This window comes from Vitis riparia, chromosome 12 (assembly GCF_004353265.1).
Source record: "Vitis riparia cultivar Riparia Gloire de Montpellier isolate 1030 chromosome 12, EGFV_Vit.rip_1.0, whole genome shotgun sequence".
NCBI lineage: Eukaryota > Viridiplantae > Streptophyta > Magnoliopsida > Vitales > Vitaceae > Vitis > Vitis riparia.
The window spans coordinates 4,986,422-5,047,369 of NC_048442.1; the positions used below are offsets into that span (position 1 = coordinate 4,986,422).

A 60,948-nucleotide genomic window follows, 5' to 3' on the forward strand; every position below is an offset into this window, starting at 1 on the left:
CGATTGTACCACATGCGTCCAGATTGCTTGTATCCATACAAGGATCGTTGTAACTTGATTAAATACATGCTATGAGGCTTTGTACTATTTGCTTCAGGTAATTTAAATCCTTTAGGGATTTTCATGTAGATATCATTATCTATAGATCTATATAAATATATTGTAATAACATTCATAAGATGCATATCTAGTCCTTTTAGGACTACCAAATTAATGAATAAACGAAATGTGATTGCGTCCATAACAGGAGAGAATGTTTCCTCGTAGTCAATACCAGGTTTCTATGAGAAACCTTGTGCTACTAATCACACTTTATATCTTATGATCTCATTATTCTCATTGTGTTTTCGTACAAATACCCATTTGTACTCAATAGGCTTTACATATTTAGGTGTTTAGACTATAGGTCCAAAAACTTCTCATTTTGTTAATGAGTTTAACTTTGCCTGTATAACTTCTTTCCATTTTGGCCAATCATTTATATGTCGGCATTCTTCCACATTTCGTGGTTCATGATCTTCATCATTTCTTATGGAGGTCACTTGGGAAATGAAAATAATATTATTTTGATCCCATTTTTCTCCCGTGTATACATAACTTATTGAGATCTCACAATTTTTAGGTACCTATGCCCCTTCAGGGGCTTTTTATTTATTATGTGCCTCTTTAGGGGCTTCTTGTTTAATATTTGCCTCTTCAGGGGCTATAGATTTATCAATTTTAAACTGATTAGTTATTTTTTATGGCCTTTTTTAGAATGCAAAGTTTTTCTTAGGTACTCTTCTTTTGGAGAGTTACATCATTTGAACTGACTGGTTTACCATGCTTCAGGCGTATCTTAGATTAATTTGTTAACTGTCCTATAGGGACATCAACCCGTGCTGGAGTATTTGTAGCTGAGATATATGACTTTGTCACTTTCTTTGTATCAATGAATGCATTTTGTAATTGATTTGCAAGATTTTGCAAATGAGTGATCCTTTGAACTTCTAGTTCCCATTGATTTGTTTGGGGATCAAGATGAGTCAAAGTCAATGCATTCCAAATAATTTCACGTCGTTCTTCTGGAACTGGCTCTTCTCCTCCTAACGGTGAGATAATTGTCTCATTAAAATGATAATTTGCACAACAAGTCATTCTAACTTTTAAGTGTATAGGTAGACTAGTCACTAAATAAAAACTTCTGGTTTTATAATGTACATCCATATGATCTTTTACCCCTGGGGGCCAAGCAAGTCTTACAAGATTCTTTTGGATCTATCATCATATAAAGTGTCATTCACATATAATCAAATACTACTAGTGACATAATATAAGCTCTTCTGGAGCCTTTAATCAGGTTTCTATCACCTGATATAGTATTAACATTGTTTGTCATCAATGTTGTGCAATGAATGAGACAAGAGTTTTATCAAAGTAACAAGTCATAAAACATTGTTATAGAGTTGAAGAAATATTATCATAGAGAAAGAGTTAAAATCAATGGAAAAATATTAGTCATTGATGATGACATAATAAGTTATGTAAAAGCAATGAGAGCATATATAGCACAATAAAACAAATATGAAAAGATAATTTGAAGTTATATATTTTTTAAGTAATCTCACACATTTGATTTTGTAAGTGTGGAATATTTATACATGAAATAATGAGGAAATATTTCAATAATCAAACTAGTTGTAGTGATAGATCAATAATTTTATTCAAAATATTATTATGATCTAAATCAATGTGCAAAAATTAATTCATAAATCAAAATTTCAAGAGAACATATCATGATTTAAAGCATCTTGTTGTCTTAAAACTTTAATTGAAATACTACAAATCCATCTGAACATATATGTAAAGATATAACATAATATATTGAGAACAATAGTTGAACCTATTGTAATTTCAAAATTATTTTGGATAATGAAATTATTGCATTAATAAAAATACCATATATGGCAACATGCAATAATATATGTAAATTTTTCTACTAATGACATTATAACTTCTAATAATAGAAATTTATAAAAACTATCAAACACTTACCTATTTTTATAACTTGATATACAAAAATAGTAATCCTTTGATACTATGTAAATATTATCCATATGCTTGTTATCATAGCTTCAGACAATAATATATTTCATTATAACTTTTGGTTATATAAATTTCATAAATTGTACAAAATTGTTAGTTAACAATTTCGTTCTCTATAGCTTCTAGCTATAAAAAAGTACATATTAACAACTTTGGCATAACCTTTTATTAGCACAAAGAATATTAATTTTCTTATTTTCATAACTTTGGGTTATGAATAATAATATTTATATAACTTCTGGTTGTATAACAAAATTAAAAAAATTATGTATCTTCTAGGTACATAGTTATTCATTTCAACTTCCTTTTCTTTTATTGATGTTTGGTAAAGGTCGACCAAATGTTTGGGTGTACAACAGGTATGCGACCAATGCCCCTTCATACCACATTTATAACACTTATTCTCATGGTTCTTAGGAGGTTTGTCTTGTAAACACTTCCCATTTTCTTGTTTTACCTCAATATTATTCCACTTCTGGTGGTTCAATAAAGCTTTCATTTTCTGAGAATTTGGTAAATTATTTATATAAGAACCATGGTATTGGGGATTTCTTCCACAACCATGACCATGTCCTCGTCATCGTCTATGAGTTTGGGACAATATTACATCACTTCAGGGAATGATTCAGATCTAGTTGGACAAGACTGGTGATTTCTTATCAAAAGCTCATTTTTTGTTAAACCTTCATGGAGATGATGATGAAGGAAAATTTGTGTTTTTGCGCGATCCTACAGGGATGCTTGATTCCTTCTTTGATCATAACTCCAAGATTCATGGACAATTTTGTTTTGAATAACTTCTAGTTATACAAAAGAATTATAAATTGTATGCATAGCTTCTAGCTATGAAATTATTGTTAATAAAAATTGTTTTCCATAATTTCTATTGTGAAAAACAAATGAGTACAAAATAAAAATTAAAAGTCAATATTTTTCATAACTTTGAATTATGATCATTTTGTCGAAACAAGAAAATACGCAAATTTGTACATAGCTTCAAGCTATGAACTATTTATGTATAACTTCTAGTTACACAATATAATTAAAAGAAATTAAAGAAATTAAAAGTTAATGTCTTTCATAGCTTTAGGCCATGATTATTTTGTCAGAACAAAAAAATATTTAAATTTGTACATAACTTCAGGCTATGAACTGTTTTTTTATATAAATTTGTGTATAGTTTCAGGGTATGAACTATTCATTGGGTAGATTTGTACATAACTTCAAGTTATGAACATTTATTTATTTCATAGCTTTTGGCTATAATATTGTTTAGTATAACTTCCAGTTATACCGTATAATTAAAAATAAATAATTGGGGATCATATACATAACATCTGGTCATGTATTTGTAATTCTGTAATTTTTCCCCATAACTTCTGGTTATAGGAATTGCACATATTTTTTCATAACTTTTGGTTATGAATTTATCTCATAATTTATAATTTATCCTATAACTTCTGGTTATATGGATTGTACATATTTTTCATAACTTCTGATTATAGGGATTGCACATATTTTTTATAACTTCTAGTTATGAATTTACCCTATAATTTATAATTTATCCCATAACTTCTGGTTATAGGGATTGTACATATTTATGCACTCAAATAAAAATAAGTGAAAATAGAGAGTCAAAGGGTAATAAAATAGAAAATCATGATATAAGTTTATCACATACTTTTTTGTGAGAAAGAAGAAATAAAATCTTTCTATTTTTCTAAATAGAGAAAAATCTTTCTATTTCTTTTGTAGAGACTAGTCGTGCTGATAACGTGTTGTAAAATTATAAAGTGAAAGGAGAAGAAAACAAGAAAAAGAAATTAGAACGTAGGAAGAGAATATAATGCATAGGAAAACTCTATTATTTCATTAAGGGTCTCTCCCTTTTATAGGGAGTTACAAAAGATATTTATGGATAATCATCCATAAGTTACCATAGTAGTACAAAATCTCATATTTTATAACAAAAATATATTTTTTTTGATTTTTTTGTTTTGTTTTGGAAAACATAATAATATTCTTAAAAATAGTTGTCAATCAAACCCCTAATGTTTTATAAAATAACCATGCTTGACAAATTTTTAAAAATGAAAAATGAAAAACTTGTTTGAATAAGTTATTTTTAAAAATATGTTTTTTCTTTTGGTTTTGTAAAAACATTGCAAATTCAATTTATATAATATAGATTAAATTTAATTTAATTCAAATCTTAAAATGAAAATAGTTTTGTAATTACAAATAAATTATAATAAAATCATAAATTATATTTTTATAAAAAAAATATTATTTTAGTCTATGTTAGAAATATAAGAATATTAACATCTTCTTAATTTTCTTGCTTAAAAATAAATAATAATAATTTTTAATAATATTTTATTTAGAATGAATAATGAATAAAGTTCAACTTTTTTAACATGTAAATAAGTAAAGTTTTTCATTTGCTATATGCATTTAGTACTGAATTACTAATATAATATTCTAAAATATTTTGATTTAATAAACAATTAATTATACCAATTTTTTGAATTCAAAACTATAATTAATTTTTTTAAATCATTAAAGATTTTAAATTATTAATTATATCTTTTTTAATTTATAATTTATTTACCTAAATTTAAAAAATATATTTTTATAAAAATTTTGAATTTTTTTTTTCTAATAGTTGAATGTATCAAAATTCTTAAAATCTAGAGAATCTCAAAAGAGTCGTTGGTTGGATTCAGAAATAATTAAGAAAATCTTTTTTACCATTATAAAAATGAATTATAAAATTTCTTTCTAATAAAAGAAGTTATTATTTTATCTTTTTTTACAAATAACTAATTTTCCAAGGCATAGGATGATAGAAAAAAATTTATTATGATCCCTATTTAATAAAAAATTATTTCTTATGAATTAAGGAAGTTGGTTTTATTTTGAATTCTAAATTTATTATATTAAATAAATAAAATTTAAGAAACGTCAATTTCAATATCCATCAATTAAAAATGCATTTTGATTTAATGTAATTCTCATAAATAAATTGAAGTAGATTTTTTTATTTAAAATATTTGTTTACTACATGAAATAAATAAGGATAAAAAATTTAATTTAAAGAGATAAATTTCACTATAAAATTATTTAAATTTAATTTAAAAGATAAATTTTGCAATAAAATTATTTAACAACAAGAATCTTTATTTTATAAATTGGTTAAATATGAAATAAAAAAGTTCTAAAATTTTTAAAAAACAGGGGAGCTAAATAAAGAGAGAGAAAGAGAGTGAGAAAGAATGAGAGAGAGGTGAGAGTAGCAAGTTAATTTTTTAATTTGACAATCAAGGGTATTTTTGAAACGTACCATCCTTCTCCTCAATTTCTATTCCATCATTAGGTTTTGAGTTCAAATATGGGTGATACGAGGATTTTGGGTCAATTACCAGTCTCAACTCACCTTAAAACACAATTCTAAAATTTTAAAAAAATAGGGGAGCTAAATAGAGAGAGAGAAAGAATGAGAGAGAGGTGAGAGTAGCAAGTTAATTTTTTTATTTGACAATCAAGGGTATTTTTGAAACGTAACATCCTTCTCCTCAATTTCTATTCCATCATTATGTTTTGAGTTCAAATATGGGTGATACGAGGATCTTCGGTCAATTACCAGTCTCAACTCACCTCAAAACACAATTCTCCCTTATTATTATATATTTTTAAATAATATTGATATAAAAATAAAAAAGAAGATAAAATTAGATAATACATTATTTTTATTTATTATAAATTGTATATTTTAATAATATAAAATCCCATTACTTAATTATTACTAAATTTGTATCCTCTAAAATTCGATCCTCCAATAACAAACCAAGAAAAAGTGTTTTCCAATTCAAATCAATGGTCATGATTAAATACGTAAATCCAATGGTCAAAAATCTAATTTTGGTACAGCAGACCACAAATTTTTCCTACAATCACTTTCCATTTTATATGTTAACCAAGATGACTCCTTTAACGGGTATTTTGGTCTCTCCATATTTTACATCCTTCTTATCAATTATATAAGTTATTAAGGACTTTTAACCCATTATCAACAAATAGACTCCTAAAGCATAATTCTCCCTCCCTTTCCTTCTGGATGCAGCCAAAAAGGAACTTTGAATTCCAAATTTTCATGGTAGACCCTGTACATCACCATTGTTTACCAGGCCACATGCTCTTAATCTTAATCTTAATCTTATGGGGTAAGAATATGAAAGTAAAGGCATATAAATGGAAAGTGGGGGTGGTGGATGAAGGTAGGTCGGCCTATAATAATTGTTAAGGGAAGGCAAGTTGCTTATCTTCAGCAGACCTGGGAATTAAGTCGTCTCTAATTTAATGTGCATGCAAGTGGAGAAAAGCATTGGCTGCAAGAGATGAACTAGTCCAAGTTGCTTATCTTTAACAATGTATGAGAGAAGTTGATTTTGAAAACTATAAGGAGATAGGCATTGGCTGCAAGAGATGAACTAGTCCAAGTCAATGAAAGGTCATGAAAAAAAAGTGGAGTAATAAAAATGTTCCATGAAGTAGATTAGCCTAAGTATATGTCTTTGCTGCTGTCTTCCAGGGACAGAGAGCTAGCCTTCACAATTTGATCACCTTAATTAACCTCTCCAAAACCTTTTGATTATAACTTATTTGACATCAATTAACCTCTCCAAAACCTTTTGATTATAACTTTGTTGGCATAGAAACCAAGTTCCATTTCTTTGGTCCCTTTAGATCCCCATTCCTAAAATTTTCTTTGCAGATCCAAACTTTTCAAACTTAATTTTTAATCTCTTGAAGAAACACCTTTAGTATAAATCTAATTTTCTTTATTGTGTGACTGGTATGAAAATCATGGAAGATGTCTTTTCAAAAGACATCTTAATTATAAATTCAGTTTTGTCGAATTGTGGAATGTGTCACCTAAAAAGTCATTTAGTATAAATTCATTTTCTTCATTGTGTGACTAATATGAAAATTTTGGAGAGATATTTTTAGTATAAATTCGATTTTGTGGAATTATGGGAGTAAAAATTCAATTTATGAAATTGTGGAAGATGTCTCTTCAAAATACACTTTTAATAAATATTCAATTTTTTTAATGTATATGACTGATTAAAAAAAATTGTAAAAAGGTGTCTCTTAAATATAAATTTAATTTTATAAAATTATGGAAAATGTCTCTTGAAGAGACATCTTCAATGTAAATTTAATTTTTTTTTTATTGTGTATTATTCATATGAAAATTATGGAAGATGTCTTTTGGAGAGACACCTTCGATATGACAAAAAGTGTCGTCGATTTGTCATTAGTTTTGTAACTACCATCTTTTAATTTTTTTTTTTCTCAAAGTAGCTTTAGAAGTTAAAAAAAAACCCGAATTTTCATTTGGATATAGGGGCTTGGCCCCCATGGACACACAATATAAAGTGCATAAAGTTTGAATCCTTTTTTTTAACATGAGAATTACAATTTTATGCGTAAGCACTCCAACACGCACATGTACTTTTTCAACACATTATATTGTTAACTTCTTAGATTTGAAGTATGGTATGTATCTATTTAGTACTTTGGTTTTTTCCCTTATAATTTACATAAATTAAGAAGTTGAGAGTAATTCAAATTAAAGTATTTTGGTTCGTACCACTTTTATTAATAGTGCTTAGGTTAAAAATATTCTTTAAGAAAAAATTTTGCTTTTAAAAATAGAAACAAGTAATAAATTCTATATAAAAACTACAACCTCTTGTATGGAAAATATAGATTTATATTATGTATCTAAATAATTTTTTATAAACAGTATTTAGAATCACAAATAAATTAAAAAATAAATTATGTTTTAGTAAAATATGAATGCTAGTATTATAATAAAACCATAAACTATAAGTCTTTTTATACAAAAAATATGCTATGTTAATACGTACTATAAAAATATAGATATTAATATCTTCATAAAAGCATAATGTTGACTCTCCATGAACCTAATATTGATTATCATCCATCAGTCGCCGAGTGTTTTGGAGTGCACCTTGATTCATAATCTTACTTATCCACTATGATGCACTTCAATCCTAGTTTCCTTTGTATTTATTTCAGTCAAAATTGTACACAAAGATTAATCTTCTTTCAATTGTAGATCTTATGAGGATTAACTAGCGTGGGATCACTTAGACAGCTCAAGAGCAAGGTATCGCTTGAAAGGGTACTTTGGAATCATAATTCAAAGGAAAAAGTTTGGAGAATTTGTCTTTAAAAGTTTTGTTATAACACGGTATCTTATATAATTCACCTTGGATCATCTACCAATGGCTCAATCAATTACTTCTTTGAAATGCTAAAAAAAAAAATTACTTGGTTTTCTTTTATATATGCCTATACTGTTTTTCCTTCATTGATTTGATTCTTTCGATGGATACCAGGATTCATATTTGAAATAATCAGAAATCTAGGAATTAGACCCATAAGAGTAAGAGTTCACTTTCGATTATTTCAAATTGATAGTAATCAATACAAATCAAAGTAAAGAAATAGAATTGGGGTGCTATGTACATATATGTAATTGATATCTACATATATGAAAATACATATCGTGGATTGATCTATATTAAGATGTTATACAGTACAACTTTAAATAACATTAATATAATAGTAAATATAATAGAATAATAGATAGACTGGTAGAAAGATTTATATATAAATCTTTCTACCAGTCTATCTATCTATTAGAATACTATTAGAATACTAATACTGCTGATCCTAGTCCGCTCATTTCATTTAAGACACTAAATTGGAATGGAATCCTTTTCATTTTATTTCTTCAATTATTGATAAGGACTAAGAAGTTCAGTTTCATTCAAATTAATTATTTTGACTAACTGTTTTTACGTAAATGATAAGTAAAAAAGCAGTAGGAACTAGAATGAACAGTGCAGTAGCAATAAATGCGAGAATATTTACTTCCATAATATCATCGTTTCATTTTTTTTTTTCGCAATAACTCGGGATTTAATCCCATAGAGATGATAAATCTTTCGCCTGTAATGTAAATTCAATGGGATGAATTACATCTCGATGATATTGAATCGGATCAATATCATGAATAACAATATCTGAGCTATCAAATTGATTCATCGTCGAGAATTGAATAGTATAACATAGGAAGATCTTTTATCCATACCGACTCAAAAATTTTATTCCTGATCCACTCAAGAATTCCTTTATTTATCCACTCTTTTTTTCTATAACCTATTGCCTTCCTTGTACAATTATCAGATAAAGTATCATCTGACCGCTTTTCCACTTCCATTGATTACAAACCCAAACAAACAATAGAAGTGAAATGGAAAAAAGGAATAGGGGTTATAAACTACGTTTTTTAATGATCTAATTTTATTGGAAGACAAAGAAGGGTGATAAAGATGAGTCCTGGTATAAAAGATCTAATATTCCATAAAATTCACTATTTTAGAGTTTGTTCTTTCTTCGATGGGACCCCTAAAAAAGATTATTCATTACCTTGGTAAGAGTGGTGGGATCCTTGTTTGATCTTTTTTTTTTTTTTAATATCCTCTTTCCTTGGATTAGTACTCGGACTCATATATCAAAAGTTCAGTATGAAATTTGAAGGAAATCGATTCTTTCAAATTAAAATTAGTAATTGAAGTTATATAAAATCGGAGCCAGAAAAGGAGATAGGTTCAATTTGAAAAGTATTCTATTAGGGTAACTATGTTAAATTCATTTTGTTTTTGTATCGTACAAAAAACGAATTCTATTTGTGTATGTGCTCCCGGGAACGATATGGTACTCTATTCCATTACACGGATCAGGAGTAATCGAAAAAGCCAGACCCAGACCCAGCACGGTTGGATACCCGAATATAATGCTACCAATAATTGTACTAATGCACATATGTCTCTCTCCCATCAATCGGTACTAGTTAAAGTAATGGAAATTCCCATATTTGTTTGATGAGAAATTCGAAAGAAAATATATATATAATATAAATAAAATAGAAATATAAATTAAGAATAAGCATCCCCCTATAGATAAATAAATCTATTTTATTTTTTTTTATTGGATCCGTCGGGACTGACGGGGCTCGAACCCGCAGCTTCCGCCTTGACAGGGCGGTGCTCTGACCAATTGAACTACAATCCCAGGGAAATAAGGTGTATAGCCATAGCCCACATATTCTTATGATTTAATTCAACCCATTTCTATTTAGAAGGGCCATCTTATATTATAAGAGAGACGCGAGTGATATATTGATTATACACTTGATTATACACACGGATATGCACTTTAGTGATTACTAGTAATCTTTTCGTTATTGACAAATCGATTGATAATCCATTTTTCAATGAAAAAAGTATTTTTTTTCTTTACTCTTTTCCTTTCCTTAGACTTTATACTTACAGATCCTGATATGAATCTAGATCATTAGCAAGATCAGAATTTGTAGGAACAAAACAAATAAGTAAAGCAAATACAAATAAATGGGGGTAGGTATATATCAGAAAATCTGACTTTCGTTATTCTTCTGTATCCGACATTTCTAACGAACAAATGGGTTATAGTATTTCATGTTGGATCAGCGAATTATTGGGCCGAGCTGGATTTGAACCAGCGTAGACATATTGCCAACGAATTTACAGTCCGTCCCCATTAGCCGCTCGGGCATCGACCCAAGAAGAATCAATTCTAGGATTATTGATAATCCATAATCAACTTCCTTTCTTCCTACCCCCAGGGGAAGTCGAATCCCCGCTGCCTCCTTGAAAGAGAGATGTCCTGAACCACTAGACGATGGGGGCATACTTCCCCGATCGCCATCATACTAAGATGATAGTATCAATAGTTTTTTGAAATTGTCAATATAATGTAATGGTATGACTAGATCCGAAGGATCTTTCCTTCTTTCATGATTCCATAGAATTTTTTGATTCGTCATTTAGATTCATGAATCAGTCATTCTAATCGACATTCTATATATAAATCGATTATATAAATCGATATTACTTACTTTACTATAAGTATATATAAAATAATTAATATTAAAAAAAAAAAAATTAAAATAATAAAGTTTAAATAATAAATAATGATAAAGACAAATAAAAATATAAAATATATAAAAAAATATAAATTAATAATTCGAAAATACGAAAGATAGTCTCTTTTCAGGTAGTCATTTGTCCGCCAAAACAAAACAGGTTAAACACCATTTCTTCCACTGTCATTCATTGATTCACTCATTGTTAAGATGAGATATGCCTATCTCTATCTCACACTAAACTAAGCCAGGAAATTAACAAACGATAAATCGGGGAAGAGGGATCAATAAGTTATCGAAAATTCTTTTTTCTCTAAGAATTTGGTTCAGGGAGGGGACAAGTCGAGTCTCTTCATCACATGATTCAATGAAATATCTTGGATCTATGTCGAATTAGTAGGTACATGTATCAATCAAGTTAATTTTGTTCTGATGGGGATCAATTCAAAAAGCAATTGGGGTTGGTCTTGAAACAGTTCATTGCATTGATATTTATCAAATCCAATATCAATAAATCATTTTACCCGATACTTGCTAGGTAAATAAAATTTCTCGTTCCTGAATGAGCCACTAGGCATTATGAGTTTACTGCATGTACTTATGTATCTTATGTATAATATATACACATAGATATATATACACATAGATATATCTTATCTGCATAGTGACCAATTCAGGAATTGAATCAAATGGGCCCTTTTAACTCAGTGGTAGAGTAACGCCATGGTAAGGCGTAAGTCATCGGTTCAAATCCGATAAGGGGCTTTGCTTTTACTTTTTTCAGAAAACTCCAGTCGTAGTATTCATATTTGAGCGGAGAATGTAGATATTGTTGATATTTGTAATAAAAAAAAAATAACCAACTGTATAGTATAATTATAAGAAGTTATCATTATAATGAGTTATAGTATAATAATTATAGTTATAAAGTTGAAGAGTTGTTTAAAATTTATAATGAATAATGATAAGTCGTCTCTTGAATCGCCAAATATTCTTATTTTCCATTATTCCAATCAAATCCATTATAGATTAGAAATCAACAAAATAAAAAGTAAGTGGACCTGACCCATTGAATCATGACTATATCCACTATTCTGATATTCAAATTCGATAGAGATGAAATTGGAACAGTTGATCTTTTTTTTTTTCATTTCTTTGAACTCCGCAAGAATTTGTCGATATTTCCAATTAAATCTTCTTGTTCCTAGGTGTTCCATAGGAATAAATTGCTATTCCTTTCCTCCACAGAGAAAGGAGTATTCCAAGTCACAGCATAAGAGCCATTTTCAACATCTTTCTTTGATTCCCGAACAAGATCAATTTATATCTATATAAGATTTATATATATCTATGAGATCGTGATTTCGTGTATCAAATATTTCCCTATATATCGATACATCCGATATTTTTGTTCCGATAAAAGTAAATAGAAAAATATTCAAAGTGTCTTTCTTACTTCGACCTGTGAAAATATATACTCTGGAGTTTTAGATTCATCTATAGGAAAAGGAAATATAACAAAGCCGACACGACAATAAAATAAAATGAAAGAAAGAGTAAAGTATAAAGTAAGAAAATATATGATACTGTATTAGTTTAATATACATAGAAATTAGAAGAATCCATAAAGATATTTATTTTTCTCAATCTCACGAACAAGATACGAGAATAAGATTAGTTGATGGAACGAGGAGGGTAAGTCTGGAGATCAACTGGTAGCAAGAGAAGGGATCACTTGTTCTTTGAACAGTTCAGTTCTTTCAAAAAATGAATCTATCTGATTGATGAGTCATAAGACAATTCACGGTTCAGGTGCTTATTAAGAATAGGAATAATCCAATTGAGTTCATGGATTTACCTAGGTCAATTTATGGATCAATAAAGGATTTTAATTTTCGAAACCCAATAGCATTAGAAGGGGTAATGTACGAGAAATCAAATCATACATAAATGATCGAATCCTCAGATGCCCTGAAAACGCTATGAGGTGTTCGAAAATGGTTGAAGTAGTTGAATAGGAGGATCACTATGACTATAGCCCTTGGTATATTTCCCATTTAAAAATTGACTGGTACGATGCTTGCTAATGCAGGAGTCGCCAGGCACTGGGTGAGCAATCTATCATTCACCCTGATTGGTTTGTCCCCTTTTTTAAAAATAAAGAAAAAAAATGAAGAATTGGATTAAGGCTTGGGACCGGTACGTTTTGGAGGTCAAAGGAGATGATAATTTAATCCGATGAAAGTGGTTTACAAGTCTCTCAACTTATATTTTATGTAACTTTAACATTTTTCTCTCTCTCCTAGAAACATTGTTTAAAGTTTATCAAAGAAAAAAAAAACAAAAGGAAAATTCATAAATATTTCAAAAAATAAAAATAAATTAAGAATGTTTAATTTATTTGGTAGATAACTAGAAAAATGTATATTGTATATGGTATAATTATTTTATAAAGGTCTTTTAATTTATTTCTCAAGTTTAAATAATTATTTTTTTTATAAAATTCAAGGTTCATTTTCCATCAACTTGTGTGATCCAAGTTATGATAAGGGAAGAGTTTCTACTTTGATCCTATGGAAAAAGAAAATTTGTTTGAAAGATTTTTAGATTTACCATTTATCAATTACTTCATCAACTTTTTTGTTTGCGAAACATATATTTGTTTTAACATGTTGTCTTAAATTGGTTTCTAAAAATTATTTTGAAGATAAAGAAAAAAACATTGTTTTTTAAATCATATTTAGTAATTTTTTAAAATAGTTTTGAAAAATAATTTTTAAGAACAGTTTTTGCATATTGTTCTATAATGTTTTGTAGAACAAAATTCTTTTTAGGAACTTGACATGTTTTAAAAATCATTTTTATATTTAGTGCTTTATTTTTAATCATGCGACATATTTTATAAAACAAGTGAAAACAACTAAAAGACATTCTCTAAAAACAAAAATAGTTTTTTGGTAGTCAAAATATATTTTTTTGATTTTTTTGTTTTGTTTTGGAAAACAGAATACTATTCTTAAAAACAGTTGTCAATCAAACCCCTAATGTTTTATAAAATAACTATGCTTGACAAGTTTTTTAAAAATGAAAAATGAAAAACTTGTTTGAATAAGTTATTTTTAAAAATATATTTTTTGTTTTGGTTTTGTAAAAACATTGCAAATTCAATTTATATAATATAGATTTAATTTATTTTAATTCAAATCTTAAAATGAAAATAGTTTTATAATTACAAATAAATTATAATAAAATCATAAATTATATTTTTTATAAAAAAAAAATTATTGTTTTAGTCTATGTTAGAAATATAAGAATATTAACATCTTCTTAATTGTCTTGCTTAAAAATAAATAAAAATAATTTTTAATAATATTTTATTTAAAATGAATAATGAATAAAATTCAACTTTTTTAACATGTAAATAAGTAAAGTTTTTCATTTGCTATATGCATTTAGTACTGAATTACTAATATAATATTCTAAAATATTTTGATTTAATAAACAATTAATTATATCAATTTTTTGAATTCAAAACTATTATTAATATTTTTTTAAATCACTAAAGAATTTAAATTATTAATTATATCTTTCTTAATTTATAATTTATTTACCTAAATTTAAAAAATTATTTTTATAAAAAATTTGAAATTATTTTTCTAATAGTTGAATATATCAAAATTCTTAAAATCTAGAGAATCTCAAAAGAGTCGTTGGTTGGATTCATAAATAATTAAGAAAATCTTTTTTACCATTATAAAAATGAATTATAAAATTTCTTTCTAATAAAATAAGTTATTATTTTATCTTTTTTTACAAATAACTAATTTTCCAAGGCAAAGGATGATAGAAACGAATGGTTATAAAAATATATAATAATAGTTTTTAATTTTTTATCAACCATTTAATAAAAAATTATTTCTTATGAATTAAGGAAGTTGGTTTTACTTTGAATTCTAAATTTATTATATTAAATAATAAAATTTAAGAAAAGTCAATTTCAATATCCATAAATTAAAAATGCATTTTGATTTAATGTAATTCTCATAAATAAATTGAAGTAGATTTTTTATTTAAAATATTTTTTTACTACATGAAATAAATAAGGATAAAAAAATTTAATTTAAAAAGATAAATTTCACTATAAAATTATTTAAATTTAATTTTAAAAGATAAATTTTGCAATAAAATTATTTAGCAACAAGAATCTTTATTTTATAAATTGGTTAAATATGAAATAAAAAAGTTCTAAAATTTTTTTAAAATAGGGGAGCTAAATAAAGAGAGAGAAAGAGATTGAGAGAGAATGAGAGAGAGGTGAAAGTAGCAAGTTAATTTTTTAATTTGACAATCAAGGGTATTTTTGAAAAGTAATATCCTTCTCCTCAATTTCTATTCCCTCATTAGGTTTTGAGTTCAAATATGGGTGATACAAGGATCTTGGATCAATTATCAGTCTCAACTCACCTCAAAACACAATTCTCCCCTTATTATTATATATTTTTAAATAATATTGATATAAAAATAAAAAGGAAGATAAAATTAGATAATACATTATTTTTTTATTATAAATTATATATTTTAATAATATAAAATCCTATTACTTAATTATTACTAAATTTGTATCCTCTAAAATTTGATCCTCTAATAAGAAACCATTAACAAGTGTTTTCCAATTCAAATCAATGGTCATTATTAAATATGTAAATCCAATGGTCAAAAATCTAATTTTGGTACAGCAGACCACAAATTTTTCCTTCAATCACTTTCCATTTTATATGTTAACCAAGATGACTACTTTAATGGGTATTTTGGTCTCTCCATATTTTACATTCTTCTTATCAATTATACAAGTTATTAAGGACTTTTAACCCATTATCAACAAATAGACTCCTAAAGCATAATTCTCCCTCACTTTCCTTCCGGATGTAGCCAAAAAGTAGATTAGCCTAAGTATATGTCTTTGCCACGCTATCTTCCGCCCGTTAAGGCAACCCTCCACTGTTCATATAAAGTGCTTCCCAACGATGTGTGTATATATGTATATATGTATATATGTATGTATATATGTGGATGGAGATTGAGCTAACATGAGCTTAAAATTTGATATCAAAGGTGTATAACTTATTTGACATCAATTAACCTCTCCAAAACCTTTTGATTATAACTTTGTTGGCATAGAAACCAAGTTCCATTTCTTTGGTCCCTAGCCTTTAGATCCCCATTCCTAAAATTTTCTTTGTAGATCCAAAATTTTTAAACTTAATTTTTAATCTCTTGAAGAAACACCTTTAGTATAAATCCAATTTTCTTTATTATGTGACTGGTATGAAAATCATGGAAGATGTCTTTTCAAAAGACATCTTAATTATAAATTCAGTTTTGTCGAATTGTGGAATGTGTCACCTAAAAAGTCATTTAGTATAAATTCATTTTCTTCACTATGTGACTAATATGAAAATTTTGGAAGAGACACCTTTAGTATAAATTCAATTTTGTGAAATTATGGGAGTAAAAATTCAATTTTTTTTTTAAATATGTATGATTGATAAACAAACAAAAAAAAAAAATTGTGAAAAAGTGTTTCTTGAAAAGACATTTTTAGTATGAATTCGATTTTATGAATTTGTGGAAGATGTCTCTTCAAAATACACTTTTAATATATATTCAATTTTTTTAATGTATATGACTATTTAAAAAAAATGCAAAAATGTGTCTCTTAAATATAAATTTAATTTTATAAAATTATGGAAATTGTCTCTTGAAGATGTCTCTTCAATGTAAATTTAATTTTTTTTTATCATGTGTGATTCATATGAAAATTATGGAAGATGTCTTTTGGAGAGACACCTGCGATATGATAAAAAGTGTCACTATATACCCCTTTTAAAAACCAATGGCTTTCCTTTTGTTTGGGACCACTCGGGAAAGAGCTAAAAATCTCATTTTTGAAGTATGGGGGACCTCATGCTGGAAGGGGCAAGCAGCGTAGGACACGTGGGAGAGGATGTGACCATTGCCATGGCGGTGGTTGGAGCTTCAGAAGGTGATGGCAGGAACAGGGAGTTGATGGAGGGACGTCTCTGACAAAAAGCAGAGGATTGGTAGCAGTGGGATGGGGGGAAGCCTTAGAGTGAGGAAGGGAGAAATAGAGCATAGGGGAGGTGAAGAGTTTTTTTTTTTTTTCTAGGGGGGAAGATTTCCGTTTTCAGAGGGGGGCAGGAGATATTCAGAGTTAGAGAGGAACAGAAGAGAAAAATAGAGAGAAGAAGGGGGAGGCAAATTGGAAGATAGAAGAGGGGGGATTCTTTTCTGAAGCAAGAAGAAGGAGGAGCAGAGGAAGGTCGCGCTGTGGACTTTCAAGTAAGCTTACCTTGAGCTTGGTATGTTTCCATCTTTTAATGTCCTGCATCATTCTCTGTGTTATATTTATATAAATATATATATTGTTGGTTAAAAATAAAGTGTAAGAAGAGTTACACTTTTGAAAAATAACTTTTGAAAATAAAGTGTAAGAAGGGTTACACTTTTAATGTGTGAATTAAACACATGATTAAGTTGTGGAATGTTACAAAACTTAAGAGGTATTTACACATATGATTAAGTTTTGAAATGTTACAAAACTTAGGAAGACAACGAGTTTTCTCATCTTTATAACTTTATAAAACTTAAGAGGTTAAGTGTAAGAGAGTTACACATTTGAGATTAAATCATGTTTAATGTGTGAATTAAACATATGATTTAATTTTTGAATGTTACAAAGATGAAGTGATTGAGGAAGACAATGGGTTTTTTCTCATCCTTGTAACCATTTTCAACCCTAAGAGTGCTTTATATGCCTTTTCTTCTTTTAGAAATCTTATGCAGAAAAGTGAAAAGGCTTGATCAATCCCAAGACTATTTCCATTAGTTCCCTAAAGATTTCTAGAAATGGGAGGAAATAGAGTCTTTGGACAAAGTTCCAAGAACTTGTTTGAGCCTTTCTTGTGTTCTTCTTCTTGTTCTTATTTTGTAACTTTGAGAGTTTTATTGTATCAAAGTGAGTGTTTGAGAGTGTTTCTTTTCTCCATTGTATCCAAATTTTTCCAACACTCTGTTGATTCATGAATATTATTTTATGGTTTGCTGTGGACATCCATGGCCATAGAGTTGTTTTAGTTGAATACGATTGCCACATGTGCTTGCTCTGTTTTGTTTTCTTTAATTTTATTGATCTTTTCTCCCTGTAAACGGTTGGATTCCCATTTTGGTTTGATGTTTGATTATTGTATTGAGAGTTTCCAGTTCTTCTCACATTTTCATGGCCATGCATGGCCACATTGAACCCATCCCATGCTCACCACCTCATCTATCCTAGCTTCCATCCAACCCATTGCTCTATACCCCTCACACCCACCGAGTTCCTCATACCCGTTTCTCTTACTATCCACAACTGCACTCAATACCCATAATACCCATTTCTCTCATTGTCTCACCACCTTCCCATCCTACCTTCATGCTTCATCAAAACCCACCACCCCTTTCTATTTATATCCTCCAGTACCCCTTAAACCGATGCCCCACACGTTTGCATGGCCACACGACTCTTGCAAACGTTCTAATAATGCATATCTCATCACCACTTTCCATCACCCGTCCCATGCATCCCCTATTCGTTCATTTCCATCATCCCACGCGTGCATGGGAGCCATGCGAACACGGCCACCCTTCATACCCATTTTTATCTCACTAACCCACTCATTTCATACCCCCCATGCACACGACCACCTCCATCCTTCCATTCTCCTCATCCTAACGGACCCATCACCCTTCAACTCTCCATTCTCTATCACTCACACCCATCCCCCTCATTGCCCATAGTTGCATTTGACACCCAAACCAACAAACCCATTTATCTCTCTACACCACGTACCCTTCATGCACACCTGAACCATGCGTTCCTCACCATACCCGTATCCTCAATGCCTTCATTCCCTCTACATCATCATACCCATCACTCTCTAATCATTTCATGCCCATAAACCTACACTACCCATTTCCTATCCACATGCATGGAACCATGCATACACGGTCATCCTTCCATCTTCCATACCCGTCACCACCCCCCTTTCTCCCTACATTCACATACCCACTCACTATCTCCCATCCTCCATTCCATAATAACCAACTAGAGAAGGAGCAGGATGCGCCGCGCTCAATGCCGCTGTTCACGCTGCCACTATTTCATGTGTTTTGATTTTTCATGCTCATGAAGGCAGCCTCATTGGCGGAGACCTTGGTTCTGATGGAGAGGTTTGATTTCGAGAATATGTTGAAGGTTGTAGAGAGGTGCCGAAACACGTATATGTTGGTGTTGCCGCCTCTTGGGGTGGCGCTTGCGAAGTCGGAGCTTGTAAATGGTACCGGGATATGGCTTGATTGAAAGCCGAAAAGGGTCCCTGCTACAAGAGGAAGCTGACGTGTCCGGCCAAGTGCTTCATCTCTTACAGTCAATCCGACAAGAACTACGGTGCCGGCAGGGATGGGAGTGGGTACACCATCGACTGCAGGAAGAAGTGCACTGCTTACTGTTAGAGCGTGGGTTATGGTTTGGCTATGGCCAGTAATAGTTTCTATTATTAGTATGTGATGTAGTCTTTTAGGAAGTTGTTATGCAGATTTGAGTTATGGGCCTAAATTGGTTCAGGTGGGCCTTAAGCCTTTTTTTTAGTTTGGGCCTGATTAGTTCATATTGGGCCCGGTATGATTGGGTTTCACTGCAAGCTACTTGGCATATTTTTGTTTTTTTTTATGGCTTTGAGCCCTTATTCGTTTGGTGTAAACCCCAATGGGCCAAGCATTTGGGCCTCTCGAGTCTTCATTTTTTTTTTTTTTTTATGATACAAATATTACTTTTTATAAAAACTCTGTCCTTAAATAACCTTTCAAAATTCACTTTCTTTTTATATATTCTGATTTTCAAATCCTTTTCTGCAATTCCAATTTTCAAAGTTTAGTTTACAAAACTTTAATTCTTAAAATTCAATTTTCCAAAACTCCATTTTTAAGTTTATATGTACAAAATACCATTTTCTAAATAATTTCCTAAAATTTGATTTGAAATTTAGTTTAAAACTTTGATTCCCGAAAATTCAATTTACCTATACTTCGTTTTCTTTCAAAATTCAAATTTCCACTCTTGAAGTGATTTTCTAATGTTCTAATTTTAGGTCTAATTCTCCAAGATTCAAATTTTAAAATTTAAATTCTCCAATAAAATTCCACTATTCACGTTCATTCATTTAAGTATTATTTTCGTTATTATTATTATTATTATTCCATTTATTTATTTATTTTAAAATTTTCATCTTTAAACAATTTTTCAGAATTCCGTCTTCCAAATTTAATTTCCGATTTCAAAAACTCCACTATTCACGTTCATTCATTTAAGTATTATTTTCGTTATTATTATTATTATTCTATTTATTTATTTATTTTAAAAAATTCTATCTTTAAATAATTTTTCAAAATTCCATCTTCCAAACCTAATTTCCGATTTCAAAAGTTCCACTATTCATGTTCATTCATTTAAGTATTATTTTCGTTATTATTATTATTATTCCATTTATTTATTTATTTGAAAATTTCATCTTTAAACAATTCTTCAAAATTCCAACTTCCAAATTTAATTTCCAATCTAAAAAATTCCACTATTCACATTCATTCGTTTAAGTATTATTTTTGTTATTTTTGTTATTATTCTATTCTATTTATTTATTTATTTATTATTCCACCTTCGATTAATTTTCAAAATTCCAATTCTTAAATTTAATTCTCGAGACTCCAATTTTCAAATAATTTTCGAGACTTCAATTTTCAAATAAATTTCAAAAATCCAGTTTTCTCTCGAACAACCTCAATTCCACTCTGGTTTTCAAATAACCTTCTATTTCTCTTTATTTTACATAAGTAAGAATGAATTTTTCATAATTCCGAAATAATGAAATTTGTTAGACCAATTCATGCAAGATAAATTAGGCTTTAGTGAGAGGCCCAACATCAAAGAAGTTTTTACTTAAAATAAAGATGAACTTGAGTGAAATGTCATGTGTGCCATAGGTGATTTCATATTCTATTTGGTGATGCATGTGATATATTTTACGTTCATTCTTGTGCACTAACCCCATTTCTTGATAGCGCATTATAGCTCGTTGCCAAGGTACGCACCTGCTCTCACTCTGGTCATTCTTTATTGAGTGTTTTGATTCTCACATGTGCATGATCACTCTGGGTATCCGTTGATTTCCTTACCAATTGCCATGATAGCTTCATTTTATTAGTAGAGATTCAAATTTAGGGACTTAGAGGGGTGCTACGGTCTTTACCGTACCTTCCCGATAAGTAACCTGACCCCCGAGCTCGATCCGGTTTTTCACAGGTCACCTTTTTCAAATAAGGAGTCATACTTAGGGTTTTCTTTCTTATTTTGTTTACCCTTTAAAAATAAAATGAAAATAAGTGGTGACTCTAAGTCATTTTCTAAAAAATAAATCATTTTCAAAATAAAATCGAGCTCGCCATCGAGTGGAAGCGCATGAGTCGAAATGCGGGGTCCACAGTCACCGATTTGTCATTAGTTTTGTATCTACCATCTTTTAAATTTTTTTTTTCTCAAAGTAGCTTTAGAAGTTAAAAAAACCCAAATTTTCATTTGGATATAAGGGCTTGGGCCCCATGGACACATAATATAAACTGCATAAAGTTTGAATCCTTTTTTTAACATGAGACTTACAATTTTATGCATAAGTACTTCAACACGCACATGCACTTTTTCAACACATTTTATTGTTAACTTCTTAGATTGGAAGTATGGTATTTATCTATTTAGTACTTTGGTTTTTTCCCTTATAATTTACATAAATTAAGAAGTTGAGAGTAATTCAAATTAAAGTATTTTGGTTCATACCACTTTTATTAATAGTGCTTAGGTTAAAAATATTCTTTAAGAAAAATTTTTGCTTTTAAAAATAGAAACAAGTAATAAATTCTATATAAAAGCTAGAACCTCTTGTATGGAAAATATAGATTTATATTATGTATCTAAATATCACTTTTAAACATTGAAAAACTTGAAATAGTAAAAATTTGTTGACACTTGAATTTTTATAAACAGTATTTAGAATCACAAATAAATTAAAAAATAAATCATATTTTAGTAAAATATGAATGCTAGTATTATAATAAAACCATAAACTATAAGTCTTTTTATACAAAAAATATGCTATGTTAATACATACTATAAAAATATAGATATTAATATCTTCATAAAAGCATAATGTTAACTCTCCATGAACCTAATATTGATTATCATCCATCAGTCGCCGAGTGTTTTGGAGTGCACCTTGATTCATAATCTTACTTATCCACTATGATGCACTTCAATCCTAGTTTCCTTTGTATTTATTTCAGTCAAAATTGTACACAAAGATTAATCTTCTTTCAATTGTAGATCTTATGAGGATTAACTAGCGTGGGATCACTTAGACAGCTCAAGAGCAAGGTATCGCTTGAAAGGGTACTTTGGAATCATAATTCAAAGGAAAAAGTTTGGAGAATTTGTCTTTAAAAGTTTTGTTATAGCACGGTATCTTAGAACCATAATCCAAGTATAAAGAGTTTAAAGACTTGAGCTTTAAAAAGTGTTAGATTAATGGAACATTTATCGTGATTAAAAATTGAGGAGAGTGGATATGAGTTGGATTACACCAAACCACTATAAAAATCTTAAGTTTAAATTCTTTTTTTCCCTTATCTATTTATTTTAATAAATTGTTTCTTTTATTGTTATTTATTATATTATTGCTTAAATTATCTCTTGTATTCATTTTTGTATAGTGTGTAAAAAGAGATTAACACTATATTCACCTCTCTTAGATGACTATTGTAGGTTGATTAATGCATAATTTTAACCATTTCTATAAGAAATTTTGGTATTCAAATACTTTGTTGAGAGTGATAAAGTTTTTTATTAAAAATTATCTCTTATGTAAGTTCAACCATGAAGAACTATTGGGTCATGTTGAGAAAAATGATTTTCTCATTTTAATTTCACCATAGAAAATATGAAAGAAAATAAAACATAATTAAATTTACTTTGAAATTTATACATTTTTTAATTATTTAATCTTTATATAATAAAGAAAAATAAGTTAAATGAATTTGAAAAAATAATTTATTGACTTTAAATCATATATTTAGTTTTCTTCACTTTTTCTTTCCTACGCATTTTACTTCAAATTTTTCGAGAAATAAATATAGCTTAAAAGAAAAATCTAACAAAAGGATATTTCAACCTTTATAATAATAAGAAAGTCTATTCCATGAATATGTCCTAATGCAAAAACATCAATGACCTATAAATTGACCCAAAAAAGAATTTGAGACACTTTCCAATAATTATCCTTATAACTTAATTTTTTTCAATTATTTGCTTCATACATTCTAAATCCTTTGAATATTTAATATATACATCGAACTACTTAGGTAGATACACATATACTAGGCTACATTATAAAAGATATATCGAATACTCTTTTAGGCTATCATGTCAATTCATAAACATGATCAAGCATACTGCAGACATTATATTTTGACCTAAACAACAGAAGGTGCTATATTCCTATCTCCTTGCCTATTGAAAATGGCCTAATGGTTGATGTGGGGATCAATAAGGTGACCGAGTAGCGCTAGCATCGTTAATGCAAGTAAAAACTTGAGCAGACTGTGAGCATACATAGAAGAGAAGAAAAGCTTGAATGAGGGAGTTATGGTCTACCACCCTCTTCAAATGGTACCAACACCATAATGGCAAATAGAATTACAAAAGCCCTCAAAATCGAATTACAACATTCTTCATGGGAATCTCAAATGTATAGGCCTTCACCTGAACTTTAGTATTTTTCTTTTCAAACAAACATCCGACTCTCCTAAGATAAACAATGAGAGCCTGAATGGGCCTCTTGGTCCTGAAAAGTGGCATGTGGTACATAATGTACATGGAAATTTCTGATCATAGCCAAGACCTAAGAAACGCCAAACAAGAACCATATGAGATCAAAATTAGGTGATAAAAAAAAAAAAAAGAAATAAGTCCTGCTAAGTACGTAACAAAGAAGATGCATTCCCATATCCTTGCCTTCTGACAGTGGCTAATTGGTGGTGTGGTATCAACTATCATTCAGGTGATCTCTCCCTGCTTGCAAGTAGAACCATAGTGAATATTGTCTCCAGTAGGTGCAGACTGCCCAACCAAAACAGAGCAATCTCAGTAAAATTTGAGCAGGCAGTACCATTAAGGTACTCTGCGTTCAATAAGAACAATGAATGAGGCACTAAAACAATGGCATCTTCCTCACTCCACATTCCATCTGGAAGATCCCTTATAACAATTTTATTGTAAATTGACATAGAGCATGATATACATCACTGCACAAATGCTTTAACTATTGGAATGAGAACCTACAAAATGATACAGTCATGATTAAGAAAAACTTGTGAGGTCTCCACTGTTGGACAATCGGGAAGTAGAAAATGAAGTCTCTACAAGTACAAATCCATAATAGATCATGACAAAGGATCAAAGCAATTAAAATATTTCACTAACCATAAATCATGACTGAGGTTCAAGAAGACCAAGTCACTTAGTACCTGAGAGCTGCTTGGCACCATGCCTTTATGACCATAGCCAAATCAACCAAACCTTATAGAGAGCAAGGAAGCACAATAGAGATGATAAGAAATTTTGAAGCATAAACTTAATAATTGCCACATCATTTTTTATTTTGAAGGAAGTTATTTTGAGTATGGAACTACCTGATTGACATTGATATATTTCCATCTTCATCAGTATAACACATTGTTGATGATTATGTGTGGAATGTGAGCTACATACTGCCAATCTTGGCCTTTCCCAAATTGGCAGCGACCTTCCAGCAAAGAGCATTTGTCAACAGCCAGAGAAGAGAGGGAGTTTGGCAGTCTCTCTTTTGTCAGGTATTGGAGCTTCGGGCAGTTGGAGATCCGCAAATTTTCAAGTGAGCTAAGGTGTGGAAGACCTGCTTCTGTTAAAGATTTGAGCTCAGGGCAGCAGCTAATGGATAATGTTTTGAGGGAGGTGAGATGTTGAAGCCCCTCTTCTCCAAAGGATTGGAGCTCAGAACAATTGCTAATGGATAATGTTATGAGGGAGGTGAGATGTTGAAGCCCCTCTTTTCCAAAGGATTGGAACTCAGGGCAGTCGCCAATGTATAAGTTTGAGAGAGAGGTAAGTTGTTGAAGCCCCTTACTGTCCAGAGACTTGAGGTTTGGAAGTCGTTCAATTCTGAGAGTGGTAATTGTGGAGGGCAGTAGGCACTCCCAGGGAAGAGAATGAACCTCTTGGCATCCACCCCTGATATTGAATGTTGTAAGAGAGGCCAGTCTTTGCAAACCCCAGTCCACCTGAGATGTGAGTTGGTCGCAGGATGAAATTTCAAGTTCATGTAGGTTGCAGGGCAAGCCATCCCTCTGAAACCACAATTCTGGACAATGAATTAACCTCAAACGCCGCAAAGTTGAGAGGGTGTGCTTCAATAACTTGAGCTTCAAGCATCCGGAGATCTCATAACTTGCTAGGTCGAGAGCCGGCAATTCAATATATACAACATCAGGGCACCGTGAGATACCCAAATAATTAAGAGATGTGGGATCCCCCTCTGAAATGGAGATATAGAGGAATTCAAGCCCCTGAAGCTTACTGATTTCAAAACAACGCAATCTTGGGAAGATGCTTAAGGAGAAGGATAATGAAAGAGAATCACAGGTGTTATCTCTGATGTATATATTTTTGAGGAAAGGGTGGTGGCATCTCAACAACACAGGTAGGAGAAACTCTATCTTGGAACAGTGAGAGATTTCTAGTGATTCCAATGCATTAGTGGGTAAACAAACTCTGCGCAAGGATCTAGACAAACAACAATATGCGATTTCCAATTTTTTGAGAAGACCAGTTTTGCTCTGGAGCAGTTCCTCTTCTATTAGAGTCTCCACAGAATCACATGCTGTAATTGAGAGGCTATGCACTCCCACTGGTAGTTGCTTCCACTGAGAGATGTTAAAAATTTTAACGTGTGAGTTTTGAAGAGCAGTGAAGCCACTAGCTGGCCTTTTCAACTGCAATTTACCACAATCGATCATCGTCAATTCACTGATTGCAGGAACTCTGAGTGAAGCCACAAGCAGCTGCGGACATCCAACAATTTCAAGTTTCTTCAAGGATCGAAGCTGTTTTGGTAATTTCCCAGTGAGTTTGGGACAGTTCCACATATAAAGCTCCTGGAGACGAGGGAATTCTCCACGTCTGCATCCACAACATAACCATTTCTTCCAATTGTCCATCCGCCCAAATCTTAGAGTTTGTAAGGATGGGAAGGAAGGCTTAACTGCAATGGAGGGAGAAGCATTCCCATAATGATAAAACTCACTGCCCACCCTCTCTATTCCATTCATTTCTGAGATCTGTAAGTGTTCAAGAGAGGGTAGCTGCCCAAGTGGTGGCAATGACAAGCAATTTTTACATTTCCAAAGCTTTAAGGTCTGGAGATTAGAGAATAAAGGATTTGCTACCCATGTCGGAAATCTCGAACCACCAAAAAGTAATACAGAGAGTCTCTTTAGGTTTGTATGTGGTCGAAGATTATCAATTATGTCTCCATCTTGTATAATATCACCTGCTTCCCAATCCCAATCCAACACTAACTCCTCCATGTACATCTTGTCCTTCAAATTGGCTTCTCTTGCATCCCTGCCACATTTCACATTCTGCAACTTTGAAAGTCTAAGTGTTCCCTTTATATCTGAAAGTTCCTTCAATTCTCCAATACCCAACCCGCTCTTTTGCCCCACAATGAAATTACTCAAGTTTTGCAAACATTTTAAATGGCCAATATGACTTGGCATCTCTCTTAGTGGGGTACCATCAATGTCAAGATAACGCAAATTAATCAAATTTTCGATTCTTGAAGGCAATTCATACAGATTCGAACACCTTGACAATATCAATGTTTGTAAATTGTACAAAGTACATATTGATGTAGGCAATTTTTTAATCAAAGTCTTAGAGAGATCCAAGTAGCGCAAATGTTGTAACTTGCCAATTGAATGGGGCAGATTAACAATCCTATAGTTACGCAAACACAACACCCGCAAGCATCTAATTTCCGATAATAGATTGTGTAGAACTCTATTACTTAAGTAGTCCAACCTGTAGCTAAACCCAGGAACCCTCAATGATAAAAATGTTCGCAAACACTTAAATTTAGAAAGTGTTCCATAGCTATCAAAGGTATTATATATTTTAGGAAAATATGATAAATGACGAGTCTTTTCTGAGATTTGGCATACCCGACCATCCTCCAAACTAATAGAAAATTCTCCAGACGCCAGTTGAGCCAAGTCATGAATAAGGTCATGCATTATAAAGTGTGTCTCCTTTTTCCAAACTGAATTTTGAAAAAACGACTTCGATAAAAGCTCGTGAAAGTACAAATCACCTACCTCTTCCATTCTTCTCTTGCCTTTTGATTCTTGTAAAAGACCTTCAGCCATCCATAACAAAATTAGCTTCTCTTTCTCCAATTCGTAGTCCTTGGGAAAAATTGAGCAATAGGCAAAACATTGCTTTAGATGTGAAGGCAGATAATTGTAACTCAATCTCAATGCAGGAAGAACTGTATCAGTGGACAAATCCCATATTTGGCTGTTTCGTATATCATCCCATTTCTTCACTTCAACCTCAGAATGTAAAAGGCCCCCCACTGCTTTTACAGCTAGTGGCAAACCTTGGCACTTGTCCACAATCTTCTTACCAATTGCTTCTAGTTGGGGATATGCACTCGAGTCTCCATTTTCAAATGCGAGTTTTCTAAACAGAGACCAGGAATCTTCAGACGATAGTTCACGAAGAGAATGAGAATAAACAGCGCGCATAACTCCTGCAACATTGGTGCTGCGGGTCGTTACAACAATCTTGCTTCCCTTTGCCCCGCCTTTGAGTGGAGTTTGTAGCATAGCCCAGTTACTAGAGTCCTCGTTCCAAACATCATCCAAGACAAGTAGAAATTTCTTCGTATTAATTCTCTCTTTCAGTTTAACTTGAAGCTGATTTAGGTTATTTGTGTCGGAAGTGGATGAAGTAATCTCCTCCAGAATTGTTTTTGTAACTCTAATAGGATCAAATTCTTCGGAAACACAAACCCATGCCTTCAAATCGAAGTGTTCCATCACCCTTGGGTCATTATATAGAAGCTGAGCAAGTGTGGTCTTGCCAAGGCCGCCCATGCCCACTATGGAAATCACACCTATCTCATCGCTCCTTGCATTATCAGACAACACCTGTTCAATCATCTTCTGTTTTTCATCATACCTGCCATAGACAAGAGATTCATCCACCAAAGAAGTAGAAGGCCACCTTTGTGGCAGTTTCTCGCCAACACCTTCTTTCAACCCAAGGACGTCTCTGTCTCGTGCCATATCTTCAAGTCTATCAATGATCTCCTCCACCCTCGACTCTATGCTCTGACTGTCAAATGGGGCATGAACCCAGGTAGACATGTCCATGATGTTAACCTCCTGACTCGTGCTGGTTTGGGACTCCGCAGCTTCCGTCTTGTGTCGCAAAGCCTCTGTAGCGATCCCATCCAGTATGTCCTCCGCATCATACACAACCTCTTTAAGCAAGACCAGCCACTTCTTCACATATGGATCTGTAAATTGTTTGACCTCAGCATCGTTGAGCACTGCATGGACTACCAGCAACTTCCTTTCCAACTTCCTCAGGAGCGCATCGCTGAGCTTCTGCCCCTGGATGAAGCTCACAACCTCGCGAGAAGCCAACCTGTCAAATAGAACTTGAAGAGAAGCCGAGAGGAAAGCTCCTCCAACTAAAGCCCCAGCCATATCTGTTCGTTTCTAGAGAAAAGTGAGTGATGAATCAAGGAAAAACGGAGGCAAGCGATCCAAAATCAAACCACCAAAGTGGAAAAGATTGGTTTGTATTGAGAAAATGCAATGTTTCTTGGTAGCGAAGTTGGGTCAGACCTGGTTAAATTATTCGAGACGATGGAAGGCCTCAGGTCTGACATCGTTCACAAATGACAAACCACACAAAACAAAGGAGGCCGGCTTGAAAAGGAGTAGAAAATGTGACATCCATGGACATGGCCGGCCACAAGAAGGGCCAAAAAACTTATTTAATTAAGCTTACAATTTACTTCCGTTTAGAAGACTTAATGGCCATTGGCACCTAATTAAATGATCTTTTAAATTTAGAAAAGTTTTTTTATTTCATTTCCAAATATCTTGAGTAGGTGAAATTTTGTTGTGAGGATTTTCAAATTCAATATTACTGATCATTGTCATATTTCAACACTTTCATAAACTCTTTTTTGTGGGAGAAATATTTTATAAAAAATTTTAAAATTTTTAATAATTAAATATGTAAAAGGCACAAAAAAATAAATAAATAAATAAATAAATAAATAAAGGATTCAATAATAGTTGAGGGATGTTTTTTTCCTACGAATTTTGATATTTCATTTTAATGAATTGAGTTATCATTTTATTTATTTTCACACTCAATCAATTTTTGATAAAATGTTGCAATATAAATAAATACTTACATGGTAATATGAAGGTTATGTATGCTTATTATACAGTTTTGTCAGCCATAAAGCTACATAAAATTAGTTGAGATTATGAGATCATTTACTAATTTTGACAAGATTTTCACCATAATTAATTAGTACAATTATTTGAAAATTACCTATCAAGGAATATTTTTCTAGGTTTTTAAAAATGATTTTAATTATTAGAAGTACCTTTAATTATTATAAAAATGATTTTAATTTTGTCAGCCATATGCTAAAACTCAAGTGTATTTTCCCTCTCCAAGAAACAAGAGAAAGTGCAATTGTAGAAGGAGATTATCTATAACAAGAAGACTTCCTTTGAGTTAATCAAGAAGAAAATATCATTAAGATTAAAGTGGATCAAAATGGGTTTAAAAAGAAAAAGTCTATGAAATTCGGGTTTAAGATATTACATTTTAAGATTATTGGTGCACTAAATTATGATTGTGTGCATATTTTTATTAAAGTAGCTATCACCAAATTTCATCCAATTAAAATCAAATTGTAATAAATCTTTTTAGAAGTTGGATGAAGTATTTTCTCTTTGGAAACCACATTTGATTTGTTTATTTCAAGCTTAAAAGAGTTCTAAAAAGGTATGAAATAAAACTACATTAAGTATAGTGTTACTAAATTTTCACAAAAGGAGTACAATTGGAAGCTAAAGGACAATGGGGTGTTAATGAGCGATTGATCAGGTCGTTGACCAAATTGCCCATGAGAGGTCTTTCAATATGCCCCTTCTAGCTTACACATAAAATTATGATGACCTTTCTAATTCAATCAAATAATTGATCAATTAACATAGGGCCTTACAATGTTAATTTCCAGTACATGTAGAAAGACCTTTCAACGGTAACATAGGCTTGTGAGTAATGACTAGTTGCTGCTTGATCGATTGGGACTTCAGGGTTTTTATCTCTAATGATCACTAGTTTACTTTCAATACATATATAAAGGCCATTTAATTCTCATTGTTGACTCTCCAAGAACCTAACATTAATTATTATCCATTGGTTGTAGTGTGTTTTTTTTAGTGCACCTTGATTCATAATCTTACTTATCCACCATGATGTTGTATTTATTTGAATCAAAATTGTACACAAAGATTAATCTTTTTTCAATTATAAATCTTATGAGGATTGACAAGTGTGGGATCACTTGGGCACGTGGTTCAAGAGTCGGGTATCTCTTGAAAGGGTATTTTGGAACCATAATTCATAGAGAAAAGTTTGGAAACTGTCTTTAAAAGTTTCATTATAGAAGGTATCTTAAAACCATAATCCAAGTATAAAGAATTTAAAAGTTTGGATTTTAAAAAATCTTACATTAGTTGAACCTTCATCGTGAATGGAACTTAAAAAAAGTGAGCACAAGTAGGATTACGCTAAATCACTATTAAAATCTTAAGTTTAAATTTTCTTTATCCATTTTTTATTTATTTTAATTTTTTTGTTATTTATTATATTATTGATTAAATTATCTCCTGTATTTATATTTTTATAATGTGTAAAAAGAGACTAACGCTCGATTCATCCTCTCTTAAATGATTATTATAGGTTGGTTAATACACAATTTTAACTATTTCTATAAGAAATTTCGGTATTGATTTTTTCAAATACTTAATTGAAAGTGATGAAGTTTTTGATTAAAAATTCTCCCTCATATAAGGTCAACCATCACTAAAATTTTGGATCTTAATATATACAGACTTATAAGTGCTATTTTCCGGCACAACACGTATTATGAGGTGGGGGTGGGGTGGGGGCTAGGGCCTTGGTCCCTAAGCTTTAAGCGGCTCCTGCAGCAGTGCCCACACATGGTGAAGAAAAGCTTACTCGGGTTATTCCTAATAGAAGTTAAAGGACGATGGTGTGTATGTATCAAGTATTGTATTCTATAGCAATCCATTTGCAAAAACAACAAATATTTTTTTCTTAATTTTTTTTTTATGTTAGAAATTGATGATACCAACTACTCCAAAAAGAGGACTACGGTAAACTACTTTCATAATTATACATTTTCTTAAAGTCTAACCGAAAGAAGAAAATGTTAAAAAAAAAAAATTGATTTTCTTATATATATTTAGTTTTACCATAAAAATATGAAAGAAAATAAAATATTATTACAATTACTTTAAAATTTATATATTTTTAAATTATTTAATCTTTATATAATTAAGGAAAATAACAATGTTTTCAAACCGGACCGGACCGGCCAGTCCGACCGGTCGAACCGTCGACCGGTGACCTTTCCGATTCGATCCAGCCCGATGAACCGTTTTATGGTCAGACCGGTTGAACCAGTCAAACCGCCGGTTGAACCGCCAAACCGTTCGGTTTTTTTACGAACCGGCCAAGCTCTATTTTTCCTATTCTACAAATTTTTTTTACTATTAAGAGGCCCATTAACGAGCCCAATTCCTTGCCCAATACTTTCAAAACTTAACTAATTATAACCCATATTTGATTCAAGCCACCAGGCCCAATCTAATAAAACTATAACTTAAAATCTTTCTCTTGGGCCATGCCCCCAAGCCCAATTCGCTGGCTTGCTTGGCTTGAATAGCGTGCTGCAAGGTCTCTATTTATAGAGCACTTGAAGCACATGGAATTCATGTGCTTCCGATGTGGGACTAGGAATAGTACTGGCCTCTTTGAGGGCTGGAAGCATGAGGGCTGGACTTTTGCAATGTTGTTAAAATATATATATTCCTATTTCAAATTTTTATAATATAAAATCTTTAAAGAAATGTAAATATTTAAATTCCTATTTATTTTATAATAATAATTATAAAAAAATAATATAAACTAATTAATAGAATAATTTTAAAACAATAAAATACAAAAAAGAAAGATAAAATTAAATATTATAAATTTTTTCATCTTAAATATATCTTCATTCTTAAATATTACATATTTCTATTTAATAAAATTTAAAATATTAAACTTTATCATTTAATTTAATATACCAAACATTATTAAAACTTATAATTTTATATATTTTTAATTTTTATAATTATTTTTAATTTTATATAATATATAAATTATATATTTATTACATCACCGGTTCAACCGGTTCGACCGCCGGTCTGACCAGTGAACCGTGAACCGGTAATTTTTCCGGTTCGATGACCGGTCCGGTTCTGAAAACATTGGAAAATAAGTGAAATGAATTTGAAAAAATATATAAGAATAATTTATTAATTTTAAATCATTTTTTTTTTCACTTTTTCTTTCCCTTGCATTTTCCTTCAATTTTTTTCGAGAAATAAATATAGCTTAAAAGAAAATATAGTAATAGGGTATTTCAACCTTTATAATTATAAGAAATTCTATTCCATGAATATATCGTAATGAAAAAAATATGGATGACTTATAAATTAATTCAAAAGAGAATTTGTGACCGCCTTCAACAATAATCCTTGTAACTTAATCTTGAATATATTTAAAAAATTTCAATCGTTTGATTTATACATTCTAAATCCTTTGAAAATTTAACATAGACATCAAACTACTAATTTACAAACATGATCAAGCGTACTGCAGACATTAGATTTTAACCTAAACAGCAGAAGGTGTGCCCATTGAAAATGGCCTGTGGGGATCAATAAGGTGACCGAGTAGTATCATTAATGCAAGTAAAAACCTGAGCAGAGTGTGAGCATATATAGAAGAGAAGTAAATTTTCATTGCATGAATAAGTGAAGAAGTGAATAAGGTCAATACAACATCATCTTTCCTATACAAAATTTGGAAGCTTGAATGAGGGAGTTGTAGTCTACCACCCTCTTCAAATAGTACCAACATTCTTCATGGGAATCTCAAATGTATAAACCTTCACTTGAACTTTGGTTTTTTTCTTTTCAAACAAACATCTGACTCTCCTGAGATAAACAATGAGAGCCTGAATGGGCCTCATGGTCCTAAAAAGTGGGGCTTGGAAATTTCAACAGCAACATACTGTACATGGAAATTTCTGATCATAGCCAAGACCTAAGATGATGTATTCCCATATCCTTGCCTTTTCACGGTGGCTAATTGGTGGTGTGGTATCAACTATCAATAAGGTGATCTCTCCCTGTTTGCAAGTAGAACGCAGCGAACCATCTCTGGTAAGTGGAGACTGTCCAACCAAAACAGAGTAGTCTCATTAAAATTTGACCAGGCAGTGCCATTAAGTAGCATGTCAATCCAGGGTAACAGCAGAGCCACCTGATCAGTTTTTGTCAAGGATACAGTATCAGCAGAATAGTTTCTGTGTTCAATAAGAATAAGGCCTCCAGGCACTAAAACTTCATCATCTTCTCCACTCCACCTTCCATCTGGGAGAACCCTTACAACAATTTTATTGTGAATTGACATAGAACACGACATACATCACTGCATGAATGCGTTAGCTATTAAAAAGCATTAGCCAAATGAAACATACCCGTTCCTTTATACATGCCAACCTTATAGAACCTACAAAATGATGCAGTCATGATTAAGAGAAACTTGTAATTTGCAGATTAATTGTTAAGTGAGGTCTCCACTGATGGAACATCTGAAAGAAACCAACCAGTACAAATCCATAATCGGTCATGAGAAAGAATCGAAGCAAATAAAATATCTCACTAACCATAAATCATGATTGAGGCTCAAGAAGAGCAAGTCACTTGGAACACCCGGAGAGCTGCTTGGCACCATGCCTTTATGACCATAGGCAAATCAATCAAACCTCGCAGAGCCAGCAAGTACAATAGAGATGATAAGAAATTTTGAAGCCTAGACTTAATAATAACCACATCATTTTTATTTTTTTTAAAGGAAGTTATTGTGAGTACGGAACAAGTAACTGATTGACAATGATAAATTTCCATCTTCATCAGTATATTTCATCGTTGATGATTATGTGTGGAATGTGAGCTATATGCTGCCAATCTTGGCCTTTACCAAATTGGCAGCAACGTTCCAGCAAAGAACATTTGTCAACAGACAGATGAGAGAGGGAGTTTGGTAGCCTCTCTTTTGTCAAGTATTGGAGCTTCGGGCAATCGGAGATCTGCAAATTTTCAAGTGAGATAATGCGTTGAAGACCTGCTTCTGTTAAAGATTCAAGCTCATGGCAGCCACTAATGGATAATGATTTGAGGGAGGTGAGATGTTGAAGCCCCTCTTCTCCAAGGGATCGGAGCTTAGAACAATTGCTAATGGATAATGTTGTGAGGGAGGTGAGATGTTGAAGCCCCTCTTCTCCAAAGGATTGGAACTCAGGGCATTTGCCGATGTCTAAGTCTGAGAGGGAGGTAAGTTGTTGAAGCCCCTTACTGTCCAGAGACCTGAGGTTTGGAAGTCGTTTAATTCTGAGAGTGGTAACTGTGGAGGGCAATAGGCACTCATCGGGGAATGATTCCATGTCTTGGCATCCATCTTTGATTGTGAACATTGTAAGAGAGGCCAGTCTTTGCAAACCCCAGTCCACCTGAGATGTGAGTAGGTTGCAGGATGAAATGAGAAGTTCACGTAGGTTGGAGGGCAAACCATCTCTCTGGAACAACAATTCTGGGCAACCTCTTAAATTCAAACTCTCCAAAGTTGAGAGGGTGTGCTTCAATAACTTGAGCTTCAAGCATCTGGAGATCACATACGTTGCTGAGTCGAGAGCCGGCAATTCAATATATACAATATCAGGGCACTCTTGGATATCCAAATAATTAAGAGATCTGGGATCCCCAGCTGAACTCAAAATTGAGAGGAATTCAAGCCCTTCAAGATTATAGATTTCAAATTGGTTCAACCTTGGGAAGAAGCTTAAGGAGAAGAATAATGAGAGAAAATCACAAGTGCTATCTCCGATCAGTATATATTTAAGGAAAGGGTGGTGGCATCTCAACAACACAGGTAGGAGAAACTCTAGCTTGGAACAGTGAGAGATTTCTAGTGATTGCAATGCATTAGTGGGTAAACCAACTCTGCGCAAGGATCTAGACAAACAACAATTTGTGATTTGCAAATCTTTGAGAACACAAGTTTTGCTCTGGAGCGGTTCCTCTTCTATTAGAGTCTCCACAGAATCACATTCTGTAATTGAGAGGCTATGCACTCCCACTGGTAGCTGCTTCCACTGAGAGGTGTTTGAAATTTTAACGAGTGAGGTTTGAAGAGCAATGAAGCCACTATCTGGCCTTTTCAACTGCAATTTACCACAATCGACCATCATCAATTTACTGATTGCAGGGACTTTGAGTGAAGGCACAAGCAGCTGCGGACATCCAACAATTTCAAGTTTCTTCAAGGATCGAAGCTGTTTTGGTAATTTCCCAGTGAGTTTGGGACAGTGCCGCATATAAAGCTCCTGGAGATGAGGGAATTCTCCACGTCTGCATCCACAACACAACCATTTCTTCCAATTGTCCATCCACTCAAATGTTAGAGTTTGTAAGGATGGGAAGGAAGGCTTAACAGAAATGGAAGAAGAAGCATTCCCATAATGATAAAACTCACTGCCCACCCTCTCTATTCCATTCATTCCTGAGATCCGTAAGTGTTCAAGAGAGGGTAGCTACCCAAGTGGTGGCAATGATAAGCAATTTTTACATTTCCAAAGCTTTAAGGTCTGGAGATTAGAGAATAAAGGATTTGCTACCCATGTCGGAAATCTCGAACCACCAAAAAGATTAACAGAGAGTCTCTTTAGGTTTGTATGTGGCCGAAGATTATCAATTATGTCTCCATCTTGTATAATATCAGCTGCTTCCCAATCCCAATCCAACACTAACCCCTCCATGTACATCTTGTCCTTCAAATTGGCTTCTCTTGCATCCCTGCCACATTTCACATTCTGCAACTTTGAAATTCTAAGTGTTCCCTTTATATCTGAAAGTTCCTTCAATTCTCCAATCCCCGACCCGCTCTTTTGCCCCACAATGAAATAACTCAAGTTTTGCAAACATTTTAAATGGCCAATATGACTTGGCATCTTTCTTAGTGGGGTACCAAGAATGTCAAGATAACGCAAATTAATCAAATTTTCGATTCTTGAAGGCAATTCATACAGATTCCAACACCTTGACAATATCAATGTTTGTAAATTGTACAAAGTACATATTGATGTAGGCAATTTTTCAAGCAAAGCATTATAGAGATCCAAGTAGCACAAATGTTGTAACTTGCCAATTGAATTGGGCAAATAAACAATCCTATACTTATGCAAACACAACACCCGCAAGCATCTAATTTCTGATAATAGATTGTGTAGAATTCTATTACTTAAGTAGCCAATCCCATAAACCTCCAATGATAAAAATGTTCGCAAACACTTAAATTCAGAAAGTGTTCCATATCTATCAAAGGTATTATATTTTCTAGGAAAATATGATAAATGACGAGTCTTTTCTGAGATTTGGCATACATAAAAAATTCTCCAGACACCAGTTGAGCCAAGTCATGAATAAGGTCATGCATTACAAAGTGTCTCCTTTTTCCTAACTGAATTTTGAAAAAATGACTTCGATAAAAGCTCTTCTGCCCCACATTAATGGTCATTGGGCTCATAGCTTCTGGCAGCATTTTAGGATGCCACATTTGTTCTGTTGCCTTGGATAGGTGGAAAAGAAAAGGGGGGAAAACAACGACACACAGACAAAAAGAAAGAAAAAAGATAACATTATTTAGTAGACTGCAAGCTGCAGCTGAACAATAACATGTGCATACATATAGAGAGACAAGAACTTATGTATGTTTGTGTGTGTGTAAGCAAGAAACATATCATGATAAAGAAAAAGTTGATGAAAACAAAGGTCAGACATTGCATTCACCTTCAGTGTGGTATTTAAGTTATTTCTCACAAGGAGCTTTATTTGGTCATGATTTTCAATTAAGTTCTGGCACTCTTGACATAGCCTGAGGCAAAAGCAAGTAAACACATTAGTCCTTAAAGTTGAATGCTTTAATACTGAGTTGAAGCCTAATAACTGCACATATAGAAAACAACAAGAATTTTCTAGGAAAATCATAAGCAGAACATACCTCTCAATAGAGAGAAAGTTCTCACAAAGCTGGTTTATTGTCTTTTGAGATGAGGAAATTGATTCCAACCCAGCCTGTGCCTGTTCAACCTGAATTTAAGAGTGTTGTTTCAATAGAACACATCAATATGGTAGTAAAATTAAAGTGCCTGGGATTCTTCAGCACCATAGAATCATAAAAAAAGTGACGAACATAAGAGACATAATAGTAACCACATAACATTAATAACAACATAATAATTTCCCTGAAGCTTAGAATAGAAGTTTCTGTATACCTGCTCTGCAACCATCATACTAAGTTGTGCATCATTTGCCTGACATTAAAAAAATATAGCAACATTCAGAAGGCAACTTGAAGGTTTTACATAAATTTAATATAAGAAATATTAGGAATTTAGCATTTTTATGATCCATTAAAAGATCTAGTTAGGTTAGTCAGAGTTCCCTCAGATGTCCAATGTGATCCAGCATGCTCTGAACTCAATCCTTGAACGCATCATTGAAGACCATCAGGATCAGTCAACACACTTTTTTGGCTATACCAAGTGACCTAGAAAACATAGGACTTGGATAGTTTTTAGTTCCCCACCAATCTTTTAAATGCCCTAACTCATTGCATAGGGAATTGGATCTCCACACATGCTAGGAGTATATTTGAGAATTGATAGATTGAGCCCCTTCATAAATTTAGCTCTAAGGCTTTTCTTTCTCAATCAATTGTCAATAAAGATTCTACATGTCAATTGATGGAGAACTCTATTGATCGGATGCTAAGAATAGTTGAGTTCCATACTAGTTTTAAATCCTCTTACAAGCCTAATTGGACTCCTCCTTGTTGGGGAGCATCTTAAAATCTTTCACTTCAGAAACAGAGTGAAGTAGCCCCAAGAAAGCAAAACCTGAGAGATCTGATTCCTAGCACATGAACTCAACTTTCATAAATAAAACAAGCTAGCAACTCATTCAACCTGATCTCACACTTCAATTTCCATGTATCTAGAGATTTCCAAGATGATTGCTCATTCCAGTCACCCAAAACCAAAAATTTCTCTTGTTCAATCAGAAATAATCTTAACGCAACACCTGCATAACTTCAAAATTTTGCATGTGTGTGGATAGGTGTGCACACACACACACACACACACACACACACACACACATACTCACCTACATATGTGATTGAAACTAACCCAAATTGAAATAGAAATTGTGACTATTAAATTGGACAAAGAAGCATCACCTGTTGGCGTGTAATGTAATCAGCCTTAATTGACGAAATTGACTGCAAAAGTTCAGGTAGTGGCAAAAGTTTGGCAACCTCACGAACCGCCGCTTCCTTGGCTTCAATTCCAAGATCCTCTACAATCATTGTCTAAGCTTGATGTATGAGCATGTAATAAATTCAGTACCTGGACAAATGGAATGTCAAATCTTTTGAAATTTTAGAGAGACAAAACACTATTGAAAATTATTTGTCGGTCATTGTCTCCATGAAATCTTTAAGGTTAGTGTTAAACTAGAGCAATGCAGGAACAGATATAGACAGAATGGTCGAACCCACAAACAGCGAACTACAACTCAACCCACTTCCCAGCTCATCGATGAGTTCCAGAAATGATCTCTTACTCAGGTTTCGCAACCTGACAAATAGGCAGATGAATGAAGGGGCAAGTTTACATGCACATTTGCTTATTTCTGATTGTAAGGTCATTGTCCACAAACATGGATTTGGATTTAGAATCCAAGGATGAGAAATTCACCTGTTTGGGTGAAAAAATGAAACGGAAGGATACAAGACTCCATAACACAGTTTTCCATCAACAATTTGTGGGTTTTTCATCAAACTGATTCGGTACAATTTGAATGTATCATCAAACAACTTGCACAGTCCAACACTCAGACAAAACTCACATTAAGAAACAAAATTCAGAATAGTCAAAGCTCCCATTCAAAAGAAACCCAAATAAAATCAATCAAATTCAAGTCAAAAGAACAAACTAATTGATCCAAAAATCATAAATTTAAGAGAAAACAATGAAGAAGATAAGACAGAAATTGGCGTACTCACAAATGAGAGAGTTTCAGGCTATAAAATCCAAATCCAAACACAAATAAATAAAAAAAGAAAAAGAAAGAGAAATATAATTAGGGGCAATGGCAGCAGGGGCGAGAGAGAAGCTGTTTCTCTTGCTCTAATTATTACTCACAGATCTGAGAAAAGCAGTTTTTCTGCATTGTTCCAATTTATTGTTCAAGAAAGTGACCAACAGCATTTCAACTTGAAATCGAATAAGTAATAAATTTGTATTAATTGGAGATAAATACCTAGTATTTCAACCCCAAACCCACACTGCTTAAGAAATTTCATCCATAATGAGATACGCTGTGCAAAATATATTGATCAAACCCTCACCTAGCTATTCCATGAGGACCACTACCTAATAAAAGGCAGGATACTCTATATTATTTTGACTTTATATTTTTTCCTACACTTTCTCCGCAACCAAACACACGCAAGTGATTCAAAATCTCAAATAGAAGCGACAAACGAAAGAGCCTCCAATATTGAGAAAATTAACCAAAATTGGAATAATTGAGGATGCCCTCGAAGCTATAATTCATATACTAAAGCCTAACTTAATTCAATAACTCACCAGTTTGGTAATTCAACAGCGATAATCGACTGAAATCGGTGGAGAAGAGAGAGTTTTAGAGAGAAAATGATAGATCAGGGAAGAGTCATGGATTCTGAATTTCTGAGAGGATTCGCACGTGAGCAAGTGTCCGATATGGAGTGGCACGTGAGCAACTAATAGCGGTGACGTGGCTCTTTTTCATCCGATTTGTCACGTGGCACTTCGGGTAACAAATTTCAGGGATTTTTTTTTAAAAATAAATAAATACAAAAATACGACACTTTTTATTACTTTTTATTTTTATTTTTACACTAAACTCGGTTTTCTTAAGAGACGAATTCTTCTTTTATATTGAACTTGTCTTTTAAAAAGACGAATTCACTTTTTATATATTTTTTATTTTAAAACTTTTTTATATTGAAAATGTAAAAAATATGAGCTCATCTTTTTAATAGGCGAGTTCATTTTTACATTGAGTTCGTCTTTCCAAATGACGAGTTCTACTTGAAATTAAAAAATGCTATAATTTTAAAATTATTCAAATTTCAATAAATTCTCCCATGGGAAGAGAACTTTCTATCAAATAATAAATTCCTCTCCGATGTTAAAAGAAAATAGCAAATAGTTAAAACAAAAAAAAAAAAAAAAACTTTTTTATCAGAGAATTTTGTCTCTATTGTTTTTCGTTCAATACTCGAAGGATTATCCCTATGGTTATTTAGTTATATACAAGTTATATGATCCATAAGTTTATTATTTCAATTGAACTTTTTCTTTGTCATAATGGTATGAACTCTTTATTATTTCAAGTGATTGAATAACTACTTGTAAATTAAGTTTATTCATAAAATTGATTTGTCCATGTGAAAATACTTCAACACTTACACTATGCTAGTAAATTTAACGTGTTTTGCACATTTGCTACATAGTATAAAATTGGAATACAAACTTTTTTGCTATTGTAATGTATAGTAAAAAACTATGGACAAAAAATTATTAAAGAATAGTTTAAAATAAGTTAAAAGTCAAAATTAATTAAGACATTCATGTTGACCTCAAGCTCAAAAAAGAAATATAAAGACGAGAATAAATTGAAAAATGAAAAATATCAAAATGTCCTTATATTAGACAAGTAGAAACTAAGTATTTTTCTTCTAAGAAAAAAATGAAATATGAAAATTTGTTTTGAATAATAGAATGGTATATGTAGATTTGAGGACATACACGTGAGGGGAAACAAAAAACACAAAAAGTTGGCGATTGCTCGAAACTTTAAGATTTCTTTAATTATCTCTAACCTCTAGTTTACTCACAATACATGTATAAAGACCTTTTAACTCTCATTATTGATTCTCTAAGAATCTAATTTTGACTATTATCCATTGGGATAATAGTTTTTAGTGCATCTTGATTCATAATCTTACTTATCCATTTAATGCACTTTGATATCATAGCTTCCTTTGCATTTATTTGAATCAAAATTGTATAGTACAAAGATTAATCTTCTTTCAATTATAGGTCCTACGAAGATTAACAAGTGTGGGATCGCTTGGCTTACTTAAGAGTGGGATATCTCTTGAGAGGGTACTTTGGAACCATAATTTAGAAGGAAAAGTTTGGAGACTTTGTTTTTAAAAATTTTGCTACAGAGAGTTCCTTAGAACCATAATTCAAATATATAAAGTTTGAAGGCTTGAGCTTTAAAAAGTTTTGGATTAGTGGAACCTTCAACCCAATTGGAACTTGAGCAGAACGGATATACATAAGGTTATGTACTATAAAGATCTTGAGTTTGAATTCTCTTTATCTCTAGCTTTCCTATTTACTTTAATAAATTATTTCTTTTATTGTTATTTATTACAATCTTAAAGTTTTAAAATATCAAATCTCAAAGTAGTATCACTAATGTACTCCTCTACATAGTAGTGGGTGTCGTATGAGTGTGTTGTAACTACAATCATGGGTCCTTAGATGGAAGGATGTATTCATATGAAGAATTCTTTCATAGATAGGATAGAGGGATGATGTAAATTAATAGTATTGATGTTGGAACTGAATGTTTCTTTTCTGTTATGATTCAACTTCCTTCATTTTCTGTCTTCCCATAAATGAAGCTTGACTGTCGACGACTAGTAATTAAGAGTGTGTTTGGTAATGATTCTACGAAGTACTTCAAATACTTGAAAAATAAAACTTTTCAAGTATTAGAAATGGTAGAAACACTTCCTAAAATCACTGTCAAACGCACTCTAAGGAAGGTATGGATATCATTAATGTGAAGAGGTAAAAACTTGAGCAGACTTGGGAGTATAAAAGAGAGGAGAGTTTTCATTGCATGAAGAAGTGAATAAGGTCAATACAACATCATCTTTCCTATACAAAATTTGGAAGGTTGAATGAGGGAGTTATAGTGTACCACCCTCTTCAAATGGTACCAACATCAAAATGGCAAATAGAACTACAAAAGCTCTCAAAATTAAATAAATCGAATTACAACATTATTCATGGGAATCTCAAATGTATAGACCTTCAACTGAACTTCGGTATTTTTCTTTTCAAACAAACATCTGACTCTGCTGAGATGAACAATGAGAGCCTGAATGGACCTCCTGGTCCTGAAAAGTGGGGTGTGGTACATAGTGTACATGGAAATTTCTAATCATAGCCAAGACCTAAGAAACACCAAACAAGAACTGTATGAGATCAAAATTAGGTGAAAAAAAAGAAGAAGAAAAGAAATAAGTCCTGCTAAGTACATAACAAAGAAGATGCATTCCCATATCCTTGCTTTTTGACAGTGGCTAATTGGTGGTGTGGTATCAACTATCATTCAGGTGATCTCTCCCTGCTTGCAAGTAGAACCATAGTGAATACTGTCTCCAGTAAGTGCAGACTGCCCAACCAAAACAGAGCAATCTCAGTAAAATTTGAGCAGGCGGTACCATTAAGGTACTCTGCGTTCAATAAGAACAATGAACCGAGGCACTAAAACAACGACATCTTCCTCACTCCACCTTCCATCTGGAAGATCCCTTATAACAATTTTATTGTAAATTGACATAAAGCATGATATACATCACTGCACAAATGCTTTCACTATTGGAAAGTAGAAAATGAAGTATAGATCATGATTAAGAAATGATGCAGTCATGATTAAGAAAAACTTGTGAGGTCTCCACTGTTGGACCATCGGGAAGTAGAAAATGAAGTCTCTACAAGTACAAATCCATAATAGATCATGACAAAGGATCAAAGAGAATTACAATATTTCACTAACCATAAATCATGATTGTGGCTCAAGAAGACCAAGTCACTTAGAATACCCTGAGAGCTGCTTGGCACCATGCCTTTATGACCATAGCCAAATCAACCAAACCTTATAGAGAGCAAGGAAGCACAATAGAGATGATAAGAAATTTTGAAGCATAAACTTAATAATTGCCACAATGTTTTTTATTTTGAAGGAAGTTATTTTGAGTATGGAACAAGTACCTGATTGACATTGATATATTTCCATCTTCATCAGTATAACACATCGTTGATGATTATGTGTGGAATGTGAGCTACATACTGCCAATCTTGGCTTTTCGCAAATTGGCAGTGACTTTCCAACAAAGAGCATTTGTTAACAGCCAGAAAAGAGAGGGAGTTTGGCAGTCTCTCTTTTGTCAGGTATTGGAGCTTCGGGCAGTTGGAGATCTGCAAATTTTCAAGTGAGCTAAGGTGTTGAAGACCTGCTTCTGTTAAAGATTTGAGCTCAGGGCAGCAGCTAATGGATAATGTTTTGAGGGAGGTGAGATGTTGAAGCCCCTCTTCTCCAAAGGATTGGAACTTGGGGCAGTTGTCAATGTCTAAGTCTGAGAGAGAGGTAAGTTGTTGAAGCCCCTCTTCTCCAAAGGATTGGAACTCAGAACAATTTCTAATGGATAATGTTGTGAGGGAGGTGAGATGTTGAAGCCCCTCTTCTCCAAAGGATTGGAACTCAGAACAATTTATAATGGATAATGTTGTGAGGGAGGTGAGATGTTGAAGCCCCTCTTCTCCAAAGGATTGGAACTCAGGGCAGTCGCCAATGTCTAAGTTTGAGAGAGAGGTAAGTTGTTGAAGCCCCTTACTGTCCAGAGACTTGAGGTTTGGAAGTCGTTCAATTCTGAGAGTGGTAATTGTGGAGGGCAATAGGCACTCATCGGGGAATGATTCCATGTCTGGGCATCCACCATTGATTGTGAACTCTGTAAGAGAGGCCAGTCTTTGCAAACCCCAGTCCACCTGAGATGTGAGTAGGTTGCAGTATGAAATGTAAAGTCTACGTAGGTTGGAGGGCAAACCATCTCTCTGAAACGACAATTCTGGACAATCTAATAAAACCAAGCTCTTCAAAGTTGAGAGGGTGTGCTTCAAAAACTCGAGCTTCAAGCATCCGGTGATCACATAGTCCGCTGAGTCGAGAGCCGGCAATTCAATATGTACAATATCAGGGCACCCTCGGATACCCAAATAATTAAGAGATGTGACCCCCTCTGGAACGGAGATATAGAGGAATTGAAGCCCTTGAAGATTACTGATTACAAAACGATGCAATCTTGGGAAGATGCTTAAGGAGAAGGATAATGAAAGAGAATCACAAGTGCTATCACTGATCTCTATATTTCTAAGGAAAGGGTGGTGGCATCTCAACAACACAGGTAGGAGAAACTCTAGCTTGGAGCAGTGAGAGATTTTTAGTGATTCCAATGCATTAGTGAGTAAACCAACTCTGCGCAAGGATCTAGACAAACAACAATTTGTGATTTCCAAATATCCGAGAAGACAAGTTCTGCTCTGGAGCGGTTCCTCTTCTATTAGAGTCTCCACAGAATCACATTCTGTAATTGAGAGCCTATGCACTCCCACTGGTAGTTGCTTCCACTGAGAGATGTTTGAAATTTTAACAGATGAGAATTGAAGAGCAGTGAAGCCACTAGCTGGCCTTTTCAACTGCAATTTACCACAATCGACCATCCTCAATACACTGATTGCAGGAACTCTGAGTGAAGCCACAAGCAGCTGCGGACATCCAACAATTTCAAGTGTCTTCAAGGATCGAAGCTGTTTTGGTAATTTCCCAGTGAGTTTTGGACAGGAGATTATATAAAGCTCCTGGAGACGAGGGAATTCTCCACGTCTGCATCCACAACACAACCATTTCTCCCAATTGTCCATCCGCCCAAATGTTAGAGTTTGTAAGGATGGGAAGGAAGGCTTAACTGCAATGGAGGAAGAAGCATTCCCATAATGATAAAACTCACTGCCCACCCTCTCTATTCCATTCATTCCTGAGATCCGTAACTGTTCAAGAGAGGGTAGCTGCCCAAGTGGTGGCAATGATAAGCAATTTTTACAATTCCAAAGCTTTAGGGTCTGGAGATTAGAGAATAAAGGATTTGCTACCCATGTCGGAAATCTTGAACCACCAAAACAATTAATAGAGAGTCTCTTTAGGTTTGTATGTGGCCGAAGATTATCAATTATGTCTCCATCTTGTATAATATCACCTGCTCCCTCATCCCAAGCCAACACTAACCCCTCCATGTACATCTTGTCCTTCAAATTGGCTTCTTTTGCATCCCTGCCACATTTCACATTCTGCAACTTTGAAATTGTAAGTGTTCCCTTTATATCTGAAAGTCCCTTCAATTCTCCAATCCCCGACCCGCTCTTTTGCCCCACAATGAAATCATTCAAGTTTTGCAAACATTTTAAATGGCCAATATGACTTGGCATCTCTCTTAGTGGGGTACTATCAATGTCAAGATAACGCAAATTAATCAAATTTTCGATTCTTGAAGGCAATTCATACAGATTCGAACACCTTGACAATATCAATGTTTGTAAATTGTACAAAGTACATATTGATGTAGGCAATTTTTCAATCAAAGCATCAGAGAGATCCAAGTAGCGCAAATGTTGTAACTTGCCAATTGAATGGGGCAAATTAACAATCCTATGGTTACGCAAACACAACACCCGCAAGCACCTAATTTCCGATAATAGATCGTGTAGAACTCTATTACTTAAGCGGACAAACGAGCAACCCCCCAATGATAAAAATGTTCGCAAACACTTAAATTCAGAAAGTGTTCCATATCTATCAAAGATATCATATTTTCTAGGAAAATATGATAAATGACGAGTCTTTTCTGAGATTTGGCATACCCGATCATCCTCCAAACTAACAGAAAATTCTCCAGACACCAGTTGAGCCAAGTCATGAATTAGGTCATGCATTACAAAGTGTGTCTTCTTTTTCCAAATTGAATTTTGAAAAAACGACTTGGATAAAAGCTCATGAAAGTACAACTCACCTACCTCTTCCATTCTTTTCTTGCCTTTTGATTCTTGTAAAAGACCTTCAGCCATCCATAACAAAATTAGCTTCTCTTTCTCCAATTCGTAGTCCTTGGGAAAAATTGAGCAATAGGCAAAACATTGCTTTAGATGTGAAGGCAGATAATTGTAACTCAATCTCAATGCAGGAAGAACTGTATCAGTGGACAAATCCCATATTTGGCTGTTTAGTATATCATCCCATTTCCTCGCTTCAACCTCAGAATGTAAAAGGCCCCCCACTGCTTTTACAGCTAGTGGCAAACCTTGGCACTTGTCCACAATCTTCTTACCAATTGCTTCTAGTTGTGGATATGCACTCGAGTCTCCATTTTCAAATGCGAGTTTTCTAAACAGAGACCAGGAATCTTCAGAGGATAGTTCACCAAGACAATGAGAATAAACAGCGCGCATAACTGCTGCAACTTTGGTGCTGCGGGTCGTTACAACAATCTTGCTTCCCTTTGCCCCGCCTTTGAGTGGAGTTTGTAGCATAGCCCAGTTACTGGAGTCCTCGTTCCAAACATCATCCAAGACAAGTAGAAATTTCTTCTTATTAATTCTCTCTTTCAGTTTAACTTGAAGCTGATTTAGGTTATTTGTCCCGAAAGTGGATGAAGTAATCTCCTCCAAAATTGCTTTTGTAACTCTAATAGGATCAAATTCTTCGGAAACACAAACCCATGCCTTCAAATCGAAGTGTTCCATCACCCTTGGGTCATTATATAGAAGCTGAGCAAGTGTGGTCTTGCCAAGGCCGCCCATGCCCACTATGGAAATCACACCTATCTCATCCCTCCTTGCATTATCAGACAACACCTGTTCAATCATCTTCTGTTTTTCATCATCCCTGCCATAGACAAGAGATTCATCCACCACAGAAGTAGAAGGCCACCTTTGTGACAGTTTCTCGCCAACACCTTCTTTCAACCCAAGGACGGCTCTGTCTCGTGCCATATCTTCAAGTCTATCAATGATCTCCTCCACCCTCGACTCTATGCTCTGACTGTCAAATGGGGCATGAACCCAGGTAGACATGTCCATGATGTTACCCACCTGACTTGTGCTGGTTTGGGACTCCGCAGCTTCCATCTTGTGTCGCAAAGCCTCTGTGGCGATCTCATCCAATATGTCCTCCGCATCATACACAGCCTCTTTAAGCAAGACCAGCCACTTCTTCACATATGGATCTGTAAATTGTTTGACCTCAGCATCGTTGAGCACTGCATGGACGACCAGCAACTTCCTTTCCAACTTCTTCAGGAGCGCATCACTGAGCTTCTGCCCCCGGATGAAGCTCACAACCTCGCGAGAAGCCAACCTGTCAAATAGAACTTGAAGAGAAGCCGAGAGGAAAGCACCTCCAACTAAAGCCCCAGCCATGTCTGTTGGTTTGTAGAGAAAAGTGAGTGATGAATCAAGGAAAAATGAAGGTAAGCGATCCAAAATCAAACCACCAAAGTGGAAAAGATTGGTTTGTATTGAGAAAATGCAATAATTTCTTGGGAGAAGCTGGCTCAGTTCTGGTTTGGCCAAAAGCAACTTTGGATTCCAATGCTAGAATGAATTATTGGAGAAGATGGTTGACCCACAAAGCAAAAGAGGAAGGAAAAAGGAGTAGAAAAAGTGGCATACATGCACATGGCCTGCCACCAGAAGGGTTCAAGAAAATTATTTATACAAACTTATATTTATTTTCTCAATAAAATTAGTTTCATTTTTTTAAAATTTAGATTTTAATAATTAAATATATTAAATTATTTATTTATTTTATCATATGAACAATTATTTTTCCAAGGATTGTGTATATAATTTCTCATTTTGAAATTTACTTAAAAGATTAAAAAAGAAAAACTTTGATAACCCAGCCCCTTCTTTAAGGTATTTGAGAAAATGCAATGATGTTGAACCGAAATGATGGAGGCCCTACTTGCCGACATTGTTGACAATACCACTGCGCTACACAGAAAACAAAAGATAAAAGAAAAGAAAAGTTAAAAAGGGAAGTCAAAAAGCCATGAAACCAGTACATGGGCTGCCACTAGGAGGGTTAAAAAATTATTGAAATAAATTTATGATTTACGTAACTTTAACATTTGTTTTCCCTTAGTAATTCATAGTATAAATGGTAAAGAAAAAGTGAAAATTCGTAAGCATTAATATCGTGTATAGTTTTTCAAAAAATTAAGGATATCTACACTAGGAGAATTTATATTGTTTGTGGTTTAATTATTTATTCATATTTCAAATACAGGAAGATGATGAAATTATGAAATAGTCTCTTACTTTCGTTGATGAAGTTTCTGCACAATATATTCATGTCCTAGTATATGGTCAAATTAAAACTACCTAAAATAAAAATGAGAAACTAACTAAAATAAAGGATATATATAATACCAACATTAAGAAAAAGAAACTAGTTAAAGTAAATGATATATATACTATCAAAAATAGGAAAATGAGCCTAACTAAAATAAAGGATATATACACTAATTATAATCCTATAATTTTTGTATTTGATTGAAATTGACTTTCCTCATTCTCTCCCCTCAAGATGGAGTTTCCATAGATAACACCAATCTTGATGCGTAAATCTTACCGTGGTTGTCAAGATAAAGGTTTGGTCAGAGCATCTACTAGTTGATCATTAGAGTCGATATAGGAGACGTGGAGTTGGCCTTGTTGAGCTTTCTCGTGAAAAAAATGGAAATTGATTTCAATATGTTTCATGCGAGAATGGAAGACCAGATTTGCACAAAGATAGGTGGTGCCAACATTGTCACAATATATGGTTGGCGGAGCATTGATAGTGATGGCAAGTTTGATGAGAAGTGATTAGATCTAGGTAGGTTCAATTGTTGTATATGCAATCGCCCTATATTCAGCCTTTAATGAGGACCTAGCAACAGAAGTTGCTTCTTGGAGTTCTAGGAAATAGCATTGGACCCAAGGAAGATGAGATATGCATTGGTGGATGTTCAGTCATCTGTATTACCAACCCAATCGACATTGGAGAGTTCTTGTGAAGATGAAGATCATGAGTGATTGTGCCCCAAAAATAATGTAGAAGTCATTTGACCACAAACCAATGACTAATTGTTGTACAATACATAAATTGAGACAACTTATTGACAGTGAAAGAGATATTTGGTTGAGTAAAAGTGAGGTACTAAAAGGCACCGACAATGGACCAATACTTAGTAGCATCAATTAGAGAAGTGTTGTTAAGCACTTGGAGACATTGGTGTTGACATATCATCGACATTGTCTATTTTGGCTATAGTAAGAAGATATTGGATATACCTGTGTTGAGAGAAAAAGGCTCCTACAAGTGTTGGAAGAACCTTAATGCCAAGAAAGTAAGAAAGAGTACCAAGATCTTTAATGGAGAACTTAGACCTTAATTGAGTAACAACCCGTTGAACAGTGGCAGGGTTGCAACCTATAATGATAAGATCGTCTACATAGACCAACACAAAAATAGTGGGATGTTTTTGTTGTAAAAGAAATAAAGTGTTGGAGTGAGAATTGACAAATCCATTAGAGAGAAAGAATTGTCCCAATTCATGGTACCAAGCACAAGGTGCTTGTTTGAGTTTGTAAAGCGCTTTTTTAAGATGACATACATGTGATGGTTGGTTGGGATCAATCAACCCAGGCGGTTGACTCATAAAAACATCCTCATTGAGGTGTCCATGAACAAAGGTGTTGTTGACGTCAAGTTGGCGAAGTGACTAACCATGTTGAACGGAAAAACTAAGAAGTAAACTACTATAGTGGGTTTAATCACCAGGCTAAAAGTCTTGTGGTAATCAATGCCTGCCTGTAGATGAAAATCTTTTGCCACAAAGCAAGCTTTGTAGCGATCAATTGAGCCATCAAGGTAGCACTTGATTCAAAATATCCATTTGCAGCCACTAAGGTTTTGTAACGTATGTGGAGGAACAAGTTCCCAAGTACCATTCTTGATGAGAGTAGTGAACTCTTCAGACATTGCTTTGTGCCATTTAGGTGATTTTAGGGCTTGGGTAACACTAGTGGGTTCAATGGGTAGGTTTGGTGAAGGTGTATTGAGGAGAGCATATTTGGGACTGGGTTTGAAAATATTGTTTTTAGACCTTGTTTTCATGGGGTGGGTTATAAATGCCAAAGGTGATGGAACAGGTGCATGGCTTTGCATAGGATTAGAGTAGAGGGAGAGAGGACTAGGTGAAGGTTGGGGTGGATTGGAAGGCAAGAGAGAGGGTGAATGGGAAGAATCAAGTATAGAGGGTGTACTTTGTAGGGAAGAAACAATAGTGGATGTGGATGAGAAGGTCCCAATTGTGCCGAAGTCATTTTCACCATTTATTGCTATGGAGATGGAGTTGTTTGGGAAGGAAAACACAGGAATGAGTTGGAACAGGAGCTAGAAGTGAATTGTGGTAGAATCGGGGCGAGGAAGATATTAAAGGACAAGTATATGATCAAGAGTTTGGAAAATTGAGTCTATCTGAAGAAAAAAATAATTCACACCCAATATCAACAAGGTATGTCTATGAATGATCATATACATGCATTTGATAGAATTGTAGTAGTTTTGTTGGATTTAGATGAGAATAGGGCCTTATGGTTATTGAATTCTCTTCTTGGTGATTATGGACATCTCACCACCACCTTACTTTATGATAAGGATATATAAGGTAACCTTTGATGTTGTATATACTACTTTACTAAGCTTTAAATACAAAAAAAAAAAAAAAAAAAGGATCAAAAAGTTCATAGAGATATATTAACAAAAGCATTAACAATGAATGACCAATCTCAAAGTCATAAACCTAGAAAAGAAGATAATTCTCAATCTAAACGCAAATCTATAAAAGAAGAATGTTCCTTTTGTCACAAAAAATATCACTAGAAGAAGGATTGTCCTAATCTACAAAAGAAGAATAAAGACAAGACAATCTTTAATGCTTGTGTGGCCATGTTTGGAGAAGATGAGTCATATTCTTAGGTTGGCTTATCCTTGGTTAGTAACTCAAATCAATGGATTTTGGACACTAAATTCTCATATCACATGTGTCCCTACAAGGATTGGTTTTCAAGCTTTGAAGAACTATAAGGTGGAGTTGTTTACATGGACAATAATAATGCTTGTAAGACAATAGGAGTAGGTACAATATGATTGAAAACTAATGATGGATTAACTAAAACGTTGACAGACATTCAATCTGTTCTTAGTATGAAGATATGACTCATCTCATTAGGAGTATTAGAATCCATGGGGTTCATTGTTACTATGAAAGATGAGATTTTGAAAGTTATGTAAGGTAAAATTTTTGTTAGATAATGGTGGTGAATACAGAAGTGATCCATTTTTCCAAGTATGTTAAGTTGAGGGCATTGTTTGACATTTCACAATTAGAGATACACCAGAATAGAATGGGTTGAAGAGCAAGAAAATGTATGTTGTCAAATGTTGGATTGAGCAAAAAAATATAGGATGAGGTAGTTGTTTATGCGTGTCCTCCTTTCAATGATATACCATCTACTATAATTAAGGGTAAAAGTACTCCTATTGAAGTATGGTCTGGAAAGCCTTCAAATGATTAATATTCTTTGTACCTTTTTTGTTCCATTGTTTTTTTTTTTTTTTTGTTTTTTTCAAGTGAAGTAATCTAAAATAGATCCAAGAGCCAAGGAGACCATTATTCATGGGACTTAGTATAGGTGTGAAAGGATATCATCTTTGGTGTCTAGATTCAAAGAAATAATTTTGAATGGGGATATGACTTTTGATGAATATGCTCTATTGAAACATGTAAGAAAAGAAAATTGTTCTCAAATTGAGGAGACTGAGTAATCAAGAATAGGTGGAGCTGAAGACAACAATAATCAATCCAACAAACGTTAATGAGATAAATGATGACATTCAAATGACAAATGAAAGTATCAAAGATGAAGAAGATCCTTCAAATAAAACACTTCAATAATAGCAAAATTCAACCACAATTAGTAGACCAAGAAGAGAGATTTGCATGCTTGCTCAATTTAATGATAATATGGCATATGTACTTCCAATAGTAGAAGGTGATGTACCTTCTTTTTACTATTTGGACTTAGTCAATATCTTGCAAATTTAAACACCTTTGACTAAGGTATTTAGATTCATTTTAGTCAATTTTTATAGTTTTAGCCAATCTTAGCGACTTTGGCCAATTTTTGTGTGCAAAAAGTATTTTTTTTCAATTAAGAGCCTCCTATTTGATTCGATTATTTTCTGATTTGAAGGTTAGTGGTTTAATCATCATTGCCCGAGGACGTAGGTAAGACATTAATTCTTACTAAAGCTCGTGTAGGGTTCTTTCGTTGTTATCCTTTTTTCTATTTTTTGAGTATTTAAATCTGCATAAACAAGAAAATTTTGATGATCCCTGGCTGCTATGTGCCCAGGAGAGATTTGCCTAACGAGGCTTTATGTGTTTTTGGCCTATGAGCGTTTTATAAATCGCCCCATGACTTTTGGCCTATGAATCTTAACAATTTGGTCTCTGGAGCTTGACCTATGGGTCTTTGGCCTGAAAATTGCTTACCTTTATTTACAATATTCACTTCAATGGATTCAATTTCCAACCTTTCATTACCTGTTACCTGTTACCATTGTATTTTTTTGAATCAAATCCACACTTTTCCTCTGTTAGAGAAAATAAAAAAAACCCATGCAGCATTGGAATAGAAAAAGGAGGGACAAGATTGAGAGTCATTTTTTTATCCCAAATAGATAGAAGGTTATGATTTACATCAGGGAGTTTGGATCTTCAACTAGGAAAAGCTTATCATTGTCTCTAATAACTTCAATGGAGTCGATTTCTGCTCCTTCTTCGTTCGTTACCATTGCATTTCTTGCATCAAATCCAAGCTTCTCACCTGTTGAAAATCATTCCAAAGTCATCCTCTCTATTGAAATGAGTTCTAAAACAACATTAAGTATGCCATACTTGGGGCCAATTCTCGTTCCTTCTGAAAGTTTTTTGAATACTACAATGACAATGGGGACTCAGTGGCTTTATGGTATGTTAAAATTCAGTGCGGCAAATTTGAGTTTAGTCAGTAAAGGCACAGAAAACTGCAGTTGAGGAAAATAGTTCAATACTTTTACCTCTATGGATCATTGTCTAATAGTCTATAGGTTGTGTTACTTCATTGTTTACTATTGAAATTAGGATGGGTTAGGAGTTCTAGTTGGATACTGATAACAATGCATAGTTATTAGAGAATTAAACAAGACATGGGGTTTGAAGAAGTGTACCTGCAATGACCTTGAGCTCCATTAATGAGTTTGGCAACCTAATCAGCCGGCCAGCTTCAGTGCAGCAGCTCTCTTTTCTCTGCAGAGGATGGCCTCTATATATGCTCACCCTTGGAACATTTGTTCCTTTGAATCCTCCATTAGTATTAAACTCCTTTTCTCCTCCTTGGTCCCTCAACAACGTTTCATGATCAGTAGGCAAGGTATCAGGCACCATAATTCGGTGTCCCATCTCTCGGCTTTGCAGCATTTCATTCAGAGTTTCTGAAGAGAATTCATAGGTATCGGCATGGATAACATCTGCGCCATTCATTACAAGTAGCTTTACCATATCTGTGTGGTCTTCTGCCATGGCAATCTGGATTGCTGTTAACCCTTGGCGATTCTTCGAGTCTATGTTTAAACCTTGTTTCAGGAGCTCCTTCATCGCTGTTAGGTCATTTCTCTTTGCAGCAGTGCACAAAAGATCACCAGAAGTGTAGGGATCTGAAAGGGAAGCACAGTGATATAGGATCCAGAATATAGAATTGTGTTTTGCAGATACAGCATCCCATAATGCAGTGTTGCCATTTATATCTGCCATGTATGGTGTTATGATAATGATCAGATGGAATCAAGAAATGAAGTTGAGGATTGGATCATATTTTCATAGACTTCAAAAAAATTAAGATATATAACAATCCTATTTACCTCGGACATGTACATTGCACGCATGTTTGAGAAGTACCATTACACAATCTTCATGCCCTTTTGATGCTGCTATGTGCTGATGCATCACAACAAATCATGATAACCGTTTCAATATGCTGTTAGGGGGTTTACATTTTCCAGATGAAGAAAAAGGCCAATGAGTTTGATCATCTAGCCAGGAAGCTCAATGAACAACCTGATTTGATTAGGCTAGTAAACAGTTTCCTGGAAGAAAGGGGGTATTAGATTGCTGGTTCAGGGGTCTATAATGCAATCTTAGAGGTTTTAGAAGTTCGTAAGCAAAGCTTGAACAGAGCTAATTCAGATTGGATGCAACTTTGAGCTCTATCCATGTCCAAACAAGCAGAGCATTGTACCTGTTGGACAGAATAAAGCTTGAAAAGTCTACTTTGGTTGCCAATTTTTCACTTATTTTCCTCCATTTGTTTGGAAACCATGAAAGTAATACCAATTTTGCAGTTCTAGGCATTTTGGTTACAGTATGCAAGCATTGTATGTATTCGAAGGCATGAATATTTGGCATCTCTGGCTTTTAAGAGAGCACCTAGAGAATGAATTAGGCCCTGGGGAGAAGTCATGTCCGATAAGGTTTCAAAATCCAACTGACCCAATTGAAAAAGAATCGAATAACGAAACATTTGACATGTATTAGGATCAAGAAGCACTATCCTAGATTCTCTGTACATCCAGGTGACTAATGGATTGAAATATTATGAGTTGACACCAGCCAAGACAGAGTCGAGTTGGGTTTATCTCAAAGTTGTGATCTTCTGAAGTTCTTAGATGTTTAGAAACATACCAATGGGGTTCTTCCTTTGGAGTCCCCAATATCAGGGTCCAATTTTGCCTTGAGAAGCTCATCAAGAAAGGCTGCGTTGCCAGTGCTGGCAACAGTCAGTAAATTGAAAGCCATGTTGGGGTCAACATCTTCTTCCCCATTCTCCACCAGCAAATCTCCAATGTTTAGATCCTTAAGCCTTTTGTGATGCTGCAATTCACCATTATATATCATGAAAATTAGGTCCTCTATGGTAGATCATATCAAGAAGCAGAGCATGCAACTGATCTTGTGTATTGGTGAAAACTTTGCTGCAGTATATACTTGCAAATGATCTAATAAAAACAGAGAGCAGAAGAAAAAACAGAAGGGGGAAGGAAATTAGTACTCAGATAGGTACAAACCTGAAGAAAGTTTTTAAGGATAATCACATTGTCTTCCTTCTTAGTCTGCATTGCTTCTATCAGTGCACTGGTCTTCAGCCTCAGGAGTTGTGAAAGGGTCTTGGTTCGGAACGTATAGCTTTGAGGTCTGCAGCAAAGTGCCCCAACTTCTCCAAACATGTCTGCAGACTGTAGAGTCCCAACAACATGCTCTTTCTCTCCCTCATAATCAATAATTTCAACTTCTCCAGATACAATTATGTAAACGTCATCTGGCGCCTCATTCTGCATTATAACATCTTCTCTAGGAGGTATGTACTCAGCCTTCATCTTTGCAACCTGCTCAATGTGATTACATTGTTAGAGAATCTCACTAGGATTAGAATTTCTTCCAAGTTTTCAATATTTTAGATGTTTGATCCTATTTTATTCAATATGAAAATCAATAATTTCACTGGAAAATCAATAATTTCACCAACTTTCTTAGGTTAGGAATTGAACTTTGTTTTTATTGAATCCATCCAAAAATGGTCTCATACCAGGAGCAAGAGTATTTCTCTTGAGATTCCCTTGAAAAGATAGACCTTCTCCACAGTTGGCAAGAATAAATGCTGGCAGATGCTTTTGCATATGGATTTGGGCAGCTGTTCAATTAGTTGGTGCTGATTCAAGCTCTCAGCCTTAAATCTCAAACACATATAAGCCAGTATCTGCTCTTTCAATCTTGGAGGCAACCGGTTTCTGCATACAAAGTTTGATGCTGCTTCTATGCTATTTCTCTATGTCACAAGCCACAGATCCCAAAATTCATCACTCATCTAAACATGGTTAACTTAATCTGAGGACCAAAAGAGGGAAAAAGATCATAGTACTCACAAATTCCATAGTACGTCTAGTGCCTTCAACAACTAAGTTTGTCATGTTACCGATCAAGTAAGCAGTTAAGCCAAGGTTGAATAGCATGTAGAAAATGATGAAGATCATCTCCATAGTGTTCACAGCATGCATGTCACCATAGCCAACAGTGGTCATGGTGGTGATGGACCAATACAGGGCTGAAATATATCTGATCCAAAGGCTTGTCTCTCTAAAATTCGGTATAACGGCTCCAATCCACGTCTTTCCTTGATGCGGGTATCGATCAGCTAGCAAGTAGTATAGGCACCCAGCACAGTGCACCAGAAACAATGTCACCTACACCAAAAAAATGTACACTTTCTTCATTAGGTTAGCTACTTTTACTGGAAACAAATGACAGAAAACTCAATAAGACCAGGGCATGCACCAACAAAATTGTCGGTATGTTAGTATAGATCGCTTGAGTATACATGCAGCTTTACTCTTAAATTGTACTTACTGATAATAGCCTAGCACATCGAACCCAGAAATAGCTGAATCTGATGTCCTTCTCAAGCCTGAAAAAGAGGAGAGAAAGTGAGGAAAGAAGAGAATTGGGTGGAATTGTGGCTGGGATGATTAATTGAATAAATCAACCTGGTGAAGAGTTGCTTGACACGGCGGAGACGCCAGAATCTGAGCAGACCCAAGAGGGAGTAGGAGAGACCCACTTTTGTTTGCCAGTGATCAAGGAGCCCAGTGCCTCAAAAGGCATAGTTGATGCCATATCCATCAGAAACCATGTTGACAGGTACCTATGGCATTGTTACAAGCTTGGTTAATCCTCATGTACTAGTACCCTTTACACAAAGGCCACCAGGGCTTGCTTGAAGCAAATTTTGATCTTTTCCAATAACACCCATCTTCAAAGAATTGATCTATATTATTTAGTTAACAGTTAGGGGGTGTAAAAGTAATTTTAGTCATTGTTTCTGAAATTCCTCAAGGACAGCCCAACAAGCAAAAGGCTGAGCCCAAGAGAAGAGGAATACAGTATGCTTGCAAGTGAGATGCAGTGAGGCACACCTTTGGCATGGATGACATTCATTATAAGGATGACACCAGTTTTAGTAGGGAATAGTTTGAAATTAGGTCGTTGTGAGCATCTGTTTTGTTATTATATCTTGTTGGAAAGAAAAAAGTTCCATCTTTTTAGAACATCATGGTTGTTTTGTTGACTTGGTGATCCAGTGGAAGAAGTAGGTCAGAGTAAATAAACTATTTTCCATTTACGGGCATATGCTCTATGATTTGGGTCCAAGGGAGGTGGGGTGATCCACCAATTAAGACACTCAACTCAATAATTGAGGTTTGGTCACACCATCTGGGAGCTACACATTGATGGTGATCATGGGCTTTGTTGAATTACAGATAAGAGTTGGGCCACTACATATATATAAAATAACAATAATGGGGTTGGTGACTCTGATTTGCATCCATGGCCACACCCATGCACCCATACCCACATACCCTTCAAGTGTGTTATTCTCAGAAAAGGCATTGGCCCACAGTGCCCATTGATGCATAGTGCTTGTTGCACTATTCGAAAAGGGCATGGAATTATGACCATACGGTCAGGCCAACCAGTACAGTACCATCTCAAAGTGAAAATAGCAAAAAGAAAGTTTATTCCAGAAGTCATTTTCAGCAAATTAAAGTGATTCAAGAGAGATTCTCTTCCCATTAGAAAAAAAATAAAGATGATTTTCTCAGCCAAGTGCTATGTCCTGATAAGGACATTCAACCAAAGAATCAAATAGAGTCAAAACCAGCCTTAACTGTGTCTATATGCAACATGACCAAATCAAACAAAAATCAAAGTCCTAACTGGGAATTGCTAATTTCTTTCCTCATCTGTTTGTTTCTAGAGAAAGAAAAGGGAAAACATTTGTGGGTGCTTTCAGTATCTAAGTGTTGATTAATGATCTCTTATAGCTTGAAGTGATTAATCCACTAACCTCACTGCAATCTTTCTCCAGTCACAAACAAGTAGCTGAGTTCTTCGATCAATGTAAGCAACGAAAAATGTTAGGACGATGTCAACAGCGAAAAATAGATCAACGACATTATCCGTGATATATAGTTGTCTATTTGGAGAGGCTTTCAGAAATGCAACTTGAAAAGGGTAAATCCATAGAGAGTAGGCTACTAAAACCACCATAAATGTCTCCCAACACCTGCATATGTGCAACATACAAATTTATCCTTGCCCATACTCATTACTAGATCAAACAAACACTATTCATCAAATATAAATTATTCAAATCTTATTATATAATGAAAATCAAGGAGAAAATTTTGCCTTCAAACTAGAAATCAACCATACTATATAGCAGACAATATTGAGTTATCAGAATAAATTGTAGCCTAATGGTTTTTCCTAACTTTCCTCTATGGAAATAGTAGTAACACTATCTAAGAATCACTTTTCCCACAAAAAAAAGATCAATAAAAAAGCTATATGCCATGTATGTGTCCTCTAATAAGGCCATTTTAAAGGGCGAGTATCATTCTTATTTGCAGAAGTGCATGGTGACCGCTGATTGGAGGCGATATATATCAGTGATTCCAGCAACTTTCCCTTTTCTATATGAACGAACACTTTTGAAGTTCAATTCTCTCACTCAATCAAGAGTTGTGTTCATTATGGTTAAGTCATCAACTAAGCATGAATAGACAACTTCAAAAACTGATATATATGCCAGTATATATGCTTATTTATATACATGTACACATAAATAGTGGTTTGAAAAGTAATTTATCAGTCTATTAGATATGGACCTATGGACATGAAGGTGTGCACGTATGCATATAGACATTATTTACGTTTAACATGCATATTTTAATATATCAACCATATATGAACTGATCATGGTAATAGAAGTTTAATCATGATGATTGATTTTTGTCCGTTTCTTCGGGTATAGTACTCATACCTGTATCTTGAATCCATTGGTGAGATGATCCATCCTTTGGGCGCTAACGGATTTTGGTTATAACTTGAGACACCTAAGGGAGGGAGAATGACCTTTGACAGATTCCGGGAGTTGAAAGGTTTGGAGTCATCATGCTGCTTTTCTTCTGGCTTTTTCAGACTTTTCCGGCTATGCTCTTCCCTCTTGATCAAGTTGGAGGCTGAATACAGACTGTAGAGCTGATGAGGAACTTTCATTTCCATTCTTCCCAAAACAACTCAACCAACTCTCTTAGCTGGGTACTGCTTTTGAAATGATCGTTAGGGTGTTTGAATGGGTTTCAGAGAGGAGGAAAGAGAGGCCAAAAAGGAGAAGAGAGGCCTGTGAGATGATATAATTGTGATGTGTGAGGGACAATGAGTGGTGGTCCTCTCAATTCGTAGTGAGTGTCTGTGCGGGCAATGGCCTAATGGAAGCCCCTGCATTGATTGATATGTTTGTGATAAGATCCCATAAGCATTTAGCAATATTTTGGCTGTGTGGATGAGGACTATGGAGGGCCATTGCCCTTTCCTCACCTTTATTACATGTATACATACATGATGTTAACTGGTCTAAACAGTTCCACATTGGGACAAGGATATCAATATGTGTATAAAAGATAGGACCCAGTGATATACCACATGGCCACCCAGCTGAAGGTTTATCATCACACAAAATTCATATCTCATATCATGTTACAGATTTGAATTGAATTTTCATTAAATTTTCATTACATTGTCGGTACGTAAAGATCCCGAAACGTCCTGAAAAGTTAGGCTTTTAGTTTGGCAAAACTTCTTAAAGATCGTATAGCACATGACTGGTTTTTTTTGGATGTCACCATCAGTTTGACAACACCATCAATTTATCTTTAATTTGCTGCATGGTTGCACATACACATAGAGCATTCTGAACTAGACCACCCCCTGATCACATTGATTAGCTGAAGGGAATATTAGGTATCGATCTTTGACTTGCACCAGAAAAATGAAGGTAAATATGGGATGCAGCAAGTTGTTCTAGCATGATTGTATGCAATATGTATAGTTTTGGTCAATGATATGTAAATGCCCT

The 60,948-nt window shown here is 33.7% G+C and overlaps 4 protein-coding genes and 2 non-coding genes across 21 annotated transcripts; 1 reads left to right on the plus strand and 5 right to left on the minus strand.

Annotated features, from left to right (window-relative positions):
* Positions 1-10,183: 10,183 nt before the first annotated feature.
* On the minus strand, positions 10,184-10,257 carry TRNAD-GUC. Its single transcript has one exon. It is a non-coding gene; the product is annotated as a tRNA-Asp (tRNA).
* Positions 10,258-10,698: 441 nt separating this feature from the next.
* On the minus strand, positions 10,699-11,106 carry LOC117926681. The gene has a single exon (XM_034845898.1). It carries the CDS (start codon positions 10,933-10,935, stop codon positions 10,840-10,842), a length of 96 nt encoding a protein of 31 aa, XP_034701789.1. The 5' UTR covers positions 10,936-11,106; the 3' UTR covers positions 10,699-10,839.
* A 736-nt stretch (positions 11,107-11,842) lies between these two features.
* TRNAT-GGU lies at positions 11,843-11,914 on the plus strand. Its single transcript has one exon. It is a non-coding gene; the product is annotated as a tRNA-Thr (tRNA).
* Positions 11,915-24,795: 12,881 nt separating this feature from the next.
* On the minus strand, positions 24,796-48,371 carry LOC117926674 (putative disease resistance RPP13-like protein 1). 8 transcript variants are annotated; one of them, XR_004653206.1, is made up of 4 exons: positions 44,530-48,371; positions 43,987-44,454; positions 43,772-43,870; positions 43,298-43,387 (listed from the first exon to the last, which is right to left on the minus strand). XR_004653206.1 is itself a non-coding variant. In XM_034845881.1 (3 exons), the coding sequence occupies exons 1-2, from the start codon at positions 48,241-48,243 to the stop codon at positions 25,028-25,030; spliced, it is 4,227 nt and encodes a 1,408-aa protein (XP_034701772.1). In that variant the 5' UTR covers positions 48,244-48,371; the 3' UTR covers positions 24,796-24,884; positions 24,998-25,027. The 8 variants fall into 8 exon arrangements, 3 of the variants coding, with proteins under 3 accessions (XP_034701772.1, XP_034701773.1, XP_034701774.1); XR_004653207.1 differs by having other exon boundaries at positions 43,987-44,304; positions 44,380-48,371; XM_034845881.1 differs by lacking the exons at positions 43,298-43,387; positions 43,772-43,870 and adding exons at positions 24,796-24,884; positions 24,998-25,315 and having other exon boundaries at positions 44,305-48,371.
* LOC117926677 (exocyst complex component SEC6-like) lies at positions 33,519-40,621 on the minus strand. 9 transcript variants are annotated; one of them, XM_034845893.1, is made up of 8 exons: positions 40,513-40,621; positions 39,099-39,267; positions 38,134-38,172; positions 37,860-37,948; positions 34,471-37,733; positions 34,282-34,313; positions 34,065-34,174; positions 33,519-33,975 (listed from the first exon to the last, which is right to left on the minus strand). In XM_034845893.1, the coding sequence occupies exon 5, from the start codon at positions 36,358-36,360 to the stop codon at positions 34,717-34,719; it is 1,644 nt and encodes a 547-aa protein (XP_034701784.1). In that variant the 5' UTR covers positions 36,361-37,733; positions 37,860-37,948; positions 38,134-38,172; positions 39,099-39,267; positions 40,513-40,621; the 3' UTR covers positions 33,519-33,975; positions 34,065-34,174; positions 34,282-34,313; positions 34,471-34,716. The 9 variants fall into 8 exon arrangements, with proteins under 9 accessions (XP_034701784.1, XP_034701782.1, XP_034701786.1 ...); XM_034845891.1 differs by having other exon boundaries at positions 34,065-37,427; positions 37,649-37,733; XM_034845892.1 differs by having other exon boundaries at positions 34,065-34,313.
* Positions 48,372-53,456: 5,085 nt separating the features above from the next.
* On the minus strand, positions 53,457-60,302 carry LOC117925795 (potassium channel AKT2/3-like). The gene is given in 12 exon segments (XM_034844880.1): positions 53,457-53,766; positions 54,149-54,724; positions 54,839-54,914; positions 55,659-55,847; positions 56,042-56,359; positions 56,560-56,799; positions 56,897-57,214; positions 57,378-57,435; positions 57,515-57,596; positions 57,599-57,672; positions 58,876-59,094; positions 59,854-60,302. Coding segments are annotated over 12 exon segments (2,523 nt in total). The 5' UTR covers positions 60,096-60,302; the 3' UTR covers positions 53,457-53,635.
* Positions 60,303-60,948: the final 646 nt, after the last annotated feature.

Excerpts from the sequence above, each read along its gene's own strand:
- LOC117926681 (XM_034845898.1), bottom strand. The coding sequence starts at position 10,935 with ATGATGGCGATCGGGGAAGTATGCCCCCATCGTCTAGTGGTTCAGGAC.
- LOC117926674 (XM_034845881.1), bottom strand. The coding sequence starts at position 48,243 with ATGGCTGGGGCTTTAGTTGGAGGTGCTTTCCTCTCGGCTTCTCTTCAA. Across the intron at positions 25,316-44,304 it reads TCCAATCCTTTGGAGAAGAG|GGGCTTCAACATCTCACCTC; the intron begins GGGCTTCAACAT and ends TTTGGAGAAGAG.
- LOC117926677 (XM_034845891.1), bottom strand. The coding sequence starts at position 36,360 with ATGAATGGAATAGAGAGGGTGGGCAGTGAGTTTTATCATTATGGGAAT.